We start from the raw sequence: 70,974 nt of genomic DNA, 5'->3' as shown, positions 1-70,974 counted from the left end.
TTCCTCTCTCACTGCCCTGATATTCCTTAGCATTCCTGTGCTTAAGGTCTTCATTCTTCAAATATTTCAATTATTTTGCTTTCTAGAAATGAGCCAGAGTTTATTTCTCCCGAAGAAAAGAGGAACGAGGTGATCTCTTACAGAGGTCTGTACCTCGGGTTATCTCCTGCTGTTCTGGCTGTAAATCTGGGCTGCACTGAGCAATTTCCCCTGGACTCTGATTCCTGCAGCTGCTCCGGAAGCTTTTCCATTTTCCTGGGCTCGAAGGTTTCTTCAGGGTCTTTCTTCAGTGCCCAGGGAGATTTATTAATAAAAATAAATTTTAAAAATTGTCAAAAAGTTACCCAAATTTGACAGTGTTGGGTAACTGAGCTGAGCTGGTTCATTTGTACCAATAGCTGCTGGACTAAGCCACGTTTATCAAGATTTCAATATTTATATTAAGTATTTATGGTTGTCTAAAAGCCCTCAGAGAGGAAAGGGAAGGGTGAAAGGACCCGTGACCTCTTCCCCAGCTTTGGAGGGACTGGTGACACTTCTTGGCCACTTCTGAGGGTCTCACAAGACCACCAGAATTACAATTGATAGAAATCTTTAATTAACAAATAAAATGAACTGGCCACCACCATCATATCATGAAGCAGTGGCTGAGGGTGAAGGTGCAGTCGGGTTTTAGGCGCAAAGAAAATCACCTTTGATGTGAAACCTGGACCTTTTCTTCCACACCCTGGCCCTAAAATGTCCAAAATCTTCTTGGAAATTTCACTGAGCTTGACCACTGGGATGAGCCTCTGGTGAAATCATTAAACCAGGTGAGCTTAACGTGATCTGGATTTTCTCAGCAAAATAAATCCATACTGTTTGATTCCCCCTCAAGGGAAAGCTGCACTCACCATGACATTAAAGATACCTTCTGAAATTAAAAAAAGCAAGCTTATTAAATCTTACTGCAGGCTTTTCAACAGCCAGTTTTGTATGCTTTAGAAAATCAATGAAAGGATGAAAGTAAAGATTGTGGGGAAACATTTGTTTTATGCTAAAAATAATTAAAAGAAAAGAGAGACATTTGGAAATACGATGACCAAAAACATCCAAATGAACTTCCAAAATTGTACCATTTTTCCCTTAATTAAAATCTGGTGACAAAAAACCCCACAACACTTTGGAGCAGTCTAATTGTTTATTTGCAATCATTTATTTGAAAAGTTCAAATCTTCTATTTCAGCATCAATTCTTTCCCTTTTCTCTTTGAACCAATGTAAATTTTCAAATAAAAAGTGAGTTTCAAATTAAATACACAGGCTTTTGGATGCAAAACAACTCTCTCCTTTTATTTGCAAAATAAAATTATTTTTTTTTCTAATTCATCTGCATTTTGCAAACAGTAATTGGATCCCAGTGGCATTTCCTGGTCGGGAATGGTTTCGAGTAAAATCAAAGTTGGGAACCTTGTGAAGGCTGCTCAGGTGCTTGGGAGGCTCTGGAGGAGGAGAGTGCCCCTCTGGCATTGACCCTCCTCTCTGAAAATGCATCTCTCAACCCCGCTGCTTTATATTTAGTTCTGTAGCAGAGCACAGACAAATCTTTATTTTCATTCATTTTGCTGCTTAATGGCACGGCTTCAGCTCAAGGGAAATTGAGCCTTGCTGGATCCTTAGGACTTTTTCTTACTTTTATTTTCAGGTGGTGTTAATTCTAAAGGCAGCCTTTGTCGGAAAAACCCATTTGTTCACTGGAAATAGACTTCCTTTTACAAAGCAAGGGATAAAATAGAACCCCAAACATTGATTTTTCCATTGAGCAGGACTCCAGGACAGCTACCAGATGTCTGAGTGCCATTCTCAGATTCCACACAGCCACCAAACCCTTGGGGTGATTCAGACCCTCCCTCTGCGGGCAGATCTTGTCCCCTGCACGGAGCTTTTTTGTCACTGCCCTGGTGGCCTGGGGATCTCCCTCCTCCCAGCATTAGGATTATCCAGCACCTCTGAACCTCCTCCCAAAGAGATCAGAATGCAGCATTTTCCTCGTGCCAGCAGCAACTCCCAAAGCTCCACACTCCCAGCCTGTTCTGCCCCGTGCCAACCTCCCTGCACACATCAGCCCTCGGCAGCACAGTGGGGTGAGGGAGCTGCTGGCTGGGAGTAAACCCAGGCACACTCAGGAATCCAGGGATGAAGCTGCTTTGTTTGCCCATCTCCAGCGCTCTGCACTGCCCTTGGACATCTCTTGTCCTCCAGCAGGACCAAAATCCATTTGTTACCACGTGGTGGCTGGAACAGGACGGGTCAGAACCATGGCCTGCAGAAAATGAATAAACAGAACATACTGAGGTAATTCAGTGAGGTGAATAATAGGACAAGAATGTATTTAGGTTAAATTGTTTGTTATTTCGTCCTTCCCACCCCCCACTTGGGTATTTCCCCCACATCAGATACCAGCCAAATAAAACCCAACAAAAAACCCAAAATCTGCCATCCCTCTCCAGAAATGAGTCTTTCTTAAATCATTTTGGACCACTTTGTTCCCTTGCAGCAAAGAAGAAGCAGGAGGCAGAAGGAAAATGAGGGGGAAAGGGGGGAAGGAAAAGAACCTGTTAAAAATGATGCAACTTTTCCCTCCCCCCAAACTGTGAGGATTAAAATAGTGATCACAACTTCCATGGAACGCCTCAGCTCACAGCTTGCACCAAACAGATTATTCCAGCCACTTCCCCAATATTCCCATCATCAGTTCCAAAAGAGTGCCTGATTTTATCATTATTCTTTGTATCAATTCCCCTTAGGGCAGAAAAGGGCTTTATTCCCCTCCCCATTCCCAACCAGCAACAAATAAATAACTTCAGCTGAGTGTCCAAGACAATTTTCTTTTCTCAAAGGAGCCTTTTCTGACTGAACAGCAACAGTACAGAAAAAATGGTGTTGTGGCATGTGCCAGCCAATAAATTCTGTCCGTAGGCATCTTTGTTTATTTCCATTGAGTTATCTGGGTGATGTTATCTTTAGAAGACAAAGAGTTGGAATATTTTAAAGAGCTCTTACAATATGAAGGGCAACAGTCACGAATTGCCGAGGTAAAAGATGTTGCCAACTCAGAACCCCCTAGAAAGGGAGGAGATCATAAAGGAGGAGAACATTTTTCTGTTTTCTTCAGCCCATACTTCATGTTAATGGCTCAGCTCCTTGGTGTGCTCCTGACATAGAACTCCTTGCATTAATTTCTCTATTTTAAACTTGGTGCAGACATGGGGCTTAAAAAAGGGGTTGGCAGCTAATTGTGAAATTCTTCAGGCATTTCAAACTGTTTCACTGCATTCCCCTTTCCAGGAATGTTATTTAGATGAAACATGGAAAGGGAAATAGAGCAGAATTCCATTTACTCCTAAACCATCCTTTGTATTAAAAAATGTCCAGTATCAGAGAAAGGATTGATCCAGCAAACTGAACAGGGCCAAGCACCAGGATTGGATGCGTTGGCACCTGGGAATCATTTCCCAAACCCTGTCTCTGTATTCTCAGTAGGTTACTCAGCTACAAAAAGGCCAAAGTGATTGAATTAACACTCATGAAATGTTCAGATACTGCTAGAGAATGACATAACAGAAACCACATATAAAACCTTGTTTAAAAAAATATCTTTTCCTTTTCTCTCCTTCAAAGCTGGTTTTTCCTTTTTATGTAGAGACAAAAGAGCTTGTGAAAATTTCAAAGCTACCTCAGTGCCTTTTCCAAAAATAGTTTTGCCACCAGGTTCTTTTGAACAGGATCTTTTTGGGCTCTGCAGTTGTTTGGCTTGTGCAGCCCAAATTCTTCACAGCACAGAGGATTCAACAAACAGCAGATTTCTCCACTGGATGAACAGAGGTGAGCAGGGAGACCTGGCTCTATCAACAACATTTACATCACTGGGGAGTGAAAGAAAGGAAATTAGAGAGGGGTTTTCCATGATAAAATATGGATAAAATATAAATAAACCAGATAAAAAGTAAAAATACTGATCTCATTCATAAAGACATCACTGATAATAAATCTCTTCTTCTCAGAAAGGAACCTCTTTCTTTTGTCCTTACCACACGTGGCTAAAAGGTTTTCTTGCACAATCAACTTTGTCAGCTACAAAGTTCCCTGCAAAGTGGGTAAAGGATGTGGGTATAGATCCTCCCACTGTGCAGCAGGGGGAGGAATCCTGCCCTCCCCAAAATCAATGAGTCTGCTGGAACTGGAGAGGATCAGAAAGTCGGCTCTAACCTTTACAGTGCAGCTCAACACAGGGTTTAAGTTCTTTGAAAACAATCAAACCTCTAATCTTAAATACCCTTTAAAAAGTGAAGCGTCTCCTGAGCCGTTGCTTCCCAACAGGAAAATGAGGGACATGGGAAGGCAGAAGGAAAAGGAATTTCATTTTCCAGCCCTGGCTCCATCCAGCCTGGCTCATCCTCTCTCTTCTGGGAGCAGCTCCTGCTGGCACAGCTGTGGTGGGACAACACAAAAATGAGGACAAGATCTGGTAGCTCAAGGTTGTGTCTAAACCTCACAGTTTGCTCTTAATTAAATGTTTAAATGGGACCTGCCTGACCCTAGAGGCCACCTCTGAGTGCCCAGCCCTGTGTGATGACAGCAACTCCAATTAAATCTTTGCTTTGACCAGCAAAATAATTAGTTGGTAATTATTTGTGCAGGCTTTTCAACAGATTTTAGAAGCACTTTCCATCAAGGAGTATCCACGGAACAACTTCCCAGTCTCTCCAGCTCAAGTTGAAGTAAGCATTAATGACTCTGAAGAAATCAGAAATGTTTTGCTGAGGGGCAATCAAGGCAATAATGAGATGGTTGAGGATTTTTGCTGGATGCTAAAGGCAGCCATTAAAGATCACGTGTTTACAGATGAAAGAAGTTAGATACACTTATCATTCTGAAATTATACTGACACCTTTAATGCCGTTTTTCTTCTGTCTCAGTAGCAACACTTCTTTTACATTACAGATATATCCATGGGCAAGGTGAGATTGCAGATTTTACCAATTTTATACAAAATATTGATGCTCCCCTCTGAAATAAACTCTTAGGACAAGTAACCTCTTTATAACATCATGCAAACTACGATCTGCAATTCCAGGGGGTTTAGATATACATATATTTATATACACACATTTTGGGGGTACAGCAGGGACACATTTTTGATTGCTCATCACAACTTTTTAATATTTTTCAGCAATGTGAATCTTTCACCTTCTTGCCAGGTCCTTCCACTTCTTCCCCAACTGCAGTGGTCAGTACAGAAACAAAATTGGGTCCAAGAAATCACCTTCTCATCTGATTTATCTCACAGGAGTGCAAAGTACCCACCAATCCTCCTGAAACTGCCCAAAAAGTCCTGGGTGGTAGGTGCTGGACAATCAGGAATTTGGGCACAGTGCTGTGCCACTGATTCCCTGATGTTTTTACAAGGAGCACCAACCAGCCATGAATTCGATTTTAAATCAGTGAAATATCAACAGGACACACTGCACTTGGCCAGCAAGGGAAGGAATTGGAACCAGGTCCCAAAAGCAGCAAATCCCAGCCCAAACTGGCCTTTAGGGAAGCTCCCAGGTTGCTGCAGATGCTTCCACCCACCAACATTTTCAAGTACACAGAAACTTTTAATATAGAACCACATCCTTCCTGATACACAAGGCACAAAGATCCATCACTTCAGAGTATTTGGGGCACGAGGGATGAAGCTTTCATTAGCAGCTCATGAGAAAATCATTTTATTTAATATTCAATCTGATGGCACTGGAGTTTGGTGCTGATGGCAGAACCTAAAGAACAGGTTTCATCCAAAATCCTTTGGAATCAACGTGATTCTGAACACCAACTTCAGTGAGGCCAGGATTTCTGCCTAAATTTTATTTTTAAATAAAATGCATAGGTTATTTCTCGATCCCTCTCATTACCTCCAGGATTCTGCCACACTAACTCGTGGCAGTTCTCCTGCCTCCCAGGGCAGTTTCCATTTTGCATATAACAATTATATCCAATAAAAAAATAGTATGAAGCGACTTCCAAAATCCAAAGGTCAAAAATTCAGCTAACATATATTAATCTTTATTATGTAACAATGAGATAATAAATAAGTTTATGAATTCACATGACCTGTACAAAAAGCTGGGAAGCTTTTGTACCAAGTTAGGTACCACTTATTTGGATTTCATATTTGTTGAACAAATGACCTAAAATTTTATACAGCTGTGGAGTTAAGGCAAAACCAGAAAAGACCTTTAACACAACAGAAGGGTTGGAAAATACACAGAAATACAAACAAGGGGATCTCATCTCCAGCTGACAAAGTGGTTGTGTCTAAGGAAGGAATCCCTCAGGAGCTGAATAAAGCAGTAATTATCAATCATGTTAATTAAAATTGAAGAACAAGTGTGAGGTGTCCTGCAGGGCAAAGCTATTTTTGTAAAGCTGTGCCTGAATGATCACCTTTAACCCTGGGGAGTTTTGTCTGAATGGTTATAATCTGCTTTTCATTTTAGGAATCAGCACGTGGAAAAGAGGAACCCCTTCCGTATCCAACCAAAATACATCCATAACCCCTCAGGTTTATGGAGGCTGGACTTGATTGTGACTGAGCTTAAATATTTGGGTGAACCATCCAACACACAACACGCAGAGGAGAACTCAAGCCGACCACTTAGCAGTAAGAATTACCTTCCTAAGACAATGGAACAGATCGTGGCAGTCCAGTCCCAGGGACAGAAACACGTGTGACCAATTTATCAATACACAGTTCTTTGGCAGCAACACACTAACTCTTGACTGGAGTCTGAACTCAAACTCTCCTACAGGAAAGACTTGGTGCCAGTCTTTTCACAATTAGAGAAAATCCACTTCTTCCACAAAGTAAGTCCAGAAAATGAAATTGGAATAAATCTTGCAGAGCTTTAGACTGTAACCTTAAGCATTGATATTTATTGTCTGCTCTAGTCTCAGTCCAAAGATATTGTATTTGAACACACAAAATTCTGTGAGACTTCTGAGTAGTTCAGATGGGGCCAAAATCCATAGAGAGAGAATCCAAAATCACCCATGAGAAAGCAATAAAGAACCACCACTGCCATGATGACAAAATGATCTTCATGTAAACAGAGGCAAGGATGAGTCCACACCGGGATGGATGTCACAGGAGAATTGACTTTACAGGGGAAAGACCAGGAAGCCAGAGAATGTCGAATACTGCCATCCACCGACCAGGTTCCCTTTCTCCAGTTTCAGGTAAACCTTGTCCTCCTTGTCCAGGTAGAGCAGGACCCCGTTAGTGGCAGCTTCACGGGTGACGTCCTTGTCCCCAGCGAAAGCAGAAATCACTGGCTTCCCATTCAGCATCAAATTCACCTGCAAGGGAAGCCCTGAAAAGCTCTAATTAACAGCAAAACATCAAGAACCACCCCTGAATACTAACCACAGTGCAAGGGCCCGATCCTCAGTGCTTTTTGGGTTGTTTTAAACCAGTAATGACATTTATTTGGCAAAAGCAAATGGATGTGAGCTGGACCTGCAGCTGAGTGAGGCATCACCTCAGTTTGTATCACTTTGCCTATCTCAGGGATTATTTAGTCACACAGGAGCAAAAAAAAAGGTATTTTCAATAAGTTTGGTCACCAAGAGATGTGACACGAGGTGTCAGAGGCACCACAATGGGCTGGGAGCTTACACTGCACTGGGAACAAAATGTGTGTCCCTCTCAATACAGATGGCAGCCTGGTTCTAAAGTTTAGAACTGACTTTTAGCTTTATAAACTCACTCCATTTTTTCTGTAAAACACTTCTGCAAGCCAGCACAGCCTGTGCTCTGAAAGCAGCATCTCTAATAAAGATGGGCAGGGCCTGGGGGAATGAGCAGTTCCAGGCATTTTTCATTTCCCCCATGGCAAATGATCAGCTTTGCTCTGTTTTTCCATTCCAAGCAGCTCTAATGCAGTCACAGGGGGTGAATTATGGGATGCTTACCCACATCCACTCTGCTGGCCTTGCATATGCTCCCATTAATTTTAATGGGAGTCACCACAGAATAAATTAGTGCTCAGCAGAAGTCAGGGCAGCAGGGTCTGGTATTTATTTGGGATTCACCTGTCTGGGAAATCCACTTAATCAGGAGTCTCCGGGGAACCCATTGCAGTTTAATGATATTTAATGGCACTGACAGATGTTGTGGGGGCAGAGGAACATCACTTGTGCAGGAAGCCTGCAGGTGATTTAGTGGGGCTTCAGTCTGGATGTGGCTGAGACTCAAACCAGTTTGATCCACTCCAATGGTTTCCAGTTCTCCTCCCCATTTACCACGCAGAAAAAGGGCATCAAGGCTTTACTCATTGCTTGGCTTGGGTTTATCTCACTCCTTCTGTACCATCAGGTTCTCCTCACATCATCTTACAGGAATTTAATCAGAGGACACATCACAGGTTTGCACAGCTTGGTCTCACACTGACTGTTCCAAAACAGAGCCAAGCAAACCCATCCATCCCTTCAGAATCTCTTACTCCTGAAAGATTTCAGGCCATGCACAGGTTGGAACATTCCCTGCCATGAGTCCCAAACTCCCAGGTTTGAGCTCCTGCTTTGTGAAACACCAAAGTCCGAGCTGGACTTCCAGAACCCAAAGCTTGGCATCTTTCCTGATACTGTGCATTTGAAATCCACTGAAGTGGCTGACAGAGTTATTCAACCTTCAGCATTCAAGAGAGTGAAAAGAACACATTTTGAGCACATTAAACAGCCTATAAGCTCACTACAGAGATTTTCATGAGGCCAATGTTTCATTTAAGGCTTTGTCATTGACCTGATTGGAATTAGGATTTTACACAGTAAACTGAAGGGGAATTTCACCAGAGGTAGGACTGTGGCTTCCACCAGCTCTCCCCATCTCCACCATTCACACTTTTCCTGGGAAATCCAGAGCCAGCAATGCAGAGGCAGAGCAGCCACAGAGAAATGTCTGATCACTCCTCCTGCAGATATCCATCTCAGCTCAGCCTGGCAGCCTTAAAAACACGTCCAGGAGCAGGAGAGAGCAAGGAAAAGCATCAGACACTTCAATGAACCTGGAGGTCTCGTGGGTGGAAACGAGGGAAGCCACAGATGTTACTCCAGCCCTGGGAAGCCAGGAGGTGTCACAGCAACTGCCTGACCTGGCAGGAAGATTAAGGAATTACTTCAAGGAATTTGCTGCTGGCTCAGCAAGGGGATGTTCAGGAACTTGGAGGCTTTTCCCTCTTGTATTTAATGAGGCAGCTCCGTTGCTATTAAGCTACAGAAGAAAGTGCAAAATTACCCCTTTTTTCTAATATATGACACATCTTTTGTACATTATATAGTGAAAAAATGAAGTTTTAATTGCTGTAAAGGCTCCCTAGAAGACATTGCTGTAGGGATATAACCAACCTTGGTCCTCAGCACACTGAGGGCATAACCAGGGACCTGGCACCAGGAGCCAGGGCACAAATTGTTCCAAAAATACTCAAATCTGGTACCCAGAACTCCTGTGTTCCACACAGTGAGATTAACCTGCAGCAAAACACAACTTTTCAACAGAGCTCTCTTTTACTCTTGGAACATTCCCTCTCTTGAATGCTTTATGTCACCCAGATATTCATGGCACAGAAGTGAAGCTGTGGTGATTTACCTGAGGTGAGGATTCTGCCTTATTTCAGCTGCTCTGTTTAAATGATTGACTCTGCTGCTAGGAAGTCAACACCACAGGTTGCTGTAAACTAAACTATTCTTCCTTAAAATCCTGTTAAATGCTCCTGTGCTAAGTCAAGACCCTATCCTAAACAAACAATTTAAATAAATATTTTGTAATAATACTCAATCAACATACCTGAATTGTTTGACTCTGATAGACTTTAATTACGTGAAAATTGAAACTGTAAATTCCTTTCCTTGGTGCTACAAAGACAGACTCCAACGTGAAAAAATTGCCCACATTTACTAGGATCTACAAACAGAAAAATATAGCATGGGGATTAGTACAGGTAGTGAGTGCTAAATGAAAATACAGATTATCAACTTTAGAAACCATTCACCCACGGAAAATTTTAAATCTACATCTAAGCTGGTTTATTCATTTTCTGTTGCTTACTTTGGAATAACTCATAAAATGGGTATTTAGTTGTATTTATAGGACAACTTTACTACAAATAAACTAAGGTGAGAATTATTTCTTACTTTGATACTATACCATACCTTCAAGTCCTTTCTTCCATACACGTTTTTAAAAAGGCATTTTTGTTCATCTTTCCCCGAAATGACATCCAAACACCAGTCCTGGGAGTGGCTCACGGCTTTTGGCTAAAAAGCAACGGCCAAGCCAACACTGCCTTCCCCAAGCACCAAGTGTGAGGAAGGATTGCATGAATGACAGGAGTCATTCCCAGTTCACAGCCAGGCTGAGTTACTGGAATACCCGGCACATCCCAGCAAAAACTGGCTTCAGTTGTTCTTACAGGCACTAATAATGATTTGGGTTTAATTAAACGGAGGCAAGTGACAGAGGGGAAGATATGAAATGAGTGCATCACCAGTATGGTACACATCCTCTGCAATGACTGCATTTTGCCTTCATTCCACTTCGTTGTGCTTTATTTTAATTGGTATTTCCAGGCTCTTTTGTGCCAGGCACAGCCCTCGGAAGCCTCTAGGACTGTCCATGGAGTTTTAAGGTCATTTACAGTGCCAGTACCAAGCTGTGGGGCATATCTGGCTCCAGTTGCCACGACAATTCGCTGCTCACGAGAGAAGGGTGGAGGAACGAGAAGAACCATCAGTCTCTATGACTTTGGGCTCGCCCCAGGACAGGAGCTGGCATTAAAACCTGTGTTGGTATCTGCACGTTAATATTGGTGCTGAGCTGAGCAAAGCTGGACCGTGAACCTCGGACTGTGCAGGGAAAGTTAAAGGATTTCCCCTAAAAATTCTCTCTTCTTCCCCTCTCAAAAGCTGAACAAACCGTCTAAACCCTACACAGGCTGCACCTGAGGTCCCCCTGTCCCCAAGCCCCTCGGGGCCGTGCCACCCCCCGGTGCCACCGAGCGCTGCCAGCCCGGCACCTCCCGGGCTCGGTCCCCGCTTCTCCCCGGGGCCGCAGGTGCGGAGGGGCCGCTCCCGGGGGGCAAATGGGGAACCTCTGCAGCCCCCAGCCTCAGCTCGCCCTGCCCTGCCCCTCCGCCTCGGGGTGGATTCCCAAGTTTTAGCCGGGATCCGGGAAGGGGCGAGCACCTGTTGATGCGCGGGGGATGTGCAGCGGCCCCGCGGTCCCTCGGGCGCGGCGCTCACCTGGTCGAAGTAGATGATGCGCGTCTTGTTGCTCATCTCGGAGGGCTCGTGGTTGGTGCTCCGCACGGCCGAGAAGGCCACCTTGGAGTTGGCCGCCCGCACGGAGATGCCCAGCGGCGAGGAGGACGAGCCCTTGGCGTCGGGGGCCGGGTTGGAGTCGCAGACCACCAGGCACTTGCCCTCCAGCACGATGGGCTCGGTGTCGTTCTGCGCGGTGGCGGCGCGGCCGCCCAGCGCCAGGGCCAGCAGCAGCAGCCGCCAGCCCATGGTCCGCACCCGCGGCCGCTCCGCGCCCCGCTCCGGCCACCGCGGGCGGCTCCGCGCACACACCGCGCTGCTCCGGCTCTGCTCTCCGCCGGCTCCTGCCCGCCGGCTCTTCTCTCCTCGCCTTCTCCTCCCACCGCCACCACTTTGTGCCGTGCTCTTTTTTTTTTTCCCCCCTCTTTCTTTCTCTTTCTCTCTCTCTCTCCCCCCGGGTCCTTTGGCGAGCTCTTTAAAGCGCGCCGCAAAAAGCTGCCGAGCGAAATACGCGCTGTCCAGAACGCCCTTTTCTCCCCTCTCTGCACATCAAAAAAGAGCGCGAGAAGGGGAGGCGGGGGGAAAAGAAGCCCTCAGGTGAATTATTGCTGAGAGAGAGAAACGAGAGGTGGCGAAGAAATAAACCCATCCGGCGCTGCCATGATCGCCGCTGCCGGCAATTCGAGCTGGAGATCCAGAATGCTCGGAGTGGCGGAGCGGAGAGGTGGCACCTTCCCCCAGAACTGCCAGATCCTGCCTCTGATAGCAGCGGCAGGGTGCTGCACACTGCACTTCTCTCTCTCTATCTTCCCCCGCCACAAATCCCCCCCTCCGCAGCAGCTGTGTCAGAACAAACCTGCCCAGTTCTCATCTAGCGGGGCAGGCTCGAGGTTTCATCCCCAGGGAGCCTCCCCTCGAACTGCCCCTGCTCACACACACTCTTGTCCTCCCAGGCAACTTCTGAAGCGGCTGCAAAGCCCAAGGGAAAGCGCCAGGACATCGCAACATCCCCGATTTTCAGGAGGACGAGGATGGGGAAGCGCTGCAGCCTGCAAGGCTGCACTGAACCTGCGGGAGTGTCCCAGGGCACGGAGCTCCTGTGCAGGTGTTTGCAGCTGGGCTCGGGGCAGGACACCCCGAGCACGCAGGAGGGAACAGCTTTCCTCAAATCACACCCTGAGGTCACCGGCAGGACTTTCCTGCCTCCTCTTCGAGCATTAACGTGGCCAGGTGCCACCTCACGGTGCTGCCACATGGTTATGGTGTGATTTAACACCTCTGTCTCTGATTAATTTACTTTTGTGGTGTGTACTGGAAGGATTGGGAGACTGAGCAGGTACCTTAGCGTAGTTCTCCCATGAATTTCGAGATTATTAAAAACATGAGTGGCTTGGTGCTGCTGATGGCTTCTGGACAAGACCCTTCCTGCATTGCCTGGCCCTGTTTGAAATAGTCTCATGGTGAAACCTAAACTCACTTCAGGGACTGGCAGAAGTGGCACAGTGCTCCCAGACGCAGAATTGGCTACACAGATTTCTATCCAAACCAAAAAAGCGCCAACAGTTTAGAAGAAATTGAGCAAATGATTTTTAGATAGATGCCTTTCAGTACAGCAAATTGTTTGTGCCTGTAACAGCTTTGCAACAAATACGTCCTGTGCCAACCATTAACAGCAGCAGCCTCCATTCCCTGCTTGCCCAAGGCATCTCTGGGTGCAGACAGAAGAAATTAAACAAGCAACAGGAAACTAAGAGGAGGAATAAAAAGCACCAAAATCCACTCTCTGCTGAACAGCAAAGCTTTCTGTGGGCAAGTGTGAGCTGGGACTGGTTTTCAGTTGATGCAGAGAACCAAGAGTGAAGCATTAACTCTGCAGAACTCAGCAAAGTCTTTGAGAAGCGTGCAGCCAAAAGTCTTCTTAGCAAGCATCAAACTCCCTAAAATTCAGAAGGCCAGACTCAAATTTTAAGGAATTCCGTTGATCAGGCAAGAGGCAAAAAGAAATGGTTCTGTTTTCTAGGAATGCATCAACGTCCTCTTGCTCAGTGACACAACAAAGATGGATGGAAGGATCCAGCTGAGAGGCACCACTTACTGTAAGGAAAGGAAACTAGAAATCAAACAAATACTTGAGCACAGCTTTGTACCTCTTGTAGAAATTTGAGCTGCAGATTAAAAGATTCCCTCCTGTGCACAGGAACACCAGTTTGAGGACTCTAGCAAAACAAAGCTGTGGGAAAAGTGTTTTGTAAACAAATACAAACAGTTAAATATAAATATTTCCGCACTATTTCAACATCTCCTGCTTCAAATCTCTTCTGTCCCTAAAGCTGCTGAGTGGCCTTTTAACACTGCACAAGTAACAGCACCAGTAACAACCATCCCAGCTCTCCCAGCCTTTCCTCCCAGCAGAGCTGCTCCATCCCTCTGCTCATCCTGGTGCCTCCTCTGGACTCTCTCCAGCAGCTCCAGCTCCTCCCTGTGCTGGGATTAGAGAGGGATGACTTTCACTGCACTGGGATTTGGCCAGGGGACCCCACACCTGGACCAGAGCAGAGCTGGGGCATGGCCATGAACGTTCTCCATGTGCTCCTCCAAGAGACATCAGGGCTATAAATAATATCCATAATCCACCTAAGGAAGCAGCCTGGAGAGTCCCTATCATCAAAATATCTGATACCAGGAAACACCTCCTCCTTTCTTCCCAGCCAAGCAGAAGGAAGAGAGCTCGGAGGTTATTTGTAACAATCTCTGTTTGGGTGGCTGAGCTGGGCTTTGATTGCTGAGCAAAATGAGGGAAGTTTGCAGGGGATGCTGTGGGAGAGGTGAGTTGAAAAGTGGAGTTTGCATTTAATTCATAAGCAACAAGGTTAATGATTGCTCTTATTTTATCTGACAGAATTTCCCAGTATTGATCCAGCTCCTGCTAACAGGGATTTGGTTTTTCTTCCTTTGAAAGAAAAATGAGTAAAATAAATAGCAACAGTACACAACAATGGAAACAGTTAGATTAAGCTCACAGCATCTTTCCCTTTCTGGACACACTGTGGAAGCCTAAAACTGCCTCCAGCTGGGAGAATTTTGCTGTTTCACAGGAGACCCCCAGCACTGAGGAGGCTTTCTGACAGAGGGAAGAGCCACAGGGAGAATCAGGATAAAACACCATGTTTGCATTTACATTTCCTTCTACCTCTTGCCTTGCAAACCTGCATTAAATAAGATTTCTGTATCAATATTGCATGATACCTTCCAAATCTCTTTGGAAACAGAACATCTTGCATTGTATAATTAGTCATTTGCCTCACAAAAGGGAGGAATAATCTGCCTCAGACTTCCTCTCATGCTTTTGAGCTCCGTGCTTGTGTCTGGAGGCCTTTGGAATCCTTCTAACCCCTCGGTGACAGAGCCCTCCTTCCTCTCCTTGCCTTTCTTCTTCAGCCTAATTATTCTTCCCTTCTGCCAGGCTGAGCTTTCTGTTTGCTGAGCATGGAGAGGTTTTTGCAGGGAGCTGAGCACCCCCAGCCCCTCCCAGGATCTCCCCCCATCTCTGTGCTCTGCCGAGCCCACCCTAATGAGGAGACGTGAGATGAGGGGGCACAGGGGGGGATTCCATCCCAGAATACTGATGGCAATCCCCACCTGTGCTCGTGGAGCTCCGTGGTCAGGCTTTTCCCAGTGCTCTGACATCCTTTCAGGCTGGGATTGCAATTCCTGAGCTGGCTGGCATCTCCATCTGGCTGTTGGCTCCCAGACAGCTGGCCCGTGGTTCTCTGCTGCTCAAACAGTTTGTTGGCCAAACCCAAGACAAATTCACCTGGCTAATGAGCCTGATGGTTCTTAAGAACAGGCTGTAAATATTTTATGAAGTAAATTTCACTTCATTTAAATAAGCATAATATGCAAAGCAATCCTATAGGAATATAATAAAATCTTCAGCTCTACACGTGCCTACAATGAATAGAAGGTTTTGGTCTTTAATTCACACTGATGCAGACTCAAGCCTAGATTTTCCTTGCTTTATTTTAGTCTGAAATCCAATTTTCCTTGGTTTTTGAAGTAAGCCTTTTCTGTAGTTTGCCTATTTCCATGTACCTCTCCTCAGTCCATCCCATCTTCAAGAATTTTTTTAATTTTCTGAAGCAGCAGAACAGAGAACACAATAAAAACCAATCTTCTGCCTGTATTTGTTGGGCTGCTTTATTTTCCCTGACACTCTGCTATGATAAATCTGTGTTTTGATGGCCTCCTCAGCAAACAGAATTTTAAAACTCCCTGTGAATTTTGGAGGTGATTAAGAAAATGAGTCAGCAGGATGCCTGCATGTGTGAAGGTAACACTGCTCAGATCTGCTGACAGCTCTGGCATTTGAGGTCTTTATTCAGCATTTCTCGTGCAGCCAGAGCTTCTCTTTGACCACAGCTGAGCACACCCCAGCCCCAAGCACCCAGTGAAAATTGGGGTTTGAAATGCTCCCAGGCAGATGCTGCCAGTCCTTCCAGCAGCAGCTGCTCCTTGATGGATGTCTGGGAATATCCCAATGTTTCTGGTGCTCTGAGTCCAACAGACTTTGGGATTACATCAGTGTGAAAGTGAGAGCAAAATATGACCCTGGAGGTTCTTTTTGCTCCTTCCTAGACCCCAGGTAGGAGTCAGTTGTTTGCCACCAACAGGCCAGCAAATGCCATCATTAATCCTCACTAAACTATCCACAAATAGCTCGATATTTCCTGTATTTATGTGTATTCAAAATACTTCCAGGAAGTATTGACATGTTTAAACCTCCTGTAAAAACAGGGGTTGGGTGGATTAAGACCATAAAATCAAGCACATACATTAACTGCTTTTAAAGCAGGTATTTGCATTTAAATTTAAGTCTTGGTTTACTACTGTACTTCAGTTCATGTCTAGGAAAGATCTCCTGTTTTTCCCACGTTTTTCTGTTAATTTTCCTGATCCATCTGTGCAATCCTGTGAAATAAATAATTTTACAAAGCTCTGCCCTGACCTAGGGAGTGATCTTGGGTGTTTCAACAGCATTTTAATGAGGCAAGAAGTGAGATTTTTGCTCAAATGCAAGAAAATCAGATGATACAGTCAGAAAACCAGGAAAACAGCCTGGCAGGAGAAGCTTCCCCTTTTGACAGGAGGGAAGGATCAAACAAAGGGGTTTGTTCCACACTCAGGATGGAGTTTGCAGAGGCTCCAGCACTCTGCTGGTGGTCAGTTTAGCTTAAAATGTTGAATATATTTTGTGGATGTATTTGTGTGCTAATTTGGTGTCAAGGAAACAGAGAAAAATGAGCTCATGAAGTGGTGAAATTTAATGCATCTCCCTCCACATCCATCGAGGTGCACAGATCACCTCCCCTCAGGAGGACTTGTCCCGGATTTATTTCTCACCAAAGGAGTTCCACATCAAGGGCCAATGGAAAATTAAGACTAGCACTGCTGAGGGAGTCATTTGCATTAAAACAAGCAGTGAACAGGAGGTTGTCCATTGATCAGATTGCTTGTTTGAGATTTAGAGGGATTGGATTGACTGGAAGGCTTGTGCTGATATTTGGGGAGGAAGCCACAGGGAATGGCTTTGCATTAGGATTCTTAGTGCCATCTATTGAGATGTGCCAACTTCTACAGATTTTTTAGGTATTGGAGAGTTTGATTTTTATGTATTGGAGGGTTTGATTTTTTTATATATTGGAGGGTTTGATTTTTTTTCTATTGGAGGGATTGGTTGTTCACTCACCACCTTCCAAGGCATCCTTTTGCTGCTGGGATTGGTGTCCAGCCTCCCTGCAAGGGTCACATCAGCTGCTCCTGACACATTCACACACTGCTGGGAAACAGAAAAATCACAGCAGGGCACCTGGAAGTAGCTGAGTTTTCCTCCTCCTGTTTTAGAATAAATATCATAAGAGCAAATCTCTGGAGCCGGGCACAGCCTCCAAATCTCTAGGAAATCCTTGGCAATTGGGACAGGAACATGCCATGTCACCTTTTTTACTTCTTCTCCCCAGTATTCGGCTTCCAAAAATGAATGGTTTTTTGGAAGCCCCAGTTTTTCTGCTCCTCCAACAGTTTTTTGAGCCTTTTTTGCAGCAGACAAGATGCTTGCAATGGCTCGTGTCAGGGCAAAGGGTGCAACAACCCCAGGACAGCTCCATCTGCAGAGGCCTAAATGAGCAAAGCTGAATGAACTTGTGAGTTCTCCAAAATGAACAAAGAAAACCTAAGGGAAAAGGTTAAAACCAACCATCCAGTAAATACTGCTGGAGATCTGCATTCAGTAACCACTGTGAGGTCAAAGTACTTGACAAGGGTGTCCTTCTGAAAGATTTCCATTCCAAAAGTCACTTCCTACCGTGCAGTGTGTGAATCCCAGCCTACACCAATCCCAGTCCTTGGAATTTTCAGTTTGAGACATTGTCTTTCAGCAGGTAAGAAAATTTCTGCCCGCATTGCACTGAGCTTTGTCTCAAAGCTCTCCCTCGGGATGAGTTCGAGATCAGTGTTAATGAGCAGATCTGAGTCTCAAGGGATTCAGACAAAAAAAAGCTTTAAGACAGAAGTTATTTTTTGCATGAATTCCAGCCCTTTGGGGAGGGTGCCAGCACAGCTTTCCTGCCTGCAGAAAGGGAGAGACAAATGCAGAAAAAGATTTACACACCTAAAACACCAATTTTTGTGCCTTTTGGGCCAAGAAACTGGAGAGCTGCTTCATCCACCACAGCCAGGACTTGGAGAGCAGAGTCATCCCAGCAAGGTTGTCCTTTCACAGGGCAAGTTCAGTAAATCCATAATCTACAGGATTTGGAAGGGGTCTGATTTTCCTAATCAGCTTAATTCCTGATGGCAACGTGAGAGATCAGATTGTCTCAGATGGCAGCACTCCAAGGAGCAAGCTTCAGTATTAATGACAGCAACTTGGGATGTCATCTGGGAGTTATTTACTGACTCAGAAAAGTTCCTGGACTGGAGTTGAGCAAATTTCTATTTATAATTGCACCATTTCAGGCCGAGTCCTACAGAGCTTGTCCAGGAACATTTCTAGGAGCTACAGGAAGAATTTTGGTAAAAATCTGCTCATCAGTACTTGATCTTTATGGACAATAACCCTTGGGGTTTGGGGTTTTTTTAGGTCAGTGCTTATGAGCAAATGACATCACCACAGCAGAGATCACCAGTTATTTACCCTTTTGCAAAAGTGTGTCAGTGATTTATGTTTCTAAACACATTGCAGCACTTTTGAATTGCATCCAGGGACTTCAAATCTGCATCTGAGACCTTTTGTTTCAAATGCCTTATTTGTCAAATGAGCTTAAAGCAATATTTAGTTACTTTGTGGCTTTCTCTTGTTTAATTACTGATGACTGCCGTTGTATAGAATATTCCCAGCGGGCAGAATTCATTCCTGGGTAAATAGGTAGCAAGTGGGAAGGCTTAAAGCACATTTAGCAATGCCTGCAGTCATTTCAGTGTACACCCAAAAAGCCACTGGGCTGCTCAGGCACATCACACCGTGCTGTGAGGTGAAGGATTCAAGTTAGTGCTAAAGAAAATCTTATTTTCACAAAGTATTCACACCTGCATGAGAATGAGCTGGAGCTTTCAAAGGCTCTCCTGTTCTTTGTTACTCTGAGAATAAAGCTTTTAGTACATGCTAAACAGTGAAAAAATGAATATTTACATTGAATTTAGGGGGAAGACTTACCAGTTGAGCATTTTGGCAGCCTGATTGAGCCGTTCACTCAGGGACTGGAATCTTGTTCCTGTGAATATTCACATCCCAACCTCTGGGATCGAGGCAGGGAAGGATCTGTCCAGGAGATCTTTGAGCCACCTCAGCTCTTCATCAAAACAGCCCCAGGCCTGAATTTTCCACATGTTCTTCTTTAGGATGAGCAGTTTGAAACTTCTTTGTGGCTCTTCTGTGCCAGCAACTTCCTGAGCACAAGAGTGAGGATTTTCCAACTCTTTCAGGCCTTAGCTGTTGTACAGTGAGCACCCAACAGGTGCCCTTTCAGAAACCCCACTTTTATTCTCTTTATCCAACACCATTTTTCCCTTCTCCTAAAACTGGTTTGGATTTGAAAGGCATTAATTCAAGCCAGAAACCTGTATTCATAAGCAGCATCAAAGATTTCGGCATAGAACACCTTCCAAGTGACCACAAGTTTTATTTTTACTGCTCATTTATACAAATTAGCAGGAGCACTCTGCCTGGTGCCTGCAGTTCAAATAGGAAAGGGGGGAAAAAAAACAGGACAACTGGAAAGCAAAGGTCAGCCACTGCCCTGGGATATAATTGTGCACTTATGGAAGTTAAAGTTTTTCCACTGACTCCAGTGCTGGATAATCTCTGCTCTTCACATCATCGGTTTGAAGAAGCCCTGGGAAAATTCTGCCCCTGGGGAAAGATATTTGTATTTCAGCCTGTGAATTCTTGAAAACCCCTTGTGAGTGGTGCCCCTGTGGGAGCTCAAATCCCTTCAGTGACCTGTGCCTAAATGAGCTCCATTTCTTCCAGCATTTCCTGGAGTCAGGGGTTTCTTCTGGGAGCTCCAAGCCTGGAGTGCGGGGCTGTTCTGAGCCGTGGTTCTGCTGAGGGCCATTATTGTCCAAAAGGAGATACAGAATTTATCTTCCCTGTCCCTGCTGCTCCTGCTCACCCTACCAGGGATGTGAATTTTGAGGAAACAAGCCATGGAAAGAGGTCTCCTTTTCCTCCTGGATCCAGCGGTTCTGGCACAGCTGAGCTGTCAGCAGAGGAAGATCAGTGCAGATCTGACCGAGAGCCTTGCTCCACACAGCTGAATATTGAAATTAATTCCACTGACCAGAACTTTCTGTAACACCCTCACTAAGCTTTCATATTCCAGAACATGCCAAAAATCAGCTCTGTGTGAAAAAAATAGCCCAGATGTAAAAATGCTGCAGTTTTGCAGGTCAGATTGCTCCTAATATCAATAACCTACACAAAGAGAAGCTTCACCCAACGCTCTGACTTTTATGACTTTTGCAGGATGAAACCATCACCTGCTAAGGAGGGATTCCAAGGACATTATCCACAGGGAGACCTGGAGCTCATCTATCTAATCCCAAATAAATATTGAGGTGTAAAAACCATTATTCTTTATACCCCTAAAACACAAGAATACAATTGAAGAGACTTGGAAAACCCCAGCCTTATGCTAAATAAAGAAACAAAGAACAAGGTAGGGAACGAGATCTATTTATTTTTATTAATAGATTGGGATGTCTCAAGCTCCCAGGCACTGAAGGAACAGCTTATTTGGGAAAACAGAAACATCTCCCACTCCATAGGAAAGCTTTGTGCTCTCTGAAAGGATAGAACTTCATGCCAAGAAGGTGCTTGGGCATTAATTTCTTTAATTAATGCTCCAGGATGTTCACACAAAGGCCCAGATATCGACCACTGGGCAGGATATATTTTTAATTGGAAGAGGCCGTGCCAGCTGGGCTATAAAACAAGTACAAGCTGCTAGATAAAATAATGGAGAAGAAAGACTTGGGGGAAAAGTAATGAGGGGAAAAAAGTAATGAGGGGGATAAAAGGAAAGAATCCTCAGTTAAAAGAGACTTTCCAGGACTTTGGAGCTAAAAAACCATGAAACCTATCACGGGCATCACGAACGCTGCTCAGGGATGCAGGGATCCTGATCCATGGAAATGGCCCTTGGATGCAGGATTATCTGACACGATTCCCATGCCAATGGAGAGAGCTCAGGTTTTGGAGCTGTAATCACACATCCAAAGGTGCCAGTGGTGGTTACAGGGCAGGCACCTGCACTGCACAGGCCACTGTGGATGAGGGGTGCAAGGAATTCAAAAGGAATTGAATTTTCCTCTTCCAGGCAGAAATCAGGGGTGGGATCTGCAGATCCTGGAGATATCATTGCTCTGATGCTGACTCAAGGCAAATACAGCCAATATTTTTGTGTGTAAAATTAAATACTTGAATTGCTTCTGCAAATATTTTTATGCAAAGTAAGTCTCGGGGGTGCTAATTTTGGTTTTGTTTCATTCCTTTTGCCTCTGAGAAACATGAGTGCACGTGGTTAACTGCTCCAAAAGACTGTTGTGGAGCCAAAATGACACATTTGGCTGGTGCAGACATGGAAAAAATCTTCCATCCCCAATTTCCAGGCAGTGTCCAAGTGCCTCTGCACTCCTGGTGATTGTCCCTGGCTGCCCCAGCACTGAGATTCTCTGTGCTGCAGCAGCCAGTCTCTGTCCTGGCGTTTTCCTGAACTCCTGGATGTTCCAGGTCACACCTGGAGCAGCAAAGGCGATGCTGGATATGGAGAAGTGTTAAATGCCAGCTCACAGAGGGCTGTGATGATGGAATTCTGCCGTGTGAGTGCATCTAAGCCTTTCAGAGAGGTTAATCCCAACTCCTCTTAGTGCTCAAGTTCAGCATTTCCATCAAAGCCCAAACACGGGGCAGAAAGACCCAAAATAAATCAGGTAATTCACTTTTCTCTCAACCCACACTGTTTGCAAAGCTGGGAGAGAAAATGCCCGATTTTATCAGGGCCCTTTTACAACTCCTTTCTGCTGTTCATGTTCAACACACCTGTTTTGTCCTTGCATCTCTCGGCCTCTTTTCCTCCCATACATTGAGCTCCTGATAATTACTCTAATTAGAAACATGCAAAAGCCAACAAACACAACAGAAATATTTTCTTTTTTGAAAACCATGGATAATTCCCTCCCGTATCCATTCGATGCTTCATGAGACTTTTATTTTGCTGCTCTGACATTTTTCTCTTCCTGACAATGCAAACGTTATCTATTGATTAATTTCTATAGCATTTATGGCAAACACATGACATTTGCCATAAAAAGAACTATTTTATTGTCCTACTTAAGGGGGACAGGACAAAATAAAACACTCAGCCAAAAACTTTCTTCATTACATACTAAGGGTGCAATGTTTTAATAGCAAAATAAACAAGAATTTGTTTAAATATTCTCCTCTGCGGGTAACAGCTCCCCATTTCATCATAAAACATGTAAATTATTTAGAAATTAGATCACCACACAGATCGTTATTCCTTGAAAATATTAAAACTGCCTCAGATGCCAGGGTATTCAAAGGACAAGATTGAAAAGAGAAATTATAAAAGGTCAAAAGTGTTTTTCTTTTCTCAATATATAGAGATGTCAAGGTAAAAAAAGCACAAAATTGAGAGGGTCATAAGTGATCTGTGATATTACAGGTTAAACATCATTTAAAAATTCCACATTATAAACCGACTGTCTCTCAAAATCGAGGTGTTCTGCTGCACAGGTGAGATGCTGGCAATGTGCTACTGATTAGTAAAGAAAAAAACAACCAAAGGTTGTTTCCTGGACTCCTCTTTCCCTCAGCTCTCCATAAAATTTGTGCTCTTATGGTGTGACTTCAGCACAGGCCTTCCTGAACTCCCTGATGAACGAAGATATCCATCCAAAGAGCTCCTGTGAGTCCAGGTCTGGTGCCTCCCCAAACTTCACCTGGGAATCGGAAATAAAAGGATATTTAGCACAGGAGGAGGAGGAGGAGGAGGAGGAGAAGGACGAGGAGGAGGAGGAGGACGAGGACGAGGATGAGGAGGAGGACGAGGAGGAGCAAGGCAGGGCAGGACCAGCACAGGCACGAGGGGACCCCAGCACTGCCTGGGCACCCCTCAGCTCTGCAGCAGGAGCAGCCACCCCCAGCACCCTGTCCTGAGCAGGGCTTTCAGGAGAAACAGGAGAGATTTGTCTGTACCCCACTCCAGAAGTGTCCTCCCCGCAGCACAAGGCTCCCCACATCTAAATCTGTTCAGTATCCCCCACCCATTTCCACTCGTTGTTAATTCTCTCATTGTCCCACACTTTTCTTCTTGCTCTCTCAATCTTTTTGGGGACAGAGTTCTTCGTTTATGTGCTGCACACAAACCCAGCTTGCTGCCCCACACTGAGGCACTATTCCTGTTTGCAGGAGCCACAAAGAAACCCTGGTGCCTTTTTGAAAATATTACTTTTAGTGGAACGTTTGTAATTAAATTTCCATGGTCAAACATCTCATTAATCTTCAGTGTCTGCTCAGGCAGGTCCCCAAAGGTCCTCCTGGGCTGCATCCTCTGGGTGACATTTGCTGATCATTAAATTTCTCTGCTTCTAATCCCTCCCCCATCACAAAATAAAATAGGAGAAGTTAAAAAACCACCAAAAAACCACCACCAACACATAAAGTCATGTCCTAATCCCAGGATTTTTCCAGTTTCAGAGGTTATCACTGCATTTCTGTCCCTTTCCTTAAGATCTCTGACTGTTAAATATGGGATTTTCTTTCTGTTTCTACAGCCAGTATAAATAAAAAGCAAGTGGGAATTTCTTGCGCTCCTTTCCACTCCTTTCTTCCCCTTTTAAAAAGAAATGTAGCTTTATTTTCATTGCATTTTAATATGATATGTACCAGTATGTTGCTATAAAGCTTCCTCATTTCATCACATCTTTTTGACAGCTGGGAGAGATCCCCTTCATATTTCTGAATTAAATCCTGTAATAAAATAAATTTAATTTGCTGTGGGAGCACACCATTAAAGCAGGAATTAAACAGCAGCGAAAACAAGATCATTCAAGGCAAAATTTTCATGTCATGAAAATTTCACATTTCACAAAAGAGCAGCACACACATCTCTTTGCAACCATTAAGACATCAAAGACAAGAAAAAAAAGAAACACTAACTCTAGAGAATTTTAACTGTATTCTGAAATGACAAAACCTAAATCCATTAAAAGTGGCAGGGCCAGATAAGCATCACAGGGTCCTGATTTCCAGCACGTTTGGCCTTTTTGCACGTGCAGCAAACACTGCCAAGCTCCAGGTCCTTAAAGGGCAGAACGGGGCCTTAGAAACAAGTCTGGAAATGAAACCTCTTAATTTTGTTTTGTTTGTAACCCCCACATTTTCAACAACTTAATGTCTATGGAAGAAGCACCTGGGAGCACAAAGATGTGTGGGACAGCAGAGATGGACGTGGTGGGGACACCTGAGCTGCCCCAGGGGAGCTTTGGCTTGGATTTCAGGAAGAATTGCTTCACCAAAAAGGTTGTCCAGCCCTGGCACAGCTGCCCAGGGCAGTGCTGGAGGCCCCATCCCTGGAGGGATTCAGAAGAACGGGGATGTGGCCCTTGGGGACGTGGATTAGTTGTGCTGGGTTTGAATTCAGTGCTCTTAAAGGGCTTTTCCAACCTAAAGGATTTTATGGTTCTGTGTTCCACGGCAGGGGTGGAACTGGATGATCTTTAAGGCCCTTTCCAACCCATTCTGTGATTCTCAGATCTCTGCTCTCTTCTCTCCTCTCTGGAGGCAGAAGAAATGATAACAAATTCACTCTAAAATCCCCATTATCCCAAAGCAGATGTTGTGGGCAGCCGTGGGGCTGCCTGCTCCTCATCCATTCGCCTGGGAAGGAAAAGCAGGAGATGCAGAAACCCTGAAAACCCTTCCCACGCTGCAAATTACAACAGGAGACATCCCCAGAAGGGAGTAAAAAGCCACTTTCCCTCAAATCCTCCTGATTCCCAGGTGTCAGCACAAACTCCCAGGTTACTCATCCCTTACTCCAGCCCATGAGAAGGGTGTGGTAGAGTTACCTTGAGTTCCTTGCAGAACTGGGACTCCTGGGGTGTTGCCTTGCTTGCTTTGGGTTTAATGAGCCTCCTGCCCTGGATAATGTTCTCCAATTCTTTTTTTAAAACTAACACAAGGGAAAGAAAATGAGGAATTTCAGCAGCATGAAGAGGTGTCCAAAGGGCTGCAATTGTCTGATTTAGGGCACAAGGAAAATCTAAGAGAATATGGGTCTACAATACATTTATCTAGGAGTATTCACTTCCTGGTTTGAGGTAGAGCTCCTGAAAGAGGCATTTTCTCATGGCAAAAACGTGCTCACATCCCAGCAACTGCAGGATAACGCAGAGGGCGAGAGCGTGGTAAAGCAGCAGCCATAAATCTGACCTTCCCCAGCCTGAGCACTGGCTTAGCCATGGAAATAACGTTCTTCAACCCACATTTCTCTGTAGGAAGCTCTGGGGTCCTTCAAAGAGAAAAGAACAGAAATCCTCCTCTGTGGAACAGTAAGAACTCTCGTCAGCCGGCACTGGGCTGCTTCCCTGGGAGCTCTCCTGCTGGGAAAGGGGGGACAGAGGACACAGCCTGGGCTCTGGGGGCTCCTCTGGCATCTCCCTCCCCTGTGCTCGGGCAGTTCCTGCAGCACCGAGCTCCAGGATGTGCCTTGAACTGGGAAAAGCTGGTTCCCTGGATTTTGGTGCATCTCCTTCCTCTCTGCCCTGGGCACATCAGGAATCCACGGAGGGAAGAGCCCAGTCAGCCTCATCTGGCTCCTCTGAGTCACCTCTTTGGACCTCTCCCCGCAGTTCCTGGGTCTGTGCCCATTTTGTAGCTTTGCCCAGCACTTTCCAAAACTGTCCTTAAAATATTCTGTGATTTTGAATTGTCCCTGCAGACCACCAGTGACTGAAGGTAAATATTGTTACATTTAGTCACTTATGTCTCCTAAAAGGTGATTGGAATTTCTTGGAGCAGGACAAAACACACCAAAGGAGCCTCGAGCTACTCCCAAAGCTGACCGCAGGGCCCCCAAGGGGTGCAGGGGTTTGCCAAACCCAAGCTGAGAGTGACCATCATGGAGATCTGTTATCAAAGGCTGAAACTGGGAATACTGGTCTGCAGTCACAGCCAACACTCATGCACACCTTCAAAACACAGATTTTTATAAATTTCAACAAAATACACATCATTTCCACCCACTCACACGCCTCTATCAGCTCTCAAAGGGTTCAGTCTAAAAGCCACTGAGCTCACAGGTTATGACACTGCTCCATGGGGAGTTGGAAATGCATCTTCCAAAATCCATCTCCCCAGAATCCATCTTACATTTGAACAACCTTGGTCTGTGCTTCCAGATGACTTCACTGGTGCTGGAGTCCCTTCTAGAGAAGGAAACCAGTTTGGTTCCAGGAAGTTCTTGAACTCCAGGAAGTTTTCTCCTGCTGCATTCCCACTCCCAATTCCCAGAGACTGTCACAGCCCTCACTGTGATGGAGCACTTGTGCCACTTAACTTCTGTATTTTATGATAAACTCTATTTACCATGGGCAGTACATATTTTTTACATTTCTAAACCACCTGGACACACTTCAATATCTCTTTTTTTTTCTAAAATTCTTCACAGCAACATGGCAGGTTAAGCATCACCATGGCAACACTTCACCTCAATGTTTTGAACCTTTAACTCCCTTTATAAACTACAGAGGTGCAGTGAAAACCTGTTCCAAATGACTGCACAGCGCATGAAAATCTGTCTCTGAATGTAGAAACCACATTTACATACCATCAACTTCAGCACTGAGGCCCTTCATGGATGCTGGAAGAGAAGAGAGAGGGGAAAAAACATGACAATAAATACCATTTATACAGTCAGGATGGGAGTTTGCATGGAAGTTGAAGGACTTAATTTCTTATTTGTTGATTATTTTCCCCCCTGCCTTCTCTCACCATCAGGAACAGCTTCAAATTCTGTCAGCTCCTGAGGAAACGTGGCCAGCTCGGGCTCGTGTAAGAGGATCTGTTCCACAAGGGCGTGGAGCAAGGTGAATGTCCTCTCCTTCCCCCTCAGCAGAGGCAGCTGCAACAGAGCAGAGCAATGATTGACACACTGGGCTATCATACCTTAAACAAATAAATAAAACACGAAAAAGGAACAGCAGAGATGCTGACAGATCCCAGGTATATTTGGCAAGAATAGAAAACAACGGAATTAAACTTCTCCTTTTCATTTTGCTGTTTCACTCACATTCCCGATTCATATCCCGTGACCTTCCCTGTTCTTTGGTGTCTTCTTATTCCCACAGGTCTTTTTAAACTTCAGGTACTCTAATTGATTGCAAGTGATTTTGGCCCCCCAAAGCAAACACAGTCATTTTTCCTTTCCCCTTAGAATCACTGTGCTGTGTTCACAGAGAGAGCAAAGCTTCTGTGGGCACCCTGTGCCAGGGCCTCCCCACCCTCACAGGGAGGAATTTCACCCCAATAACCCATCTAAACCTCCTCCCTATCAGTGGGAAGCCATTCCCCCTTGTCCTGTCTCTCTATCTCTTGGAAATCCTCTCTCTCCATCCTTCCTGCAGCTCCTTCAGGCACTGCAAAGCCACACTGAGGTCACCCCAAAGCTTCTCCTCTCCAGGTGAGCAATCCCAGCTCTCCCAGCCTTTCCTCCCAGCAGAGCTGCTCCATCCCTCTGCTCATCCTGGAGCCTCCTCTGGGCTCTCCCCAGCAGCTCCACGTCCTCCCTGTGCTTGGCCCCAGGGCTGGATGAGTTGCACTGGAGTGAAATGAAGCACTCAGAAATTGCTGCAGGGCCACAGGAGAGCAGCCACTGCAGAAGAAATGCCCAGGTCCATCCTCTGAGCACAGGGAAGTGAGAAGGGTCCATTCAACGAAACTGCAAAATGCACTTTATCTAAACTGTGCCTAAGCAGGGCCTGCAGCTCAGACAATTCTCATGCCAAGGGATTTTAATATCAGGGCAGGCAGAATTTTGATGTTCTACCTCACTAGAGACACAGGGCATTCAGCACCACAAAGCCAGTGCTGCTGCCTGAAATGGGGCAACACAGCTTCTTCTCACAGAATGAAAGAATCCATTGTTAAACAGGACTTGGTTTTCATGGAACCAAGGGCAGGTGGTAAAATGTTGGCTTCTAGTTAGGAATTATTGCCTCTCTCCACATTCAGAGTTAATATTAATGGCTAACAAACCTTAGAATGTGATGGCTTTAATTACAAGCAAATATGTACTCACTTTGGCCAGAGATGACAATCGGAATCCTTTAGCCAGCTCTTTTCCAGCTTTTTCATTCAGATGGTTCCCCATGGCTAAAATGTACTCCAAGATAGCAACAAACTTTTGGCTGGATTGCAGCTGCTTGCTTGCTTGGATTTTCTGGATTATCAGCTGAAATGCACAAATCTGCCCTCAGATAGATTGAAAATGTGGGCAATCCGTGGCCTTCCCTGTGCCAACCCTCACTGTCCCCACCTGAAGTCACTCCCTAGCCCAAGGATACCTCCCTATGCAAATCCCTCAGGGATTTTCAGCAAGGACCAGCTCAAACTCCCCTAAGACCAAGCTGTGTTGGCACAGTCACCCCAAAAGGAGCCACATCCTTTCTGGCTGCCAAACCAGCTTCAGCCTCCTGTGCACGAAAAGTGTTTTGCTCTTTGGTTGCCCAAATTTCAGGGATCAGCGGAAGCAGAGTCTGGAGCTCCATCCTTCACCTCCCACCCTTCTCTTTACACCAGCTCAATGCTGTTATCAAAATTCTTAGCACAGTTTCCCCACAAGGAAGAATAATCATTTCCTGTACTCAAACTCAGTATAATTCATTTTTCCCAGGAAAGCCACCTCCCATCTAGGGCTTTAGGCACAAGACGTGATTTTGTTCTCAGTTAGAAAATTTGGGGTTTTTAGGACCACACCTCTTTTCAGCAGTCACCAACACACCGATTTAAAAACAGGGAGAGGAAGAAGCACATGGGAGAGCTGAAGGCTGTTGTTAAAGCATTTACAGCACAGCTCAGGCCAGAGGATGCTGACAGCCAATATTCACATTGTCCCATAGGATTTTAGGTGTGTATTCTGTGGTTTAAGCATAGGTGTTAGTGTGCATAAGAACGTACTTAGACGCTAATTAGCTCTTCAGTGACCATTAAATATCCATCAAAGAAAACAGTGCAGAAAATAGCTTCCAAATATTCAATATTTGGCTTAAGTGGAGCACAGCAAAGGTGTAGCTGCAGCAGGCAGGGTCAGGAATCTCTGCATCTCCCCTGTGCTTTCCATCTGTTCCTCTTCTGAGCTTTCCTCACTGTTACTATGGTTTTAATCACAGCCAGACAAAGGACAACAACTTGGTCCTGCAGAACTTTCACATTCTGTTCTCATTCCCATGCAGAAGGACAGCAAAACCTCTGAAACATTTTCATGGTGTGGAAATCCTTGTTTTGAATCAAAGCATGGGCAAAACCTGGCAGGTAAGGCATGGCTTGGCACAGCAGGATCCAGTCATGAGACTGGCACTGGTTTATTTGCATCCCCCACCCTTAGGTCATCCTGGGAAAAGGCAGAGAGGGACTTGAGCTCTGATTCCCAAAAGTTTCAGTCCAGAGCTGTAATCCTTAGAGGGAACAGCTCCTTCAGTCTTCAGGAAATATTAAATCTCTCTGAGATTTGTCAAACAAACTTCCTCCATGTCTTAGATTGATTCGTTCAGCTCATGGGGCAGGAACCTCCCCACAAAGGGAATTGAATTTTAATGGTGAAATTCACTTCTGTCTTATCACTGCCCAAAGAAGGAGGGAAGCTTAACAGCACCAAAGAAAATTTTGAAGATCTTTTCCTGTTCTTTTCTCCCTCTTTTTTGGAAGTCTATGCTACTGCCAGGCCCATTATCTTGAACCTTGGTGGAAAAAGGATGATATTAAATGCACGTATGGAAAATAAAGGAAAAAAACCCCAAAATAATCCTCCACAACTACAAATCTTTGAAATCTGTGCTGAGGTGACCTGGGCCTCTCTTATCAAACTGACAGATGTTGATCACAAACACGCCATGAGGGCTCCTCTTACTCACAGGCTCCAGATCTCTGATGCTCTCGGGGAGCTCACGGACACTGAGCAGGAGATCCAACCTCTGGCCCAGCTGAGGGATTTTACACATCTGCACAGAATGGAACAGAACAGCAATCAGAACTCACATTTACACAAAACATGCATTGTTTACAATTTACACCAAAACATACAAACATTTCATTATTTATTGAGCAATTCAGCTGTGCCATTGTTTTCCTAATTTCTGTGTTCGTTTACTCATTTTATTCTGGGTCTAATCCTGTGGGTACACTCTGGCACATACTGCAAATTCACTGTCTGCTCCTAGGGCACACATTCTTAAAATCAATTGCAATCCTTCCTTGTGAGCAAAAATAGTTAAACACATATCATTTTATAGATTTTGGGAATCTAGCTCAGAATAAATCAGCTCCTACTCTGGATGAAGAGGAGGGAGTGTGACTTGGAGACACAAAGGGATCCATAATTCTCTTTTTATTATCTACCTGTCTCAACTCTTCATCAGAATAATCCTCCTGTGCTGATTCTGGGTGAGATTTTAAACTTAAGTGCTAATCAACAGCTTCTTGTGGTGGTTTTAGCTTGGAGAATGTCCTAAAAATAGGATGTGGTATCTTTTAATGTTGAAACTCCTTACCTCTAACATAAACTGGTCAACCATGTGCAGCTCTGAGCATGACCCCTTGAAGGACAGGTACCTTTCTGCATCTTTTGGTGTGGGCAAATATCTGTGAAGAGAAAAGGAAAATTAGATGTCCTCTTCCTCTTCATTCTGTATTCTGATGAAATTCCATTCCTTGCCCTGGAATTTCCTACATTTTGTGGTTTATGTGTTTCATATTTATCCTTAGTAGGTATTTGAACCAGCTGTGAGATGGAAAGCAAAAGTCTGCAGATAGCTCTGGGTACGTGGAAATGTTGATATGTACACGAGGAAAATAACAGCCAGAATGTTCCCCTGCAGCTGTACAGATAATTTAGAATGACAGAATATTTCAGAAAGGCAAAACCATGAGACAGAGGAGTTCAGGCCCTGATTTGCAAAGAGGTTGGATCCATTTCTTATCTCTGATATCACAGAATAACAAGAGCAGGAAGGAACCCACAATGATCATCCAGTCCATCCTGGCCCTGCACAGACACCCCAGCAACCCCACCCTGGGAGTGTTTCTCTTCTTTACCCTGATTTTCACGGGGTTTTTTACTTGTTTCAATAGTGACAGCACAGAACACAGACCCACAACTTCCTCCCCTCTGCACAAGGTCACAGAATATCCTCCAGGGCTGCAGATTTTTAGAAAATGGATGTCTTCAAATATGCCTTCACTTGGAAAAACAAACACAGCCCCACAGCTCCCTTCCTTTGGAGATCTTCCTGCCTGTCTGAGCCATCACTGGGGGAATTCGCAGCATTTCTTAAGAAAAATGGAATCGATGTCAGAGCTCACATATGAGGAGTGTAAAGAAGCTGAAATAAGTATTCAGGTCTACTCTCTTTTCTTTCTCTTCAAAAAACCTTCTAAATTTGCAGCAAGAGTGATTAAACATTCATGGCCATAGCAATACATTTCCATTCAAAGTCAGGAAATGTACTCAAAGATGGAAAAAAGCAAATATTTTAGCACGTTAAACACAGGACAAAGAGTAAGATTTATTTTACTGTTGTCAATAATTAATATAACATTTCAATTGAAAAATTGTTGGCTTTGCATTACTCCACCTGTGTTAAAGCAGATTACAATGTAATCCTTTCAGCCCACTTTACCATCAGGAAAAAAAAATGAATTCTCATTTAAAAATAAGTTAGCTGTTGGCAAATGAAAGGGTATTTATTCATCATTAAAAATAGCTTGAGTTTTTAAGCAAATTCACAGAACGTATTTTAAAAGGTGACAGCAAACATCTTCATTTAAGCAGAAGTCTGATACCCCATAAAATTGTTCAGCTGCATTATGCATAGAAAATGGAACTAACAGATTATCTGGAAGGTTTAAAGCTTAAAGCATTAAACAATGGGAGCCCTGAGAAAGGAGGCACACAAACATGGGAATGCACTCCATAAATATCTTTTTACATGAGTGCCGCTCTAATGGAATCTGTACAATGAAAAAGACTCCCATTTCTTTAGAAAGAAAGAAAGTTTAGAGAGACATGGAGTGCTTTGTTATTAAGACATGAGGATAAAGAATCATTCAGGGAACCCTGGAGAGGTTTCCATATCAAATTCAGTCCTGAAGTTCCCAATGACATCCCACCACTTCCACTGGATACATGAGCAGGACACTCTGGTCCCCGGTGGCAGCCTTGAAAATGGAACTTTGGGTTTGACTTTAAGTATTTTTTATTCTACAGTAGTAGGATTCAGACATTCTGCCCTGGCTCAGACACTCTGACAGGTATGATTTGCACTGAGAGGAATTTTCCAGCCCTGGACTGTCCTGTTTGAGCTCCTGTTCTGCCCATGGGTTCTCAGTTAGCTGAAGGCCACAGCTCTCAAAGGTCAAATTTTTCACTGCAACTCCCAAATGGAGTGGAAAGGTCTCCAGAAGTGCTGAGTGTCCTCCTTGTGTCGTGACAAATCCACCACAGAGCATTGCACCAGAGCAACGTGGGAGTGGTGAAGCTCAAGAGAATTCCTGTCTGCTCCTTTGATTTTCCACTGCCTTGGGAATCCAAGCCTTCATTTTGAGATGCATCTCAACTGTTTCAGTCACACTCAAACCTCTTGGGGTGGAAAAAGAAACATCTTCCTTTCAGTGCAAGATTTGCCTCCAAGTGGATTCCTCGATTTTGGCACTAAATAACAATCCCAGGGACAGAATCATTGAAGCCACGTACCATCGTTCGAATCCTTGAAAATATATAACACTGAGCAACACAACAATCAACATCCCTTCCACATTCCACTGCTGGGAATATTCCCTCAGCATTATTGCCCTCAAAGAGAGACTTCAAGGAAAAAAATGTGGTATTTCAAGCTCCATTGCCATCATTATTATTATTATTGTGGCAAAGAGCCCAGATGCCATAAATCAGTGATGCCACAGCAATTCCAGCAGCCTGGAGATCCTGGGCTGAGTCTGCAGCGTCAGGAGTGAATCCTGAGTGGCAGAGTGGGGTCAGTGCTTCCCTTTGAACCAAGGTGGGAGCAGGGGATGCCCTGGGAAATGGGGCTGGAGAAATCTCCTTCCTTTTGCCTTTCCAGAAACAGCCTCACGTCACTGGAGAGCACCTCGATGTCCAACTGTTCCCTGCGGTTATTTCCTGCCCAATTCCAGCACTGCAATAAGATATTCCTGTTTTCATTGAGGCTTTAGGGTCAGATTTTGAGCAGCCCCCTCAGTGGGGCCATGCACCTTCCACCAAATCCTAATTCATGTGCACCAGTGTGGGGTTTAACTGGGAGAGCCCTGGGGCAGCAAGGAAACACCCTCCAGAACATAAAAAACATTTAAATACCCAGCATCCTGCCCATGGCCCTTCATCCTCCACAAGCCATCCCACAGAATGACATTAATTCCATGTTCTTCCTGCTCACATCACTTCCCAAGTACAGACATGACCCTGAAGACTTCAAAATTCTGTTTCAGATCAGGATTTTAAGGCCCAAATTAAACAGATTCCATGAGAAGCAGAAGCATCAATTATTTACTTCCTCACTTTTCTGTCAGTGCCTTCTTTTTCCCAGTTTTCTTTAGCAAAACACCCCTTTTTTTCTCATTTTGAGGCAAGAAACAGTTTCACATCAAGCTTTCACATGTAAAAATGTTTATTAAAATGGCTCAAGTGTTACATGGGAGCTGGGATGTGGAACAGATCCCACTCTAGGATCCCGCTTCTTTCCTTTCTTTCTGCATCTCAAACTATCCAAAAAGATAAAATCCAGTTCCTGTGAATTTCACACACCAATAGTTTGCTCAAATTCCTGAAATCTGTTCAGTTTTGTTCAAGCCACAGAAATCTGCACTCTGCTTGAAACCCCCAAATCTCTGCCACTCAGGCGCACAAATATTCCCAATATCCCATCATCCCATAAAGCTCCTTTAACACTTGTCTGCCTTCCTCCTCTCCAAACCACCTTTCCAAACTCCACATCATTCACAGAAGATTCTGCCTTCTCCAAAAGGTCCCAAAACCAAACAATTCCCCCCAAAGTTACCTTCTCAGTGCTGTAATCTGCTCATCTGTAAGCCCACCACTCTCCTCGTGGATGATGTACAGTTTTTCCTTCAGCTCACTCGGTTTTATACGGAAACTTTTAAGAAAAATGTCTGGAGAAAAAGGATTCTTGGGTTACTTGGAAGGAAATGCTCAAGGGAAGGAAAATCACCAAAATACCTCATCTGAACTTTGCAGATTTTAAAAAGAAATAAGAAAAACCCCAACCAAAGAGGAAAAAAAAACCCCAAAATATTCAGCAGCTGGTATCCTAAAGCAAAAACTCAGTCTTCATATTTTCTTTAAATTTACATAGCCAGTAGTCAAGGAAAAAGAAATCTGAGGATGATTTTCTGGTCTCTCACTGATACTTGCTCCCTGTGTGGCAGAAATTTCTTTTTTCAACAAGAATCCATTAGAGAACTTAGCTTTTATTTGTATTTTCTCCTATATTGCTCTTCAATTTAGTGTGGAGATCTCTCAGAACTCTCATTTTCCTCTGCTCTTCACAACTCCACTCAAAATCTCCAGAATTTTTAACCTCCTGGCATTTTGGAGCTTCATCTTTTTATTCCTTAATTTAAGGGCCGCGGTTTGCAGCACTTGCAGGAAGATTAATCAGAATTCTCAGGATCAAATTAACTTTTGATCTAAGTCATGTCCATTATAATAAGGATATGCCAAAACTCTCACTGACGAGGATAAGATTAAGAAACGGATGTAGAACGTCCCAGTGAAAAACGTTGTAAGAGGAACAGGATCAAAAGGAGGAATGGTGCAATTTGCAAAGCAAAAGAAAGACATTTCCTCAAAGAAACTGGAACAATTCAGTAGATAAAAGTGCTATTACAAGATTCTTTTATCTGCAACAGCACTTTGCCATCACTCTTCCTTTTAACCCTTCAAATTGTTAGTCAAGGGATGCAATAATTCCAAGTTATCTCCATTTACATTTCCCAATTAAAACTTTACACGCTCTCCAAAATACATTTTTTCTTATTAACATTCATCAAGATGAAATCATTAAAACTTCAGAATTGACTGCCCCAAATTCCTTACACACGGAACACTTCTTAAAAGCATCTCTTGGTTATAGAAATTTTTTGGAAATCCATTTTCGTAACAGAAATCCCACTGCTCTGTGAAGAACAATTACTCCTGCTCCTTTAATATCTTCTCATCAGAGGAATTGAAAAACCTTCACAGTATTTTATTAGGAAGACCAGGACTGGGTGTTGAGCTGCTCCATTAGCTCTGCCAGGCTGTTCTAGGTCAGGCTTTTCGTAGAATCCCACCTGACATATGAGAGCAGAGGGCTCTGTTCAAGAACAGGATCCTGTTCACAGCCTGAGCCCGTGGCCAGGGAGAAGCCAAGAATTCCTGTGGCCTGCCCTGGAGCTGCCCCAAAGGCTCCTCACACCAACCCACCTCCCCCTACAGGGATTTCTTGACCCCAGTGCAGCACAGCAGTCACAGTTCTGCCTCCCAACCGGCTCCTGCTGACTTTGCAGCCCACAAAATTTTAAAAGTCTTTGAAGTCAGAGGCTGAAATTGATTTTGCACATGTCAGGGATGATTTTACACTTCTGCCCCAAGACAGCAGCATCACAGCTCAGTGGCACTTCCAGGTTTTGTAGAAGAGAAGCAGCCTGGGGATTCATCTCTACAGCATCAAGGACCACGTTCGGAGCACCTGAGCCATGGGGTCATTTTTTGTAAAGAGAGAAGCACTGAATTAAAAGATGATTTACACACAGCCTTGATTACTGCCTATGGAATGGCAGAAAGCACAAACAGCAAATGAAGGCAGAGCTCAGCCCAGGCTTCCAGAGAGGAGCACACAGCCCTTGTTATCCACTTACTGAAGTTATGTGCAACTTTCCGATCCAGCAGGATGTGCTGATTCACTGAGGGCTCACTGCCCAAGAGCACTGCCGTGTCCTGGATCTGGAACTGCTCACAGAGCCTGCATACATCTATTTTTCTCTTGCACGGGTCACATGATCCCCAGACAGATTTTTGAATCTAAAAATACAGAAGGGACACTGGGTAAACAAAAAGCCAGAAGAACAGAGGCCCTTTGTTCCATCCAAACCCGGAGAAGGGCATCCAGGTCGTTTCGTGGCACAGCTGGATTTTTATACCTCTCCATGTCATCCAGGCTACAATATTGAGGTTTCTTTCCTTTAACAGCTACCATCAGTTTCATCCTCACCTTGTCACAAGGAACGACATCCCAGTGAAAGGCTTTGGTTCTCTTTGCTGCTGGAGAGAGGCTGCAGGGCTGTGGGAGGGCAGGTGGGGCTGGTGGAACCTCTGCCCTGCCCATGGGAGGTGGCAGAGCTGCTGCTGCTGCTGCTGCTGGGGCTGCCTCCCCCTCTGCAGCCTTGGCCGGGGGCACTGCAGGCTTGCTCAGGCTGCTGCTTGCAGAGCTCCCACCCAAATGAGGGGTGTCCTCTTTCTGCTCATTCAGAGGCACAATAAATTCCTCATAATCAGCTTCAGGGGAGCTGCATCCTTGAGAGCCCTCCTGGGGCAGGGAGGCACTGCTGCCCGGCTGGCAGTGCCTTTCCAGGAGAGACACCCACTCACTCTGCAGCCTGCCAGCAGCCTCTGGCCGGGTGGTCAGGACAGTGAAGGGTATCCGGAACCTGAAATGGAAGAAGGTCGTCTATAAACGCCAGGGAGTGCAAACAACATCCTGCCTAACACGGAGATCCCTGGTTTGAGCACAGCGATGTTCAGCAGCTGCACTTGTCAGAGGAGCCCAGGGCTGCTGGCTCTGACCTCCTCAGAGTTAATTGCTCATGTGTTTGTGGTTGGAGAGCTGAGGTTCTGCCATGTGTTGGCTCTGCAGTGACCTCGTGATCAGTGTGCTACACCTGGCTGGGGTGTAACAGGCACTCAGAACCTGCTCACATCTGTCCCAGCAGCTGAACCAGGCATCTCCTCCCTGGCTCCTGACATGACAACTCCACAAGCTGCTGTGGGCAGGATTTCAGTGGATCAGCTCAGGTCCACTTTGGATTCCTCCAGAAGATCCTCATCAAATCTCTGAAGAGCAATGGGAGGGGTAATCGAAATAATTCTGGTGGCCTCATTTCTCCAGTGTTGTTATTTTATCCCAGGACACTGAGACCCTCTGCTGCCTGACCTTGTTTGCAGCAATTCTGCTTTAACAAATTATTAATTACCAACTATACTCACAGATAATGGTGATCTCTGGTGTGCAGGGAGAAGGTGCTGCAGCCACTGTCCCCACTGACACCCACGTTCCCAGCCAAGAGAGGAACTGTGGCTGTGGCAGGGGCTGCAGGCTGGCCCCTGTGCCCCAGCCCAAGGCAGTACAAAGCCAATTCTCCTTCCCGCAGCTGTGCCAAGCACCTGGAGGACAAGGGATGGAGACACAGCTCATTCTTCATTGACTTCTTATTTACACAGCCTGGCCCTTGGTAAAGCGCTTTCTAGTGTCAATAAATCTCCACATTTTTACAGCATCCTCCACGGAACAGTCAAAAATATCAATAGTAAAGCACAAAATCTTTGAGATGTTCTTGTTTGAGAGTTTCTTGTTCTCATCTGACACTTTAAAAAAGTGTGACATAAAATCTGAACAGCCCAGTGAGAGCTAAAACTAAAATCTGACCATCAATTAAAAATCATCCAAGTCCTGTTAATTTTTTAGCTATGCTCTGTCCCTCCTTCTCCATTTACTCCTCTTGTTTATTTGGGACAGTGCATCTTTGGGACTCTGAGCTTTTAAAGGAATCCACTGTGACTGAGCAGTGCATGGTGTGACAAGGCTTCAGAGTTTCTGTGCCTTCCACGTTTCACTCCACCAAGCCATAAACAAATCATCAAATTTAGTTCCCAATCATACAGTCCAATATCCCTCTCTCTTGGAAATCCTGTTACTCCATGGGAACTCATCCTGGGCTCCCTCATTCCCAGGAACGGCAGGAAAGGGTCAAAGTATTCTACTCATTAGGGCTTCCAGCAGAAGTGACTGTGGAAAAATTTGGGGGAAAGCTCTTTAAATTATAATTAACCCTGGAAGAAATTGCCTGAGCATACAGAGCTTCCATTCCAGCAGAATCCTCTGCTTCAGCCTCTCCTCTGGAATTCTGCCCTGCTGTTTATAACAAAGGCCCAACAACAGGCTGGGCTTTACTGTATGTGGGTTTTATTCTTATTTAAGCATTTGCCTTCTCATTTTTCTGGAGGTTTCTCCCTTTCTTTATCATTCTGGCAGTTCTATCAAACCTCTCTTTCCCTCCACTCTCTCTTCAAGGTGTGGCTGGTTGATTAAGGCGTTCTATGAGGAATTTAAATAAGTTTAGCTGCTCCAGAACAAATTAAACATAAAATATAAATTACATCTATTCCCACACAAACAGTCAAGGTGATAAGAATTGCTTAATGGAGCTGGCAGTTATATTGATCTCTTCTCTCTTCAAGGCAGGGACTTATGGTTTAATCGGATCTCCAGATGCTTCCACCATCACTTACTTTGCCAAAAAAAAAAGGAGAAAGAGAGAGGATTAATATCAAGAAGAAAACAACAAGGGCTTTGCTTCACAAGATAAATAAAAATCAATTTTTGTTTGTTAACAAACCTGTTCAGTGTTGCGAGGTAACAAATCCTGGAGACACTTGAGGACAGTGTTTACAAGACATACAGTGGTAGCCTTTTAAAGGCAATTAAAATCATTTTCTGTGAACTGTGAAGTCTTTTGAGATAATTGCCTTGTGCAGATAATTACAATGTGAATTTTTTTTCATTAGGTTTTGCTAGACAGAAGTTTTTTTCCTCTCTCTTTCTCTCCTTTGATGGTGTAAGAAATTTCCAGGTGTTTTAGGAGCTGTCTCAGGGAAGGGTGGTTTGTTTACAGAATAGGGAGCAAACATGGAAAACCATTGCATGACTGAGAATGGAGGGAAAAGTCAAGAGGGAAACAAATTCCCAGCAGCAAAATTCTTCTGAGCACCGTCCCCATTAGAGATTTGTGTTGCCAATGCTCCCAGCAGGCTCCACATAACACCACAGCTTTGGTTTTGTGGGTGCCTCTACTGCACTGACAGCTCCTTGCAATGCATCTACCTTTACACTTTAAAAAGAAACTAAAGAATTAACTTATTATCAGCACATTCAAATCTCAATGCATCTATCAGAAATTTTAACAAAAGCCAGAGTTCATACTTCACCCATTTAGTGGAGGTTGAAGTGCTCTGCTGCAAATCCAGCAGCCCTTCGTGGATCACATCACATTCTGCAGGTCCCCCAGAGCAGGACTCCGCTGGTCTCTTGTAAGAATTGCTCTGTATGACTCTGCTCAGCAGGTAGATTATCTGGATAATAAGAGGCAGCAGAGAAAAAATACTTTCCATGTTCATTGCCTTCAATAACAAACACATCAATAGTTGGATTTTACAAGTACAAAGCCACAGTCAATAGGTAAAATAAACCAACATAAAATAACTCCGGTCTTTCTATGATGTTAAACTACTTAACTGCAATTTGGTTTTATGCCCACAATTCTAAACCTGTCAGTGGAAGGAGAATATAATTTTACTCTGGAGGGGTTACTGTAAAACACAACTTTTTTCATTCATATACAAAGCAGCCCAGGACACAGTTTCTGTCCAGCTCAGTTCAAGCCCAAGCAGCACTCGATTGATTCAGCTGAAAATCTCAGACAATGGTCAAAGATAAACCACTGGGTCTTTTCTCAGCATGAGGACGATCCTCATTCATCCTTAAAACTGAGCATTTTAAGAAATATCTTATACAGAGAACAAAAAGTGCTTAGAAAGTTCCAATTAGGATTCAGCTGTGCACATCAGCACTTTTGTTTGCTTGTTTCAACACTCCCAGAGCGGTTCCATCCCAGGTGTGTCTGCAGAACTGCCCCCACTCTCCTATCTCATCTCGAGCTGCCTTTACACCCCAGTCCTATGAACTGTGCCAAAATCCTGAGGCCAAACTTCCTCCTGAGCTCACATTCCCTTTGTTCCGTGTCCGAACACCCACGGAATACAGACATCCCTCCTTCCCTGCCTGCACAATGCCCAGCAATGCCTGGGGCCTGCTGGGTGCCACCACCCCACCAGCTGGGATTTATGGCAATGTCTGGGGTTTTTCACAAACCCACCTTCCTCTTGTCATCAAGGGACACAGCCTCCAGCTCGTAATCCTGCCTCCCGTGGAACACGATGCTGAAGCGCCTCCTCTCAGCGTCCTCACAGCCTTTGACTTGGGAGAAAGGGAACTGCTTCTTAATAATTCCTTTCTCAATGTTAAAAACGATCCTGGTGTTGAAATCCAGCTGCAATAGAAAATTCTTCATCACTTGAGGCCATCTTTGTTGAAAGGCAAAGGCAGCATCCCAGTATTACCACGTGAAGGCATTTAGATAAAAGACCAGAATAAATAGAATTCAAAAATGACATTCCACCATCAAGATACTGCCCAATGTTTGTTTTAGTCACAAGGCAAACAGATATTCCTTGGAAGCTGTGTTTCCACTTCTCTTTTGATGAATATGCATCAATTTATCACTCTGAAATATTACTTCTTTTGAAATTCTCCTTGTCTCACAAAAGCCAGCACAGAAACTTCCCCTTCAGCACAGAATAATGGCAGGACCACCTCAGCAGAGATTGAATTCCTCCCTCCTTCGATCTCTGCCCCAGCACTGAAATGCAGTGAAGGTGTTTGGAACAGTTCTAAGTCAAGAACTTGTTGTGCACACCACACAACCAAATGCCCACACTGTGGCCTTTCCCTCTGTCCTGTCTATGGCAGGAAGCCTTCAAAGCAGAACTTTTCTCGTGATTATCTCTGACTTTTGAAGGCTGCTGGTAATTGGAGGATTGAAATTAAGCTAATCCGGATTCCCAGACTGATAACTTCCACATCTACTACACCTCTCTCCATCTTTCCACTTTATGTCTAAACAAATAATCTTTTCATTCAAAAAGTGGTGAATATTGATGGAATTAAGGAGATTATATTTTGCACAGTTAAGACACAGTAGATAAAAACCACCCTGTAGCATGCATGACTTGGACTTACTCATTATCAAATTTTGTCCAAACTACAAGAAGCTTTAGTGAAATCCAGGAAAAAAAACATGAAATCTTTGTCCCTGACTTCATGGAAGCAGGAAATCACCATCAGGTGTTGTCAACACAAGTTTGCTTTAATATATTTTTATACACTGCACCAAAAGTGAGGATTTTTGAAGGTACCTGCAAAATTCGTTTCTGCCAGCGGTAGTGTTTGTATTTGTAGATAATGAAGTTAAATTGTGACCCAGTTAGCAAATCCTGTGGATCCTGGAAAACAGAACAGAGATCAGCCACACATCCCGCACTGGGATAACGTTTGGCCACCCAAATCCAGCCGTTCTCAGGTGAAATCTCTCTCTGTGAACAGAAACAGCACCGGAGGTTTTGCAGGAGAATTCCACATGGAGATAGATGGAAGCATCCTCCTGACCTTTGTTAATCATGTTAATGAGGATGGGGAGAGAGACTATTCACAAGGGCATGGATTTACAGGACAAGGGAGAATGGCTTCACACTGACGCAGAGCAGGTTTGGATTAAATATGAGAAAGAAATTCTTTACTATGAGGGTGGTGAGGCCCTGGAAAAGAGAAGCTGTGCATTCCCCATCCCTGGAAATGTTCCAGGCCAGGCTGGATGGGAACACTGGAGCAACCTGGGATAGTGGGAGGTGCAGGGAGGTGGAACAAGATGAGCTTTTAGGTCCCTTCCAACACAAACCATCCCATGATTCTGCAATTCTGCCCCACATTTATTAACCCAGTATTTGATGCAGCACTCAGAATAACAACCCTTGTGAGGATTTGAACTCCTTCATCCAGGTAATGCCACCAGTGCAGCTGCAGCATTTCCATGGAATATCCATCACACAGGACATCACCAGCAGCACCAGCCAGTCATACCTGTCCTATCTGGTTATGAACGGGGCTGTCTGTGATTCCCAGGCTGTGGTTGTATCCTTGACAGCAATCCAGACACGCTCCTCATCTCAGCAGGGCTTTCCAGAACCTCTGACTATATTACAAAATAGATCAAAGGAGTGGCCTTACCTTTTCAGCATACACCTCCTTCTGTGCCAAATGCAGAGCTCCTTCAATGCTCACTTCTTTATTTTTCACCATATTCATAATTTTGAGGATTTTTTCCTGGCTTAACTGGCAAAAAAAAAAAAAAAAAAAAAGTCAATCAAATGTTTTTGGAGACTGGTTTTTCATCTGGCTGTGGAGGATACAGAGTGCTCGTGACACAGCCACGGTAGGTGCCGTAAAATTACAATTTCATTCATATTTTATGTCCTACTGACAACCTGCCCAGCAAATATAATCGCCCTTTGAAACGTGGTGAAAGTCTACAAGATATCAAATATACAGGGGTTTTTACAACTTTAGAAGATGTGGTGGTAATATCTGGAGATAGAACTGCCAGGGGAAACCTTTCTGAGTTAGAAACCCTGGCAAGAAGTGAAAACATCAATTTTGCATGGGAGCCTGTCTAATTCTGAGTGTAAAGTCCTGCATACAAGACAACATGAAAGAAAAATCAGGAGCATTTGAAATTTTCCGGGTGAAGAGGAGGCAAACTGCTGTTGGTAGGAGGAGGTGCAGCTGCCAGGGGGACTTAGTGAAGCACATTAAAAGCCAGCGTTGCACTTCCCCTTTCTCTCCCCAAAAACAGGAGGTTGAACTGCCAGTAAACTCAGACACAAATGTCTGTCACTCCCGAGTGCAGCAGGTGTGGCTGCAGTGGCAAACAGGAATCGAGCAAAGCAGAAAGGCGAGGGGAGGCACCAGGGATGCAGAGCTGCAGCTGTCACAGCACTGGCAAGGCACAGCCACGGGCTTTGCAGAGCAATAAACAACTTCCTTTGAGACAGACCACAGAGTCCCCGCGTGTGACATCCATCCCTCAACAGCAGCAGAGCTGGGAATCCGGGAGGAGCCTGGAGGTTTTACAGGCAGAGCTCAGGAAGTTGGAATTTTTTTATCCAAACTCCGTTAGCTCCAAGATCCAGCGTTCCCTGTGCCCTGAGAATGGCTTCACCACCGGGACAGATCTGCCAGAGGGAAATCTTGCTTTGCAAGCATTCTTTTCAAACTCTCCAGGTGGATATCCAGGTGCAGAGCCCAGCCCAGGCTGTGCAGGAGCGAGGGAAGGGCAGGAGGGTTGGGAAGGGGCCTCTCCTGCAGCTGGAGATGCTGAGGACCTGCCCAGCTTTTCCTACACCCACCACTCTCCACAGAGAGAGCAGCTCCTCTGCTGAACACCCCAGCAATGCAGCACAAGGCCCTCTCAGAGTCACACAGGATCACTGAGGCTGGAAAAAATCTTCCCAACCCTTGTGTCCAACCTGTGATTGATCCCCACCACGCCCAGTCCTTCCTTGGACACCCCAACCCCCCGGACACCTGGCACAGCTGATGTGCCCCATAAAAACAACCAGTCCCACCACAGAGGTCCAGCAAACCCACAGATTCCCCTTTTCCCAAGCCACACTACACCCAACACTCATTATTTTACCAAATTTCTGACATCTCAGCCAGTTTCTGGGGGACACCCACTCTGCACGTTTTTACAGCCTCCAAATAAAACTGACAGCAAAAGAAATATTTCGTTTTTAAAGCCCTGGAATTTTCAATGCTAATATAAAGGTAACTTATGGCACAGCTCCCAGCTGCAAGCAGAAATGGGAACAGTGAGGAAAGGGGGAAAGCAGCCTGATAATTCATTCACAGAAGGTTCCTACAATGACCTCCCCACTCGCTGCTGGAATTTTAAATGGCCACATATTCACACCTCACATGCACTGGGCAGGATTGGATCTTAACAAGACAATTCCCCACCGAACAGGCTCTGTGTGAGTAAACAAGAATATGGATATACCTGAATTGAAAAACACAGTTACCCTAAGGCTAAGCTCTGCCAGCTCCAAACTGCAAGATCCTATTTATTCAGGATAGCAGCTCCTGAGATGAAGTTGGAAAGTATTTTTGCCTGTTAGGCCTTTTTATATGGAGAAAGGTTCAAAGACTTTTTGCAGCATGATGACAATTTTAATTTCATTTTTTCAAATTTAATTTTTTAAGTTTTTTTTCTTAAAAATAAAAAATTGCAGAAAGGGAGACATTCAACTTAATATTCAACTCTTCCTCCTTCTTACCTTCACCAAAGTCTCTTTTAGACTCAAATGAATTTCTGCCCAAGACATGAAAGCAACAGGGAAAATGTCTTAATTTGCTTAATAATGGATGAGGAAAAAGGTGTTTACAAAAGAGAAACAAATCATTCTGTGTATTTAAATTCAGGAAGGTTTGTTAGGAAGTCAGACTGACAGAGAATCCATTCCCAAGAAGCACACAAAAGGCACTGCTTGGGGCAGGTTGTTTTTAACAGCACCTTGTTGTTTTCACCTCTCTTAACTCTCTGCACATCTGTAAGCAGGAGGGGAACATTTCCAAAGCCAAGAGAGGCAAAAAAGGGCATTTTTCAGCTCATGAGAACTGTCAGAATTATTTGTCAGAAACCTGTCTGGCTCACTTAGGTTGTTGACAGTCACATGTTTCATGGTATTTTTACTTGCAAACAAGACTCCAGTACCAGATCCTGACCTTTATCACTTTGTACCTCGGGGGCTTTTCTCTCAGCATGACAGAATTTTTGTAATGTGTTTGTTTTGGTTATATTTTTCTTAAAAAGAAGCAAAATTTGTCATATTATCCACCAAAATGCCACTAAGCCAGTCTGTGTTACACTGCCTAATAAAATGTGACTGGAGCAACCAAACTGAATGTTTTATACAAGACTGAATAACAAAACTTAGAAAAAAATTAAATTCTTCCATTATAAAGCCAGCACTTTAAGGAAATACATGAGATTGTGTTAATAATGCACTCACTCACCTGCCAGGTTAATGCAGCTTGTTTAAAACAGATTAAATTTTCATCACCCACCCCAAATTCAGTAGAGCCACACAAGTGATTTGAGAGAATTCACAATTGAAGGAAGAGCATGGGGCTCCAGACATTCTCTGGAAGGAGAGGCTTTTACATTTTTGGCCTGGTACAAAATGTGTTTCGTGGGGAGAGAGGAGATTTCTGGCTCATTCTGGGGCAGCTGCCAACGCTGCCCTGCACATGACCCCTCCCAGGCCTTCCTGCCTCTCCCCATCTCCCCAGCACAGGCTCACAGGAGGCCCTAAAAGGACCCTCTAGAGGGTTTTGCATGGAGTCTCCACACTGTGGAAATATAGGAAAAATAGGATTCAGGTAGGATGGTCCAGGGAATAAGAAGAAGCTGAGCAAAAGCCACATCACCCGAGTCACTCTTGAGCAGGGCAGAGGGAAGCACACAGGACGTGGGGCACTGCTCAAGGATACAAGGCCAAATGTGTTCCTCTGCTCTTCTTCCTGACTCTCACCCTGCAATAAACACTGGCTCACTCCCCCAGAGGGTCACAGGATGGCTCTGACTCCTGTGCAGCCACCTGAGCTCCCTGGGCTTCTCCAGGGGACAATCCACCCCTGCAGACCTGTCTTGTTACCTGAGAACCCTTTCCCTGCACTGCCTGCAGAAGAATTGGAGCTATGTGGCTTTTGCTCAGCTTCTTCTTATTCCTTGGACCATCCTACCTGAATCCTAACAATATGACAGCAATCCAATGCAAAAATGCTCCTGGGATCTGTGCACACGCATCCATGGAGACACAGAGCAGGACATGGGGCTCCACAGCCCCACACATAACCACAGCTGTCACAAACACCGGCATGACTGGGTGAGACATCATTTCAGGCTCACCCAGGAGGAGATCACAGCTCATCTGCCCCCAGCTCTATCATTTCCTGAGACAACAAAGCCCAGTCATACAGAAATCCTGCTCCCTGCACCAAAGAGGAGCAAATTTGATGCAGTTCTAGTCAAGCTTTTCACTGTTAAGCATTCCTTACACTTGTCCCGATTAAAGATTAAACATCCTCATCTGCTCCCTGCAAGGAGCAAGAGACAGCAGCTCCTGGGTGTGCAGGATCCAGAGGGAAGGTGGGACTGGGAGGGCTTGTTCCAAATCCTCTGCCCTCCACAGCAGCATCTCCCTCCTGGCACTTCCATGCTCCAAGGATAAGGGGCTCAGCCCAAGAGGAAAGGATCAGGTAAGGGTTAATTGTGGCTTTACAGAACTCTCATTAATTTGGGGGCATAAATCTGACTGAACTTCACTCTGCCTGCATGTTGAACGTGTCATTTAAGTGATTTTAAAACCAGACACAATCTGGATTGCCTTAAAGCTCCAGCTTGGTGTTATCAACTTCCATCTCCTAATTTATTCACTTCCACCAAGTTTGAACTTGGCCCAAAACGTGCTGAGTGCTCCCATACATTTCCAAGGGGATGGTTGTCTCCTAGGACTGGGGTATCTGAAAGGCCTTCACTTTTAATTTACGTGAAATATCAATCCAGGTGACTGATGTGGTGTTTTTGTGTGGCAATACCATCTTTTGTAGCCAGACCTAGAGACAGACCAATATTATTTGTCAAACAGAGCTGCTATTCATCAAATAAATTATCCATCTGTAATAATGTTTTGCATTATTTCTTCAGATCCATATCTGGCTGAATAGTATCTGTCAACATTTATTCAAAGAAGAAGGTATTCATCAAACAGGAGCTTGATTTCCTTGAAAATACTGCAAATTCTGCCACTTCCAGAAGGAGCTGGAGGAGCCCAAAGATATTTTATTGTAATTTATTTCTTATTGGTATAAAGGTATGGAGTGATTGTTTATAACATAAAAAATCTCAAAGAACTATTCTCAAAAAATATGAAGATATAAACTGGTGCCCAGTGACATGTCCATAGCACAGCTACAATACCAACAATTTTAACTATTCTCAGTACTGAAAACATCACCATATTGAGGAACCTCAAAGCCTTGACATTTCTTAAAATTCCCCTCTGAAAAACTGACACTTTCTAGGTCTCACATGAGGCAAACACTTCAGATTTTCCCTCAGTTACCAGCATGGACCCTCCTGCTCCAACAGCTCTGAGAACTCGTCAGGAAATGGCACTTGGAAAGTAATTGCACTGTGGAAACTCAGGATAAATTGAGTGGTGCTGCTTGCACAGGAGACTGACTTTGTTCTGTTCACAGTTTCATCAGTGATCTGTTCAAGGACTGGAGATTATGTTCATTAAATTTGCAGATTTTGACGGGCAGGTGGAAAGAACAGCGAGGGGGCTTCAAATTCCAAACAACTTTGACAAATGAGAGCAGCAATAATCTATAATTCAGCAAGCAGGTGGGGAAAAAAAATCAGGATGTTCAGCAGGAACTGCCAGCTTCACAGGCACTGGCTGAAGAACACATTTTTTTGCAGAAAAAGCCCAGAAGTTTGAGCAGCTTGCACAACGACAGCAGTTCCCAACACGGTGCTGCTGCAATAAAAGGGAATTTCCCTCGGGGAGATTCCAGGCAGCAGCAAAACACAGAGTGCTCAGCACTGAGGAAGGATTCTGCTGGAACAGGGCAGGACGTTTTCCATGCCTCCAGAAAAGAGTTGGAGGAGTCCAGCTCAGGACAATGAGAGCAATCAGAGCTTTGGGAAAACGGGATTTACAAGGGAAGGGAGGAAGGACTGGGATTTCAGAGCCTGGGGAAGGCTGGGGCAGGTTCATAAACAGCTGCTGCCAAAAGGGAAGGAGCAGGCGGCTCCCTGTGTGGTGGGGTAAGGAGAAATACGGGATAAATTACAGCAAAAGAGGTTCTGCTGAGATGTTTGGAAAATACAAGGATAACGCTGAGCCATCCAGGGAAAATTATGGAGTCTCCCACCACTAAACATCCTTAAGAAGAATTTAACAAATGCTTGTGCCATATCTAACCTGCTCCTTGTTGGACCCGCATTTTGCACACTCGTTTTGCACTTTGATTCAGTCCAAGCCTGCAAAGAACAGAAGGTTTCACTGCTTTTCCAGGGGAAAGAGGCAGTCAGAGATTTAAAAATTTTGGAAAACTCCATCCAGCCTATGAGCTTTTATTTCCAAGGCAGAGATGCTCCCTGGAAATCTCTCCTTCAGGGACCATGTGCTGCTTTATCAGAACCAGCCTCAGCATCACCACAGTCTGTGGCCTGAATATTTTAAATTAGACTTGATTTCAAAACAGTATTTAAGTGCAAACTTACCCAGTAATTTCTTGGTGTACTGAGGTATAATTTAAATGCTCTGCTACAAAATGGACTGAAATAGAATAAAGAAGGTGGCTCATACAGGAGCATTTCAGTTTGCTACTAAAATAATAACATTCTATGCCTTTAGCTACGGTAATTAAAATAACCCACAGTGATAAGAAGTATCAAGGATTATCATATTTGCTTATTAACATGATAGTCAAATTAATCTTGTGAAGAAACAAAAAGATTGCTGGGCTACTTAACAGCAACATCTAATTATTTTGGAGAAAAACATGCATCCTTCTGCTCACAGGCTCACAATCTCATCTTGTGCCCCCATGCCTTGTAACAGAAAGATTCATATCAAGCACGAACCAGGCTGCTAAAATTATTAAATGCTGAACAAGAGATTTCATTATGCTGGAGGTTTATTAAATCACATTAACACCTGCTAAGCAAAGGTATGAAGTGCAACAGAGAAAGCAGCACTGATTTCACACACATTTAACTGAGGATCCAGGGTCTCCATGAGTTTCACATTAATTAGCTGGAACATTTAATGAACAAACTCTTAAATTACGTTCTAATCAAAATACAGACTAAGAGCTTACAAAACAAACCCCCAACGAGCATCCATCTGCTGGTGCAACATTTCTGACCTGATTTCTCCTTTCCCCAGGATTCTGGTTTGCTAATAAATCATCCTAGCAAAATATTGAGGTAAATTTCTCCTTACCCATCTCCTCCTAAACTCCAACAGATTTAGCAGGATATGATCCTTGTCTGTATAATGGTTTTGTTCTGTTCTGACTACCTGCCTATAAAAATACACCACATTTTCCAAACAGGGGCAGATTCCTCAGGATCAGCTACCTGGACATCAATTTAAGCTGGGCCCTAAAGTCAGAAGATAATTTCTGTTCAAAAAAAGGCTTGAGAATATTCACTGCGCTCCCAGTTTCAGGAATATGGGCAATATTGAGAATTAAACAAGACACGTGGAGCTCCAAATGCCTCAAGAGCAAGAAATTTAACAGCAAGGCTTCACCTTTGTCTGGGTGATGAGGAAGACATCTCAGGATGTGCTTCATCCCTGTCCCTCAGGCTACCAGAGCTGCTGCCAAGGCTGGGGGCACCTTCATGAATACACATATCAGAAAATATGGAATCATTTGGCCTCATTTAAATGGAATTGATCCCTTGGTAAGTATACAGTAAAAATCCACTTTAAGCTACCTCAGAGAAAACCAGTGAAATTTTAAAAAATGGGGGAAAAAATGAATCACCTAGGAGAGGTGGCCTTTAAGAAAAAGTCTAATGAAAACTGTAGGGGAAATCCATGGGGATAAAGTACTTTAAAGCAGCTGATTAAAGTAAAGCAGGGTGGAAAAGCGAAAGGTCTGGCAGCCATTCCACCTTGCACCATGATCTTATCAGCTCTCAGAAGACTCAGATGAAAAGCCCCAGAAAGACATATAGTCAACTTTTAAAAGGAGTTCACAAGAAGTTTAAAACACATTTTTTCTCAGGCACAGTTTCTCTGTGTGGGCATTTTGGTGCTCGTACAAGCTGAGCTTTGTGCATGTGCTTCACTGCAGGGCTGGGGGAGTGAAAGTCAGTGAAAAGTGACACCATCTGGTCGTGGTTTCCTGTTTGCTGGTTCTCATTCATGTAAAGCCCTTTCTGGTAGCAAACATTTGGTTGTTTCCACATCTGTGCTGCCCCCGACCTGCCCAGCAGTGCAAGAGGGAAGATGAGAGATTCATAAGCTGCCACTCATGCCTGTGTGTCTGTGCCAAGCCATAAACACATGAGCCACGGGCAGCAGGGAAAGGGAAAACCCTTCCAGGGCTGGGTTTGTGCTTTTCCAGCCCCTCTGGCATCAACAGCTTCTCCAAAGAGACCCCAGCACCACCAGAGCCTGGCTTAGCAAATCTCTCATATTTGAGGAACAAGGGGAACCATGAAAACTGGGCTGGACCTCCCCAGCCCTCGCACTTTGCCAGGCAGGAGCAGTGCCAGATAAGGTGCTATTACTTGAGGTGAAGCAATTATTAACTGTCAAGCTCAAGAATTCAGTCTTTGGATCACCTGTCAGTGCCCTGCTCGAAAACCTTGCCAGGCCCAGGGGGCTGGTGCTGTGTGGAGGTAACCAGAGGCAGCCCCTGCCCTCTTCCCCCTGTGACAATCCAAAGACCAATAAATAGGTCTTCCTCCTCATCTGTGTAATTGCTCTGGGGTTTTCCAGAGCCTGGCCTAGCAAATCTCTCATATTTGAGGAACAAGGGGAACCATGCAAACAGGGCTGGATCCTCCCCAGCCCTCCCACTTTGCCAGCCAGGAGAACTCAGAGCCTGCACACAACACAATCCTTCTTTTCCCTAAGTGCTCTTTTCCCTCTGCCAATCCCATCAGCTGTCCCAGTCACAGAGGAGCTTCCCACTGCTCAATTCTCCAGGTAACAGACTTCCAAATATGCAAATATTGAAACAAGCAGGGGGCTACAAGTCTCTGTGTGTGGCAGGCACTCAGACAAATCCACAGTGCTGCAAGCTGATGTATATTCAGTTCTGGCATATCAATCACCTCAGATTCCAGTAGGATTATCAAAAGACTGCTTTTGCCTATAATATAAAGCGCTTTTTCTCCCCTCCAATTACCTTATGGAAATTTTTAGCACAGATAATATACAGTGTTAATAAATCCTCTCTAGCATGGCAAGAGAAAGACTGATTTTCTCTCCTTGTATCAGGAAAACTTCGCATGTTTCAACTTTCTCAAGAATAAAGTACAGAAAAATATTGTCTCCTACACATCTTCTGCAAACACTCTCTGATATATGAGACCAGTCTGAGCTCATATCACGTAATAGTCCATTACATCAAACAACCTACTGCAAATTCCTTGCCAATAAAGCACAAAGTCATTCCCAGTTTCTGATAAACCATCTCCAGCTACGCACAACAAGCAGCACTTCCACACAAGCCATAACACTTTCTGCCTTTACCTGTGAAAAAGTGTCTGGTGTTCTTGTATTATCCATGTCTGGGGAAATTCTGTTTGTTTCATCAGTATCCTACAGGGCTGCAAAGTGCAGTTTATTCATGAATCACACCTGCTTCTTTCTCCACAGCATGCTGCTCGCTCTCTCTCTGCCTCTCTGTCTCTTATGAAATCTTGCAGCCAATGGCTTTTATTAAGTGCTACTTCCTTTTATGCTGAGAACTGAAAGAAACAATAATGATGCTTTTCTTCCTTATGGCAGCTCTGTGAAAAGACAAAAAAAAAAGTAGAAGTTATTTGTTTGCTTTTCCTGAACTGATATTTATGTTCCAGTGACTTCCTGAAATCACCAAGCCCAGACTGCTGAAATTATGATTTATTACTATTTATTATGATTTATTACATTGCATCTGTCTGAACACCCAGCATATGTTAGTTACCCAAATAAAGTCCATGCTAAATGTAAGAAAGTTTGCCTGAGGAGCTACAAACACAGTGCCCAGTTTTCCCAGCAGTGCTTTTATGCACAGCAGCAATTTTTAACACATCTCCAAACTCCAGCATGAATATCTGCATATTGGACAGGAGCACCAAGGCACCCGCAGCTTCATGCACAAGACTCCTCCAAAGACAAAAAACATTTTAAACTTTTTCTTTGCTGTCTGTACAGGGAAGAGAATTGTGAATCGGAGAGGAAATTACCAGCAAAGCACTCCTGAAATCAAACCCCAGCCCTGACAAAAATTGTTCAGCAGCTACAGGGAAAACACACCTTGGCTTCCCCACCTTTATATAGTGACTCCTGCAACATCACAAACCCACATCAAAATCAATCTGGAGATTGAAAGTTCTGGAAACACGCACAGCTGGAAGATGAACTCTTCATATTCTGAAATTTCTTCTCCTCCAAGCAGAGGGGAAAATCAGAAGCTCTGAAACGTCACCTACAAAGCAGAGTTTTTAAGAAGCAACAGGAATTGAAAACATTTGGGGTTGATGACAAGTCTCCTTCCTCTGCTGCTCTAAAAGCAGCTTTTTAATAGCAACAACACAGGAAGTTGAGGAGGCCAGGGCAGAGCAGGTGCCACTGGATCACTCTGAGCCCAGGGTGGGCTCTGGCTCAGCCCCCACACCCACAGGTACAAATCCCACCCATCAGTGCCAGAGCTCTGGAGTGAGAAGTGGGAGAGAAAGGATTGGGAATGAACTCTCCCAGATCACTTGAGGCACTGGAAACTAAATGGGAGGTCAATATATGCTAATATAAACAGGGTTTAATCAGTTGAACTGATTAAAAGTCTTTGAAGGAGTGTTAGCTTAACACAGCCTCATGTAACAGGGCTTGACTAAATCCAGGTCTTCTAAAAAAAAATTTAATAAAAGATTGTCTTTCAATGCCCTCGGTTCTGACTGCTCTATGTCCAGTGTGACAGATGGAAATTTTTCACTAAACTGGAAAAAGAAATAATGGGAAATGTGTTTCTTTGACAGCTATCTGAAGCCATTTGCTTAAAATACAATAGCAACTAATTCACTCAGAATCGCATTTCTAGTGCTGGCCTATTCCTCCTAAGAATCCTCAGCCCTTGAGGAACTACGATTTTCTTTTTAAATGAAAGAATCCCAAGGAACTTCTCTTTATAACATGATTATAGCAGCACAGAACGTTTCAGAGTGGGGAAATGACAGGTTCCTTTCACAAAGGCTCTGCAGAGATATGAGATGATCTTTTCCCCTCCGCTGCCTGGAGAGCAGCATGTTCTGCAAGGCTACAGAGTCTGGGAGAAAGCAGTTAATCAGAATAGAGCTCAATTGCTACTCTTGGAGCAAACATTTCCAATTAATCTGAAGCCGTTAATTACACCTTCCTTTAACAAAGGCTCTGGTGTAATTTCCCTTTTTTTTGATCTCAGTGAATCGATTCCAACATGTGCCAGAATCATGAGCTGCGGCAAACACACGGGAAAATTCCCTGCTGGAATAAACCACCCTCCAGTGGAGATGACAATTGTGGGGAAAAGGGCTTGGAATCAACATGGAAGAACAGGAACTCTTTGGGCACTGTCTGAACAATGCTCAAGGTAAATGTTTCGGAGCAGCAGTGCAAGTTTTGCTGCAGAAAAAACATCAACAATGCTGTTAAGCCTGGCCTTGGGCACTTCCAGGGATCCAGGGGCAGCCCCAGCTGCTCTGGGCACCCTGTGCCAGGGCCTCATCACCCCGCAGGGAACAATTCCTTCCCAATATCCCATCCAGCCCTGCCCTCGGGCAGTTTGAAGCCATTCCCCCTCATCCTGGCACTCAATCCCTTATAAAGGGTCTCTCTCCATCTTTCCTGCAGCTCCTTCAGGCACTGCAAGGCCACAGTGAGGTCACCCCAAAGCTTATCCAGGCTGAACAATCCCAATTCTCTCCTTAAACCTTATGGGGTTTTTAGGCTAAAAAGACTGGATTCTCTCAGATTTACTCACAGAGATTCTGAACACCTTTTCCCAAACTTCCTTCCAGGCACAGGGCGTGAACATCCATTCCAGCCTCCTGGTTTCTGATATCTCACAGCCCTGGGAGTGACTTCACAGGCCAGAAATCCAATTCTCTGCCTGCTTTCTGAAATTCTAAAGCCCAAAGGGTTTTCCAACAGCATATTGTGGATAACCACATGTGAACTCATTGTTTTGTGCTTTTTGTGGAAGTCAAAAAAAAGAAAACCCCAACCCTATGATCACGATATTTTCAATCAAACTAAATATGTGTTTAATAGGTAAAAGTCTCGTGTTCATTTCATTAAAGAATTTTCCTAAACCTTTCCATACCTAAGCAATAGATGTCATGAAATAAGTTATTTCAGGTTAAAAAAATGAGAGCTGAATTAAATATTCTTTAAATAAATAAATACAGCATGAACTTCCTAGGCACATTTTTGCCTCTCATTCAAGCATGAATGTTCCAGCAGGGCTGGAATGCTCTCACAAAGGATTTCAGAGTTGAAAAACAAAGCCTTTCCCTGAAAACTTGCTTCACCTGAAAATTACTGCCTAAGCCTGTTTTATAAAAGGGCTCTTTCTTTCTTTTTCCTGTTGGAATGGTGCTGAAACAGAGAGGAAGTCAGAGCTCCTTGTGACTTCATGGGGCTTTGACCTCAGCATTCCTCTTCATTTCACATGATGGAGATCCCAACAAGATCTGAACCAAATCCACCCAGACACGTTAGAAAGAAACTCTCTTCCAGGAGGTCTTGCCTTTTCTGTTTCCTCAGTGCTTATCTAGCACAGAAACTGATGGTATTGCAAATTCCAGCTGTTTCCATTTGGCCTAATTTTGGTTCTGCTTTTAAGCAAGGAAAATATTGATGCACAACAGGTTGTGCTACACTGAAGCGGAAGATGCATTAAATGCAAGGGGGGGGGGGAACAAAAGGGGGTTTTATGAGAACAGAAGATGAGTAATTTAAAATTAAAACTTCAGACAAGTGAGTCTGTGAAACTAAATTCAGGTCGAGGGTGACATCTAGTGATGCTCAGCACAAATTCTGCCTATTTTTGCAGCACCCTCACTCATGCAGAAGATTTAAACTTTCACCGTGTTTCACCAGATACACCACAAAAGAAATATTTGTGAGTTTAAATGTGAGTTTAAATTTTTTTTCAGGTAATTTTTGAGCTAATTTTTAAATTAATTCACTATTTTGAATGACTAATGGGAGAACCCATAAAAGGAAAAAAAAATAAAGGTAGGAACTTGGAGGTAGAGAAAATACATCTGCTCATTACAATGGAGAAGTTGGTACACGAGGTCTGATTGATGGAAGTGCTGTTTTTTGGCTTCTTTTCTTATTCTTCCCTTTTTTGTGCAATACATCTGCAAAGCACGGTGGCAGCCTGATACATAAATAAAGCAAATCAGTAATTAGCAACAGAGCTATTATTAATTCCCTTGTGACTTGATAATGCACAAACTACTCAGCTTTTGAATTTTGAACAACAAAAATGTTCCCAGCAGCTTTCTGCCTTTGCCAGTGGTTCATGGTCAGCGTCCAGGAGGGGAAAGGAGCAGCCCACATGTTGCTAAAAATAACAATTCTTCATCAGCCTGAGCAATTTCCTTTGAGCTTCTCACTGTGTGCAACAAACAGCAATAAAGGAAATCATGGAATAACAGAATCCCCTGCGTTGGAAAAAAACTTAAAGCTCATCTCATTCCATGCCCTGCCATGGGCAGGGACACCTTCCACTAGCCCAGGTTGCTCCCAGCCCTGTCCAACCTGGCCTTGGGCAATTCCAGGAAAAACCAAAGCATCACTGCACCAATTCATAGTTTAATTAATTTTTCAACTGCTTAAAACACATTTCATGCAAAAGTCTCACCCTCTGAATCTCCCTGGTGATCCCACCTTGTTAACTCTGATGCTGCACCCCAAAGTCGAGAAGTTAAACCCACATTATTCCAATGCCCAGAGGAAGGGACAGCTCCACAGATCTGCTCCTCTGTGACACAAGGTGGCACCAGACACTGCCTTAATTTCAGGCTATTAAAAGGTGGATCATAAAGCAAAACCTTTGAAGAGTTTGTGGTTTTAACTGAGAGGAGTCAGAAAACCACAGACTCTCCAGTGACTGTGCCCAGGGAGTGGTCCAGGGAATGGCTGGGCACAGCAGGGGCAAGTGGCAAGTGCTGAAAGGTTTGAAATAGCAAGGAATTGGCTGTGGAATCAAAAGGAGAGCTAAAGCAATCCTGAGGGAAGCTGGATCATCTTTTGAAAGCTGGGAAACAGCAGCACCCTTTAATGAGGCACAGAGTGGGTATAGAAACGGGACACTCTGTAGTCCAGAAAGGTCTTTTCCTCCTGGAAAAAGGCAAAGGGATGCCTCTTCTCCCATAACCTCCTTTTGAAACTTCAATCTTTTCATCAATCAAAACAGATAATCCAGTTTTAGCAAACCAAATATTAAAAAAAAAAATTTTAATGACAAAATATTTAAAAGATGACAGGAGATTGCAGCTGCCTCCTCCCCTCCTCCTTATTTGTCTGGTCTTGACACCACAGCCTGGGACAGCTCTGGACCAGTCCCTTCCTCTGTTTTCAGTCTTGGGCAGCAAGAGAAGAACAAAACAAAGGGTTCCCCACGCAGCCACGGTGTCCCAGGTCAGCGATGTCACTGAAGCTCCTCATCCATCTGTGCTCCTGAACAGGGAATTCTATTGAAGGCCACAGTCAGGAGTGTTGCAAACACAAAAGTCCAAGCACTCCCCCAAATCCTCACCCTTTTTACACCCAGTGGTGTAATTTAAAGCCCAAGCAAGGCACCGAATCACCCAAACTTCAGCAAGCACCTTTGCAGGGCTGTCTTTTCCGAAGCTGTGACACAGAGAACACCAGGCAGCTTTCCTCGATGCTGGCTCCGGAAACGACTGCCAGAATTGCTGTTAAATGAGGAAATCCATGGAAATAAACCTGGCCTTTGGGCAGCCCTTTTGGCACCGTGGCTGGAAGGGCATCCCCAGGGAAAGAGCCCCGAGGGCACAGTCCTGGGTGGCAGCAGCCACAAAACACTGGAATGGGCTAAACTGAGCCCCTGCCCTGGCAGTGCTCCCTCCAGGAGGAATTCGTCATCATCCTCTCTTTTGCAACGTAGGGAGCACTCAGCTGCACTCTCTGCTGTGTCATTGCTCGTAGCTGCTCTTAGGAAACCTCAGCCACCAATGTTTGCTGGAGGCAGCTTGTTACTGAGAGCTTCTCGAAGCTCCAGCCTCAGCTCCAGGGAGCTACTCATCACCAGGCTCCCTGCTAGGGGATGGGGAGAGCAGGGGGAGTCTGCACAGCTTGGCTGCGTTCACTCCTCACGTCCCACTTCACAGGGAAATTAAGGAAGAGATTTCCATTAAAATACCTGCCCTGCTACAGAGGAGAAAACATGAGGCCCAGATCCTAGGCTGAATGAGCTTCCTGCTCTGCTTTTCATGGAGTGAGAGGGAAAGGAGAGCTACACTGAGGGGGAAAAAACTATCTTGTAGTGAATATAGGAATGAGGTGCCCTGGCTTCGCATCGCAGCTCTCCACTGTGCTAAAAGCAGTGTTTTATGCTCTGACACCTAATTAGCCAGAGAAGGAACAATAACCCACGAGGCAGGAGGTGAATTTACAGCAGATCTCTGGACACCCTGTTAGCACAGAGTCTCTCCAGACCTTCCACACAAGCCTTTCAAGCTGGCAAGGCTCAAAAAAAGAAAATCCTAAGTAATATTATCACTATATATTGTACCTAGATGCATCTATTATGCATTTATATCAAAATTTATTAATAACTAATACACAGAAGATAATAATACAGCACAGATTCAAAGAGGGATTCAGGAGAAGAAGGAGGGGATTGAAGGTTCACTCTGGCCCTCTGCAGCAGTTTTGTGGAGCAGTGACACAAAACCCATCTGTGAACGAGGGAGCTCCTCAGGTCAGCCTTGATTGCTTGGAGGTTCTGGCACCTGCGTCCTCCAAGGCACTGACCTGGAAGAGCAAGGCTGCAGAACATTTTGGGAAGTTTCTAAGCAGCCACAAAAGTGTGAAATCAGCTGCAATTCCATTATTTCTGCCATCAGAAGTGGTGCAGGATGAGTGACAGATGTAACCTTTTCATGACAAGCCCTTTTCTTGTCAAGACAATATTCAGAGCAAACAAAACCTTAAACCTCAGCTTCTGCTTTTATGCCAGATAGGAAAATGTGCTGTTCAGAAACATCTAACTATAGATTATTATTAAATTCAAAGATGTGTAAATAACCTTGTACACTTCAACTGAGAAGAAAAAGAAGGAAAGAATTGGTATGAATAACTAGTTGTCACTTCTGCTTTCCATAATAAATTCGTACAAGGTTACACGAATCATATTGGCTTTCTAAATCTGTTTTGCTTTCTACATCAAGATGGTTCTGTTTCTGACTGAAAATATTCTGTATTGGCACCCTGTAGTCTGACATTACTCACAACAGCTGGATCACATTGCAAACTGCAGAATCTGGAAAAGGGAACCTCTCCAACCCAGAAGAGCATTTAAATCCCATTTTACTGTTGAAGAGCAGCATTTCGGAGGGCAGCAAATTCCTGGTCATCCCCAAACCATAACAAGTCAGTAAAGACTGCCTCACTCTGTTCTAGAAGTTATTTGCAAAAACAATGCAGATAAAAGCTCAGAAGTTGGAACTTTTAATAACCACAGGACAGCATCTTCCACACGCAAAAAGAATAGAACAGGAAACGCTTGGAAAAAAATAGAACGGCAGAAGTTAGACCTAACTGGTAAATAAAATTAAAGGATAGGGTCTTGTTGTGGGGCTTTTTTCTGTCGTGCTTGTCTGCAAAGCAGCAGCACTGGACTGCAAGTACTGCAACAAACAGAGGCACTTTAACATTAGCAGAACAATTTGTCCCCATATCCATCCCTCCACAGCAGCTGACAGCTCAGTAAAATCATCTTTAAAGCTTGCCAGCCTCCAAAGCCTCACAGTTCTCTCTGGTCCAGGAGTGAGGTCAGCAGCAGCAGCAATCAGGTTTGAAAAGGCCAAGTGCACCCATCCCTCAGCGCCACACAGCAATGAGATTTGTGAAGCTTCCAGGGAGATGAGGAAGATATTCCAGGGATATTTGGCCCTGATGGAGCTGAAGAGCAGAATGCAGCTGGCTCAATCACGTCTGCTTGTCTCTCACTCTGTAAATGAGAGAACAAAGCTGACACTGAGCATTATTAGTCTAAAGCACTTAAAATCCCTTTAACATGAAAAGCATCTGCAGGTGCTGGTAAGTGTTTTGCAATCAAGTCTGCTTTGTCTCCTGTTACCCAGGGATGAGAAAGAAAATTGTCCAAAATGTCCCAAAGTTGAGTCTGTTTAAATTAACCTTTTAACAGGCTGAAATTACAGAAATCCTCATCTGAAAGCCCCCTCATTGCAATCACGATTTCGTGCTCCTTCTCCTCACTAATCACAGTTTGGCAGGCTGCCTCCTCACCAGGATTGAAGGAAAATTCAGTGGATAACATCCTAAAGGATGCAAACTCCTGGTGCTTGGCTTCAGCGGGGATTCAGTTGGGTCAGGTGAGCATTTACTCTTCCACTTTGAAAATCTCTGCCAGCAACGTGGTGCAGACAAATTTAACTTCCACTGGCCACAGCTGATGTCAGATTCATTCTTGCCTCAGACTAGAAAATAACATTTTTAGCTATGGGCATGACTGGGAGCTGTAGGAACTACAACTCCTTGGAAGCAGACCATGGAAATCTTTCCATTACTATATCTGATACCTGATATTGCAAGTGATCCTGAGGCCTGTGACTCTGACAGGACTAAAATTGCTCTTGGAAAGCTGTTGCCTCAAGACATTGAAGAAAAACAGCATTTCAGTAGACAGAACTTAATCACCTGTGTCTTTACTTTGGTTTCATCACGTCGGGTTCTTGTGAGGCTCCTAATTCCAGATTTTTTTGAGTTTTACAATCATAATTTGTAAATCATTTTATATAATTTTATATATTTTATAATCATTTTGTACAATCATAGGAAACGCCCCAAAGTGTGTTTGTGCTATTTATAACAACCAGTGATCTCTCCACGTTCCAGTGAAAAGCAGCAAACGGGTTTTTTGTTGAATTAAGTCAACAGTCAAGCAGTTCACGTTGTACAAGCCATGTGCTGAATCAGATCTGAAGTTTCATTTGTTTTGTCAAGTATCCCTTCATCAAAAACCTAAACTCTACTGAGGCAGCTCTTGAGCACCGAACAGCTCTGCAGGTCAGCAGAGCGCTGAGCAGCCACCGTGGAGTGCCCAGGCGATGAATTCCAGCCTGTGTTTACAGATATTCCCAATCAAAGCCCTAATGCACACTCCAGAAATGTGCACAGAATTCAAAACCAGCAGAGCTTGCTTTGCTAAGATAAAATATTTCATCTTGTAAGTCCTTTTCTATAAAGAATAAAGGAGAGAAAAGCTCTTCAAGAGTTTTTTGCTCACTGTTTTGGCTGCTTGGAAATACAGGACAATAATAATTCCCTGCTGCATGGGAGAAACCATCTGCTTATTATCCTCTAATTTCCTTTAAATTTTCTACTTTTGTCTGGCAGAAACTCTTGTTGAGAAAGAGTGAAAATTAAGGAAAGTGATATGCATTTGTCAGCCATTATCATCTTAATCTCATGTCAAGCGTTAAACAAGATTTTTCATTCAACAACCTCACAGGGGAATTCTCTTAGAAAATTCCATGCTGCACATTTAGCAGTAAATGTTACTTTGTCTTTACTTTTCCCTGAAGATTAAATAGTTTTACTAGTGAAAAAACAACTGAGCAATAATAGCATTAAAAAAAAAAAAAATCAACCTTGCTTTTTAACTGCTTTGTAAAACATGGCAGAGGGTTTTACCTCAGAAAATTGTTCATTTCTGCTGGTAGCTAAAGCAGCCAAACCTTTGCTTTGCCTTCATCACAGCCAATATTTCATTAACTGTGCTGACATCCTCTTATTTACAGCTCATTTTTCTTAGAAATGGAGTTATTTTAGGAAAGAACATGAATGAAAGTAACATAAGAGACATCACAATAAATCTAATTTCCACATTTAACCCATTGCATCCTTGTGGGCTCGACGCAGGTTGTCCTGACATTTTTTTTAAGGGCTGGTCATGATTCTTTTAAAGATCCATCCGCTGATGGAAGGACACAAAACTTTCATTACAGATTCTTAGGCTAGATAATAATTTCAAGTTTGGAGTCTCACTCAGACAGTGAAGGGCAGCCCTGGCACGGGCAGATAAGCAGAGATGATGGCAGGGCTGTATCAGAGGCTGCTGCTAAAGGAAAGGTCTGGCAGTGCCCAGAGCACTGAAAGCACAGGGCAAAACCCTGGCAAATCCAGCTTTGTGCTCGTGAGCTCTCTCGTCTTTTCTGGCAAAGAAAGGAATGGGAATTGGGTCTTGCACACCCCTGGCAAGGGCACTGATCAGAAGCCCAGAGTACAGAACAGCTCAGAGGCATTTTCCTCTGAATACGTTCTAAAAGGAGGAGGCTGCTGATAAATATTGTCAAATTTGGACCTGTTTTAACTTCATTTTCATGAGTTTTTAAATTATCATTATAGAAGCACAGGGGGGTGGTGTTTTCCTCAGCAAAAACTGTCCTAGTTAAAGAACAGGTTTTAACTGCAGCAGCAGACCCAAGTGCTGGCGTTTGCACACAGAACCAGCACGAGTTTTGAACGTGAGATGCATTCCAGAAATTTTCTATTTCTCAGCTACATGAGACCCTGAAGCCAATCTCCAGAACCCACCTCCAGTAAATCACTCTGGAGGCTGAAGAGCTCTTCTGCAGTCAGAATCACAGTCTGGGAGGTGAAATAAAGTGAGCATAAACCAGCACGTCTCTATAAACTTCTGAGGGTGTGAAAACTCCTCCTGAGAAATACTCAGAAGAGGGTGATTGTGGAGGCCAAACCTACAGAGATTTCTTTACCACCTCTTTGATCACCATAGCTATGAGAGCCTGAGTCATACCAGGTTTTTGAAATACACATTTCCTCTCCTTCTGCAAGGAAAAAAACAGGCCAAGGATTCTGGCCTGGAGGCTGAAAGAGCAAAATATGGGAAGGAGATACAATATCCATGATGGGGGAAATGAACAATGGTGTAAGAGATGTTCTCCCTCCCAAGCACCCATTCTCCCCTGACCTCCGGCCCCAGCTGCTGCTGGACTCAAACGTGGCATGAGAGCACAGCCAGGAGGTGACAGTCGCATAGCAACCACAGGGACAGCAACCAAGGACTTCTCTCCTTCACGCACCAGGGGATGAAAAAACAACAGGTTTGGGGTTTGAGTCCAGGGAATAAACAAGAACACAGCTGAAGGAGGACTCTGCTCCCTGGGTGTCAAATAAATGTACTCTCACAATGCCTGGAGAGCAGGCTGTGAGTGGGAACATTAGTCATGGACTGCAGAGCCTGAGACAGGAGGTGAGGAGGGCAGTTCAGTCACTGATTCAAGCAGAAGGTGACACTTCCTGGACATTAACAGAGCTGCAAGCAAACACTCGGGTGTACCATGAGCTTCCTGACTCACTCTGAGCCAGCAAAGCCCAAAGATCCCAGCCTTGACTGGTCCACTCAAGCTGCACCTTTTCCGTCGTGGATTCCACTGACAACAGCCCTGAGCACAGCCCAGGCTGCAGCTCCTTCCCTCGAGGCCTTGGGCAAAGAGCTGGGAAGAGCAATGGACAAGGCAAAACTTGGGGAATCCACAGAGACATCTCCCATCCCTAACTCTCCAACCTTCTCCTCACCAGGTTCTTCTGAAAAGGGGACCTAAACCAAGCTATTATTTCATTTTATACACCATGGCTTGCAGCAATGCCCTGCTCTTGCTCTGCTCTCCTACCCAAGAGGAATGGACTTCACTGACTAAGAGACTGAGGATAGGAACGTGTGACATCACTTGGGCAATTTGCCACCCCTCAGGGGCAGTGCAGCACTGCCAGGACACAGATCCACTGCAGCGCCGGAGGGGATGTGAGAGCAGCCTGCCTGCTCTGCACTGCCATGGTCCCAGTCACTGCCTGTATCCCTGGACACAGAGCAGGAACTGACAGCTGAGGAGCAGCATCTATTAGACGAAAATAGAAAATATATTGTGACGTTTCAGGTCATGGAGGTTTTCCAGTGCTGAGCAGAAAAATCCTTTTGAAAATAAGGGCTCACATGTTGCTGTCTTTTGTGCAGACACAGCTTCTTCCCCTCTCTGCACAGGCCTCAGAGTCACTCTGAGTTTGCTATCACGCAGGAGGCTCTAGCCCAGTATTTTTAGCACTTAATGGCCAAGCTGATAGTGCCATTAATCCACTTTGGCGTCCAACATTCAATTTCCACTTCAAATTGCACCTCAGTGCAAGCGGTAGCTTGTCCTGCTGCCACAAACATTCAGAAACTCATGATGCAACACATTTAATGACTTCCTGTCCCAGCTGAAAGGTGGGGGAATCTGTAGCTGCCTTTTGAAGCACTGTGGCACCAAGGGATGGAGCATTCTGGAGTCACCACTTACAGGAACAACAGAGATACTGCTGGCACTGCCCAGATGGGCAAGACAGGACTGGAACGGCCCAGCACTCCTGGGAAGTGCTTGAATTGTGGGTGCCTCAAACAGAAGAGCCTCTCCATCAACAGGAAATCCAGAGCCAAGCCCAGGAGGATGCTGCTCCTCCAGGGTGAGCTGTGCCTTTGGATCCTGTCCTTGCCCTGGGGGGACACGGCCTCCACCTGCCACTTCAGAAGAGAGGACAGAGCTGGCAGGGAGGGACATCTGCCCGGCTTTGCCAAGATGGGCTCCTCCTCACCTGGGAAAACAACATTTCCAAGGACATTTGCAGCCATTCTGCCCAGAAGTCACTACCCTGGTGGTGCACTCCATTGGCCCCAAAAGCTGGCAGGAAGCAGTGAGGCTTCTGCACAAAGCAGAGGTTGCTGCTCCAGGCTTGCATCCACACCCACCACGCTCGGATGGAGGGAATGTCTTTTCCCCACCATGGGATTAGAGGCATGGGAGAGACAGTTTGCTGGTTTAAGATATCTGCTCTAAAATACATCACTGCGAATTTAGGAAGAGACTAATTTCTTTAAAACATTACCTTGTTTTGGGCAAGTCCCCAGCTATTTAATCACTTAAAATTACTGTTCTGAATCTTGTCTTTGTAAAACTGTCAAATTTAACCTGGAGGTTCAATTTGAGATTTGTTGCCTCTTGGTATTGGATTATGGGTGCATGATAATAATTCTGCGGGCTCAGAATGAAACTGGGAGAAATTGGTGACTTTTTTTAGCTAACAAACCTGCAACAGAAGCCCCAAACATTAATCTAAGTGACATTGCACGGCTTTAGTTCTAAAGTACTTCTGCAAAAACATGAGTTGGGAAGAATTTAGACATCAGCAAGTGTTCCTAAAAAATCAAACTAAGAAAATTGCACCACAGAAATATAGAATGATTGCAGTGCAAGGAAAATCTACCTTATGCTTGCCTGCTAATATGTGATAAATGAAAATCTCCTCGGTCCTGCAGAGGTTTAAATGGGCACAATCCCAGTTAAGACCAGTCTTAGTGGCCACTCAGGACGCTCAAACGTGCACGGATGGTGTATGAGCATCCTGCCTGCCCCAAACCTTCCCAAGGGCAGGCAGGACCCGGCTGCCCGGAACAGGCAGAAACTTCTACGGAGTGAAATCCCCGTTTTCCAGAGCAATTTTACGGCAAATCCGTCGTGCTCGGTATCTGCAGAGGGCGCCAGACAATTTCGGATGCGCCGGGATGCCGCTCCAGGTGCTCCAGCTGTCACTCACAAAGGTGCTCGCTCTCCAGTGGCCAATGCTCGGCTCGCAGGATGAAGTAGGAGTTGGTTTTTCTTTCTTGCATGTATAAATCCCTTAGTTCTCTTCTCCTTTCTTCCCACTGAAATAGCAACAGATGCTTGGCTGAGCTGCAACATGCTGGCAACCGACCTGCCCCAGCAGACACGAGAACTCCCTGCTTTTAATCACCAGGAGAGCTAAACCCAGCAGCGTCCTGCTGCTGATTCTTCCCTGCAGAGAAAACTGTCTGCTGCCTACAAGCTTCGAAGCTCACTTTCTTACAAAGGGAAGAGCAGCCTGACATACAACTCACTGTAAATGCAGACTTTTTGATGTTTGCACTTGTAAAAGTGACTAAAGTCCTGCTTGATTCCACCCCATATGCACAGCAGCTCTTGGAAGGACTTGTTTTCCTTTTCCTTTTTTTTTTCTCTTTTTAACCTGTGCTCTCTCAGGTCCACAGTCACTGGTGAATTCAGCTCCTTTGCTGACAATGAACACCACACACTTTGCATTCTCATTTCAGCCCGTGCTGCTTAACATCACTGAAGACTTCAACGACTCCATCCTGAACAACAGGAGTGGCAATGGATTTTGCGAGCAGGTGTTCATCAAAGCTGAGGTCTTCTTGACTTTAGGGATCATCAGCCTCCTGGAAAACATCCTTGTCATTCTGGCAGTGCTGAAGAATGGGAACCTGCACTCTCCCATGTATTTCTTCCTCTGCAGCCTGGCTGTGGCAGATATGCTGGTGAGCATGTCGAACGCCCTGGAGACCGTCATGATTGCAATCCTCAGCAACGGCTACCTGATCATCGACGACCACTTCATCCAGCACATGGACAATGTTTTTGACTCAATGATTTGTATTTCTCTGGTAGCCTCCATTTGCAACCTCTTGGTCATAGCCATTGACAGGTATATCACTATTTTCTATGCCCTCCGTTACCACAGCATCATGACGGTGAAGAAAGCCCTGACTCTCATTGTGCTCATTTGGGTGGCTTGCATCATCTGTGGCATCATTTTCATTGCCTACTCGGAGAGCAAAACTGTCATTGTGTGTCTCATCACCATGTTCTTCACCATGCTGCTGCTCATGGCCTCGCTGTACGTGCACATGTTCCTGTTCGCCCGCCTGCACGTCAAGCGCATCGCGGCGCTGCCCGTCGAGGGTGTGCCCCCCCAGCGCACCTGCATGAAGGGCGCTGTCACCATCACCATCCTCCTGGGGGTCTTCATTGTCTGCTGGGCACCCTTCTTCCTCCACCTCATCCTCATCATCTCCTGCCCCATGAACCCCTACTGCATCTGCTACACCGCGCACTTCAACACCTACCTGGTGCTGATCATGTGCAACTCGGTCATTGACCCGCTCATTTACGCCTTCAGGAGCCTGGAGATGAGGAAGACTTTCAAAGAAATCGTGTGTTGCTGTTATGGCATGAGTGTGGGACAGTGCATGCTGTGAACACCTGGCTTTGGGTGGAAAAAACACGCCACAGGTGTATAAGTATAAATATATATATGTATATATTGAGATACAGAGCAGTTCACTTTAAATGCAGTGCCTGAAGGAAGGGTGCAGGAAAGACAAAAGCCTTCTACATGATGCCTTGTTTCCTACTTTTTAGAGTGAAAACCAATTTCAACTGAATTATTTGAAGTTTTTAAAATAGTTATAACGGAAGGAAATCCAGAGTGGCTTACAAAACAGCTTCAAAAACTTACTGGGAAAAATGAATCCTGAAAGGGACTGCCATCTTCTAGAGACTGAGATAATTTTCCCTCTAGCATTCATTTGTGCCTGTTGCTTTATCTCTGTGCCACTGCCAACGAGCCGGTGCTTTCTAAAAGATTTCTTTAGTAACCTCTGTGGAAAGCTATTTTTCAAAACACCAACAGGTAACAGCATTGTTCTACACCCACACCTCTGCCTTTTAATGAAAGAATAGATTGACATTTTTGCTCCTTGCCATAAAGCAGCCTGAGTACAATTTTCAAAGGGTGAAAGCAAACATTTCTCTTGCACTGAAATCAGTTATCACTACAGGATCGGTGACAGTGTGACTTCAACAGCTGCCTGATAGGATTGACTCATGTGAAGGCTTTTACATTATTTGTTGTGATATAAGAGTATTATATCCTTGAATTTTTAATTATTTTTTTAAAGCTGGAAGGCACTGATCAATGTGGTATTTGCTAAGTTCATAAAAAGTCACAGAAGTCTTCTTTTGATAAATCCTCACTAATGAGACCCACAGATCTGAATATCAGAAAGAGCCAAAATGCAAAATACCTTGAATGTAGCTTTGTGTAAAAGCTGCAGGGAGTCATTAGAAATGTCCACCTGTAAGTTCAGCACCTGGAAGAAATCAGATGTGTGTGGCAGAGAGGACTTTGTGCATTGAGAAATAATGTCCTGGGACAGTGTCTCCTTACTTCAGCTTTACACTGCACTCAGGGGCTGGATCCTCCTGCCCCGGGAACAGGAGAGCACCAGGGCTGTTTGCCATCCTTTTTGCCATCCTTTCCCAACCCTGTGTGTGTCACTGGCATGAAAAGAAGCACCTGCAGCTACAATAGTTTCGTCTTTGCCTCTGCTTTCTGCAAGAATAAACCCTGTGGGTGGCCTTCAAACAGCACATCATCCCTGAGCAAAGGCTGCTGCAGCTTGTGCTCGACACAGGCACGGGCAGTGGCACTCACAGTGCCAGGCTGAGAACACTCTGAGCCATCCTAAAGGCTGCTACCACCTTTCTGGTACCTGCTTTTAGGAGGGGAGGTATCCCCAAACCCTTAGAGTTGTCTGATTCTTTCAAACATCTAAAAGATCTTATTTGACTTAAAACTCTTTTATTCCCCCCACCTTCTTGTTTCGGAGTTGCTGGGTTGATTATATTATTATTATTATTATTATTATTATTATCAGAGTTATTTCTGGGGTTTGCCTCTGCCAGGTGAGAAACTGTTCCTGCAGCCCAGAGCTCCCCCAGCTCCTGTGCCCCCAGCTCTGCCCCACACTGGTGCTGGTGTTTCAGTGCCAGTGGCTCCAGACCCAGCCCTGCTGCCCGTGGGGAGTCACATTTCACACTTTGCACATCCTGGCCTCTGTTTGATCCTCAGCATCCGACAGGGAACAGCCCCATTTCCCAATCCTATGGGCTGTATGGTTTTCCTGGGGCCAAGAACCACCTCTCCCCAGGCTCCAGCCACACTCTGCCCATCAGCACAACCAACCTCACGTTCCCTATTCCTCCTGTCCTCTGATCACACCCTGAATTCCCTGAGTTCTCACTTCCTCCCATTATCACATCCTCCAGGCTTCCCCCTTTCCAACACTCTGTTCCAACACTTACCTAATCCTATAACCCTTAATTTAAAAAAGGCTAAATTTTTAAAAAAGCAAAACCAAGATCACTGTGGAGCAGAACAGGCACAAATGAAAATTCTCCCCATTTCAGGATGAGACCAAAGAAAATCCCCCCAGCTGGCAAAGCCAAATGCTTTCAGCCTTATCTGTGTGTCACAAACCCCAGCTGAGCAGTCCCAAGATGTGCTCTGTTAGCCCAGCCTGTCGCACTTTGCAGCATCTGATGTGGGGCGCGGAGATGAAATCAGCACAGGGAACCACAGAACTCTGGTGGCGTGCAAAGACTGTGCGTAGCTGTTGTAAAAAATCTCTGCCTGTTCTCAGTGTTCTGTATTTTACACTCTGGAGCATGGTTTGCCATGATATTCCGCCTCAGGTCGTTGTGGATTTAGCTCTTGTTGCACCTCATGTCCTACTTATTTCTCTGATGTCCTACTTCTTGCTCTTTTAAAAGCAACAAGACTGATTCATACCGTGCTTTGCCTTTAAGCGAAACATACTCTGCTGAATAAAATCTGAAGAGATCACTGATAATCGTGTTTGCTTCTGTCAGAGCAGCACTTCACATCAACCCAGTCTGGGGGCTGGCTCACAAAACTAGAAATAGAGTCTAACACTGGGCAAAAGCCTCTTAATTCAGAGAATTGGGGAATGGTTTGGGTTGGAAGGGACCTTAAAGATCCTCTCACTCTACCCCTGCCATGGGCAGGGACACCTTCCACTATCCCAGGTTGCTCCTGGCCTGGAACTCTTCACTCTGCCCACAGAGCTCCACAAAAAGGAGGGAAAAAGCCAGATTTTCAGTCCCATATGCAAACAAACTGAAAGAGAATCCATAAAATCCCTCAAAGATTTCTCACCCCTTCTGGCACCAGGCTCCCCACAGGTTATCCAGGAGGTGGGGAGTGGGTTTGTTCAGCCCCAGGTCCACATTCTCAGCTCTAAGCCCAGGTTTGGAATTCTGTGGGGCACAGAGCCAGGACTGTGGGATCTCAACAAGCCTGTCCCTGATGGGAAGGGAAAGAGGGAGTGCCCATGGGTCTGAGCCCCACAACAGGAGTTAGTGAGTGAATACTAACAGCTACGGGCCCAGGTGGGAAGGGAAATGGGAGGAAAGGGAAAAGGGAAAAGGGAAAAGGGAAAAGGGAAAAGGGAAAAGGGAAAAGGGAAAAGGGAAAAGGGAAAAGGGAAGGGAAAGGGAAGAACAGGACTGCGCTGCAATCAGTGGGACAGATCTAAACATTTTGATGAGAGAGGAGCCCTGGAACTTGTGCTCAGCCACCCTTAGGGACAGAACTCCAGTCAGGACTCATCCAAGAGACCCAAAACCACCAGCAGTGCCCACCCCTGTCTCATTTCCCAGCATCATTTCCCTCTGGGTGTGCACACACAGCAACCAAACCCAGCCCAGGCATGGGCAGGGCAGCAGCCCCTCACACCTGCTGGGAGCCAGAGCAACATTTCCAGCTGAGAATCCGCCCCTGATGGGGACTGCAGTGAAATGCCACCACTTTCAGAGCTGTTACCTGTAAACCAACGAATAATCTGCTCATAATAAGAAATGTTTCTTACTTGAGGTTTCTTACAGAGTGTTGGGCTGAACAAGATATGTGCGGTTTCCCCCAGATGGTCTAAGAAATGGCAGGCTGAAATAATATCTTTTGCATCTAAAGGTATCATTAATATGGATTTATTGAGTCAGTTTTCCTGCAAGACAATCAAGCAGTTCACAGACACTGTAGGATTACCATTTGCTCAAAGATGTGTTGGGAAATCCTCATATATTTAAGACAAATATTTGAATTCACAGGAGCATGAGTTATCCTGCTAAGTCAACTCAGCACAGCATATTCTGCAAATTACAGACAGATTTGTTTCTTTCACATTAAATTCAGCACTGTGCAGGCAATTTTCCCATCAATAAGTGACTATTTTATAATCGACAGCATTTGTATTAATGGGCAAGTAACCAAGTCCAGGCACAGAACTGTGCAGTCAAACTAGGTCATTATTAAGGCCATTAGTACAAACACCTTCATTATTTCTCACTGAAATAAGATGTTTCTATTTGCTGAGGCCTAGGTGGGGACCAGGGTTTGCTGTTTGGTGGCTGCACCTAAAACCACTGATTTAGAAGGAATCCACAAAGGAATGGGGCTTCACAAGAGACACTGGAAACCCCTTTGCTGTTTGCAGCCCAATCTCAGTTCCTCACCCCTGGGACAGCACAGGAGACACCAGGGGACCTGGGCACTGAGAGCCAGCAGGGGCACAGCAACTGTTCCACAGCTCCCTGGCCCCACATCCAAGGGCAAAACCCACTCACATGGGATGATTCAAGTCTTCAAACCGAAATAGAGGAGGGTTAGATGGGATATTGGACAGGAATTGTTCCCTGGGAGGGTGGGCAGGCCCTGGCACAGGGTGCCCAGAGCAGCTGGGGCTGCCCCTGGATCCCTGGCAGTGCCCAAGGCCAGGTTGGACAGGGCTTGGAGCAGCCTGGGACAGTGGGAGGTGTCCCTGCCATGGCAGGGGGTGGCACAGGATGGGCTTTAAGGTCCTTCCAACCCAAACCATTCCATGATCCCATAGCCCTGCCTGCAGCAAGGAGTCCTAACACACCATGAGCTGATTCTGATGGTGCAATGCAGATTTTCCTCATCACAAGGGTGAACACCTCTAAGAAAACATCAGGTAAAAAACAGAGGCAAAAGAAAGCTGGATGGGAGACAGAGTCTGAGCAGCTGTGCAAAACAGCACTGGGTGCAGGTAGGGATGTCTGAGG

The 70,974-nt window shown here is 44.7% G+C and overlaps 3 protein-coding genes across 4 annotated transcripts; 1 reads left to right on the top strand and 2 right to left on the bottom strand.

Moving 5' to 3' along the window:
• Positions 1-4,906: 4,906 nt before the first annotated feature.
• Positions 4,907-12,382, bottom strand: CBLN4 (cerebellin 4 precursor). Its single transcript, XM_048322184.1, has 3 exons — positions 11,322-12,382; positions 9,868-9,984; positions 4,907-7,382 (listed from the first exon to the last, which is right to left on the bottom strand). Exons 1-3 carry the CDS (start codon positions 11,586-11,588, stop codon positions 7,185-7,187), a joined length of 582 nt encoding a protein of 193 aa, XP_048178141.1. The 5' UTR covers positions 11,589-12,382; the 3' UTR covers positions 4,907-7,184.
• Positions 12,383-22,271: 9,889 nt separating this feature from the next.
• LOC125335017 (formin-like protein 17) lies at positions 22,272-51,702 on the bottom strand. Of its 2 annotated transcripts, none has more exons than XM_048322280.1 (17): positions 51,449-51,702; positions 42,327-42,431; positions 41,459-41,545; positions 40,360-40,533; positions 39,408-39,556; positions 37,415-37,591; positions 36,423-36,858; positions 36,070-36,232; positions 34,209-34,320; positions 30,687-30,777; positions 30,051-30,137; positions 28,220-28,387; positions 26,914-27,043; positions 26,750-26,782; positions 24,990-25,093; positions 23,806-23,889; positions 22,272-22,859 (listed from the first exon to the last, which is right to left on the bottom strand). In XM_048322280.1, exons 1-17 carry the CDS (start codon positions 51,482-51,484, stop codon positions 22,755-22,757), a joined length of 2,241 nt encoding a protein of 746 aa, XP_048178237.1. In that variant the 5' UTR covers positions 51,485-51,702; the 3' UTR covers positions 22,272-22,754. The 2 variants fall into 2 exon arrangements, with proteins under 2 accessions (XP_048178237.1, XP_048178238.1); XM_048322281.1 differs by having other exon boundaries at positions 28,220-28,372.
• A 13,220-nt stretch (positions 51,703-64,922) lies between these two features.
• MC3R (melanocortin 3 receptor) lies at positions 64,923-68,723 on the top strand. The gene has a single exon (XM_048321448.1). It carries the CDS (start codon positions 65,310-65,312, stop codon positions 66,285-66,287), a length of 978 nt encoding a protein of 325 aa, XP_048177405.1. The 5' UTR covers positions 64,923-65,309; the 3' UTR covers positions 66,288-68,723.
• Positions 68,724-70,974: the final 2,251 nt, after the last annotated feature.

The sequence above is a fragment of the Corvus hawaiiensis genome, chromosome 17, assembly GCF_020740725.1.
Source record: "Corvus hawaiiensis isolate bCorHaw1 chromosome 17, bCorHaw1.pri.cur, whole genome shotgun sequence".
Taxonomy (NCBI): Eukaryota; Metazoa; Chordata; class Aves; order Passeriformes; family Corvidae; genus Corvus; species Corvus hawaiiensis.
This window is presented reverse-complemented; position numbering and strand designations above follow the sequence as displayed.

Bases quoted from the DNA above. Each gene is read 5' to 3' on its own strand.
- CBLN4 (XM_048322184.1), bottom strand. From the start codon at position 11,588: ATGGGCTGGCGGCTGCTGCTGCTGGCCCTGGCGCTGGGCGGCCGCGCC. The intron at 9,985-11,321 runs GTGAGCGCCGCG...TTCTGTTTGTAG, and splicing joins GCATCATCTACTTCGACCAG to ATCCTAGTAAATGTGGGCAA. The intron at 7,383-9,867 runs GTATGTTGATTG...CTTCCCTTGCAG, and splicing joins ATCAGAGTCAAACAATTCAG to GTGAATTTGATGCTGAATGG.
- LOC125335017 (XM_048322280.1), bottom strand. From the start codon at position 51,484: ATGGATAATACAAGAACACCAGACACTTTTTCACAG. The intron at 30,138-30,686 runs GTAAGGAGTTTC...CATTCTGTGCAG, and splicing joins TTGACCAGTTTATGTTAGAG to ATGTGTAAAATCCCTCAGCT. The intron at 27,044-28,219 runs GTGAGTACATAT...GCTCTGTTGCAG, and splicing joins GATTGTCATCTCTGGCCAAA to CTGCCTCTGCTGAGGGGGAA.
- MC3R (XM_048321448.1), top strand. From the start codon at position 65,310: ATGAACACCACACACTTTGCATTCTCATTTCAGCCCGTGCTGCTTAAC.